The sequence below is a fragment of the Amborella trichopoda genome, chromosome 9 (assembly GCF_054954075.1).
Source record: "Amborella trichopoda isolate Santa Cruz 75 chromosome 9, AtrichopodaSantaCruz75HAP2 v2.0, whole genome shotgun sequence".
NCBI classification, from domain to species: Eukaryota; Viridiplantae; Streptophyta; class Magnoliopsida; order Amborellales; family Amborellaceae; genus Amborella; species Amborella trichopoda.
Genome location: NC_142344.1, coordinates 8,335,380 through 8,407,468, shown reverse-complemented (window position 1 = coordinate 8,407,468; position 72,089 = coordinate 8,335,380). Strand labels below are relative to the sequence as shown.

General features: G+C 36.4%; 4 protein-coding genes and 1 pseudogene across 16 annotated transcripts in view; 3 read left to right on the top strand and 2 right to left on the bottom strand.

Annotated features, from left to right (window-relative positions):
* Positions 1–4: 4 nt before the first annotated feature.
* LOC18424152 (aspartyl protease family protein 1) lies at positions 5–17,736 on the top strand. 10 transcript variants are annotated; one of them, XR_016041311.1, is made up of 11 exons: positions 5–806; positions 1,665–1,800; positions 13,358–13,587; positions 14,183–14,407; positions 14,745–14,880; positions 15,966–16,039; positions 16,138–16,234; positions 16,318–16,396; positions 16,474–16,620; positions 17,133–17,204; positions 17,301–17,736. XR_016041311.1 is itself a non-coding variant. In XM_020676572.2 (10 exons), exons 1-10 carry the CDS (start codon positions 499–501, stop codon positions 17,531–17,533), a joined length of 1,557 nt encoding a protein of 518 aa, XP_020532231.2. In that variant the 5' UTR covers positions 5–498; the 3' UTR covers positions 17,534–17,736. The 10 variants fall into 10 exon arrangements, 3 of the variants coding, with proteins under 3 accessions (XP_020532231.2, XP_006828808.2, XP_020532233.1); XR_016041312.1 differs by having other exon boundaries at positions 15,978–16,039; positions 16,318–16,620; XR_016041315.1 differs by lacking the exon at positions 16,318–16,396 and having other exon boundaries at positions 15,978–16,039; positions 16,130–16,234; positions 16,563–16,620.
* A 5,243-nt stretch (positions 17,737–22,979) lies between these two features.
* On the top strand, positions 22,980–23,453 carry LOC148780342 (putative B3 domain-containing protein At3g24850). The gene has a single exon (XM_088845985.1). The coding sequence runs from the start codon at positions 22,980–22,982 to the stop codon at positions 23,451–23,453; it is 474 nt and encodes a 157-aa protein (XP_088702111.1).
* A 1,728-nt stretch (positions 23,454–25,181) lies between these two features.
* Positions 25,182–33,787, bottom strand: LOC18424149 (outer envelope protein). Its single transcript, XM_011630613.3, has 4 exons — positions 33,636–33,787; positions 33,311–33,490; positions 32,724–32,931; positions 25,182–25,579 (listed from the first exon to the last, which is right to left on the bottom strand). The coding sequence occupies exons 1-4, from the start codon at positions 33,692–33,694 to the stop codon at positions 25,382–25,384; spliced, it is 645 nt and encodes a 214-aa protein (XP_011628915.1). The 5' UTR covers positions 33,695–33,787; the 3' UTR covers positions 25,182–25,381.
* Positions 33,788–36,151: 2,364 nt separating this feature from the next.
* LOC18424147 (ribonucleoside-diphosphate reductase large subunit-like) lies at positions 36,152–46,327 on the top strand (annotated as a pseudogene). The gene is made up of 17 exons (XR_016041309.1): positions 36,152–36,764; positions 36,901–36,974; positions 37,112–37,199; positions 37,381–37,644; positions 38,494–38,734; positions 38,824–38,900; positions 39,329–39,499; positions 39,589–39,681; positions 40,004–40,153; positions 40,245–40,331; positions 40,537–40,701; positions 40,798–40,916; positions 41,316–41,519; positions 41,845–41,994; positions 42,097–42,243; positions 45,641–45,724; positions 46,040–46,327. The product of XR_016041309.1 is annotated as a ribonucleoside-diphosphate reductase large subunit-like (transcript).
* A 6,640-nt stretch (positions 46,328–52,967) lies between these two features.
* Positions 52,968–72,089, bottom strand: part of LOC18424144 (protein S-acyltransferase 8) — a 22,418-nt gene continuing 3,296 nt past the window's right edge. Inside the window, exons 2-5 of one of the 3 annotated variants that reach the window (XM_006828737.4) lie at positions 71,767–71,952; positions 67,961–68,266; positions 62,917–63,150; positions 52,968–53,933 (exon numbers count right to left, since the gene is read on the bottom strand). In XM_006828737.4, the coding sequence (XP_006828800.1) occupies positions 53,469–53,933; positions 62,917–63,150; positions 67,961–68,266; positions 71,767–71,952 (1,191 nt within the window). In that variant the 3' untranslated portion in view covers positions 52,968–53,468. The remainder of the gene's footprint in view (positions 53,934–62,916; positions 63,151–67,960; positions 68,267–71,766; positions 71,953–72,089) is intronic. The other 2 variants (XM_088847673.1, XM_088847672.1) reach the window with 2 other exon arrangements.

Genomic DNA, 72,089 nt, shown 5'->3' with positions numbered 1-72,089 from the left:
TTCAGACGGTCTCGCACTCTCTCTCTCTTTGTCGCAGTCTCGCACTTTCTCTCTCTTTGTCGCAGTCTTGCACTTTCTCTCTCTAAGTCGCAAACCAGGACTTATGAAACCCCTCCGTTCACGCTATCACCTCTCTCATCCTCTTTCTGAATCCCTGAATTGTGATTTGCGCTGAACACCTCTTCTCTCTCTAACCAGCCATATTTGAAAAGCGGATATCTCTCTTTGAAGGACCCACTTTCCAAAAATTCCGAGGTGATTGAACCCTAGAATATTCAAAGAGAGGAGAAAATTGTTGAAGATTCAAACCCTAATTCCCTCTTTTGCAACTATTCGGCCGTTTTCCCTTTGACTTTCAAGTTTCAACAACCTTCTCCACACCTAAACCGTATATCCCTTGGCTTTCAGTGAAATGCTGATCTATCTAGGGTTTCTTCGACCCCAGAGGCTTGATATTGGAGGGTTTCAGGCCTTGGATCAGCTGAAATCACCGTAGCCATGGGGCTATCTGGCGGACGGATTGCCATCTTCTGGTTTCTAGGGTTTGGATTCTTGTTTTGGAGCTGCCATTGCCGCCAAACCTTTGGCTTTGACCTTCATCATAAGTTTTCAGAGCCTGTGAAGGAGTGGATGAGCTTGAGACATGGAATTGGATATGAAGAATGGCCAGAGTCAGGGAGTGAAGATTATTACTTGTCACTTGTTCACCATGACCATAATTTGAGAGGTCGAGGGATCTCTGAGATTGGAGCTCCACTCACTTTTGCAGATGGAAACACCACATTCAAGCTCTCGTCCCTCGGATTGTATGATTATTCTAACTTCTGTTTCTCTATTCTCTCGGTTTTTTTTTTTTTTGGAATTGTCTTGTTGTGTTTCGAAAGGGAAATTGTCTAATTTAGTCGATTTTTATATTTCATTTGCTATTTAGTTTTTTATTTGTCTGGTGCAGTATTTTGCGGATTCTCTGTTTTTCTTTTTTATGAATCTATTTCAGTTGTTAAATAATTCATTTGTTATTTAGCTACTTTTGTATGATGAATTGGGTAGCATCTGGGTTTCTTTGCATGGTATTTGTTGAAAGTTTTAGTTATTTATTTATTTTATGGATTTGTTGTGCAATAGTTGTTACTTTTACTTTTAAATTTTAATTAAGTTGTTTACTGATAAAGAACAGTTCAGTTAGTTTTTATGTTTTTTTTTATTTTTCTTGACTTTATTCTTTGTGTGATGGATTGGGTTGTATATGGATTTCTCTGTGTAATGCGGTTATATTTATTTATTTCTTCTTGTGTCAGTTGTTCAACAATTCATTAATTTCCTTATATGAGGGATGAGTTTTGAACCTAAATATGGTTTTTTCATTTTCTGGGGTTGTGTTGGTAAATCTTTTATACTTATTCATATATGATTGAATTTGCGATATTCTAGATTTTAATTGGGTTCAGTCTTTTTGGTTTCAAACTATTGAGTTATTTTTTGTAGTGAATTTGGGACCACCACCAAATGCTATCAAAGGCCATGTAATTTTTGTTGTGAAGTTGTATTTGCATTTTCTTATTTATTATATTTCTTTGAAATGGGAATTTTCTTTTCTTTTTTTCTCTGCTTTGTCTCTTATTTGTTCTAAATTGTTTTATTTTATTGTGGATTTCACATGGCAGCTTGCATTATTCATTTGTGACACTTGGGACACCAAACGTGACATTTCTTGTGGCACTTGATACTGGTAGTGACCTTTTCTGGGTTCCATGCGATTGCAGTAGATGTGCTCCTACTTTATCCATGAGTTACGGATTTGTATGTTTCCCTCTCTTATCTCTCTATTTATCTATCTTTCTTTCCTCTGCTCTATTTATCCATCTTGTATGGTTAGCTTTTTTAATTTATTTTAGTTTTTTTTTGCCGATTAGCTGTCGGATTACTATTTTTTTACTATTGGATTATGTTAGATTGCTGGATGTTACTTACAGAAACACTTTAGTCAAATCATAGAGGTGATATAAAGATATTTGGTGCAGTCAAATTGGATTATTGATTTTTAATTTACTGAAAAAATCTTGGGATATTATTTTTTTTTCACTTTTAAGTATTTTATTTTTGTGCTTTGCAATTGTATAATTTTGCACTCCCTTTCTTGTTTCCATGTCTTTGGTAGATAGGATGCAACTTTTTATATCTTATATAGTATCTAATCTTACAAAAAAGTCAAATGTTTAAAACAAAGTACATCGATGAAAAGTGTAATGATCAACCTGCTATCAGTTGTTTCTACTCCTTTTCTCACACGTGAGGATCTTATCCAGCTCTTCTTGTTGTATACTGAGAGGCAAGACCATGGAAGGTGTGCATTTCTCCAATTAAGGACTGCATTTTAACTGTCTTCTGTAAATTCCTGTTTTTACACATAAGCAATGTACTAAGAACCCTTTTGTTATTTACTAGTGTGTTATATTATCTCACAGGTTCTTGTGGATGCCACCTCCCTTTTACATTTATTAGACTGCGTTCTGCTTTTGATATATTTGTTAGTGAACTCTCTTATTACTTCTCATTCCTTCATGCAGTTGGCTTTGTGTAATACTGGATGTGTCATGTGGATCCTCTTTGGGTTTTGATTATTGGGATTGTGCTCCAAGTTCATAATAAGCCAGTAACTTTACCTGTTTCATGCTAGAGTGGCCAAGTGTTTATAAGTGTACAAATTGGAATGTGGTGTATGTGTTTTCGTAACCAAAAAAAAAAATTCGTAACCAATCTAGAAGGCCTTCAGCCACCTAGACCAGTCTATAAACCTCAAAAGGTAATGTGACATCAAGAAAAACAAAATCATAAATATATATATATATATATATATATATATATATATATATATATATAGGTGGCTGAAGGCCTTCTAGATTGGTCTGCTGCACCTAATCCGGCTGAAGTTCATGGGTAATAAGTTATCTGCTGATAGTTATCTAATGTGATTTTAGATGCTATACACTCTGTCAGCGTAGTTTTTGAGACTTTCCAAGCTTAAGCTCTGTTGAATCTTGGTCATGTCTAGGTGGTATTTTTGAGTCCCATATTGTTAGGGTTGGTGGGGTCTATGGAAGTTGTAATAATGCTTAATACATGAAAAACTATGTTTCAGCCAACCGGGCAATGCAAGAAATCATGCATACAAGTTTGTCAATAGATAACTTGTCCAAAAACTTGCTAGACTTATTAGTTTTAGAGTCTATGTCATGTGAGATTTAGTGGAGTACCAGATTATCAGAGTTGGCGGGATTTGTAGTGAACAAAAAACTTGATTTGGTTCTTCAACTTCTTTTCGACCCTATAAAGGTCTCTTGGTGTTACTTTGTCTCTTTTTCTTTTGGCTGGAGGGTCTATTAGAAATCAGCTTAGATGCTAATTATCCTCAGAACATGTTTTTCTTTTTAAATTTTAATAAATAATTTACAGATATATATATTCTCATACAATCATAACTCACTACATTTATTAAACAAATTATCATATCTGAAATTGAAATTTTGTATTCAACTTTATATTAATATATCGATTGTCCTAATAATCAAGTTGTAAACATTTTATATCGTCACCATTCGTTCTCATGTTTTAGTATGTAATATAGTTTTTTAACTTCTTTTTTTTTTTTTTTTGTATATTGCATAGTTTCATATGAAGAGCAAACAAAAACATTATTGTTACGCCTTTAAAATCTTTGAGGCTTAGTAAGGTGGCTCTGCAACTGCCAGTTCCAAGTTATAAAGCATTTTTGCTGACAGTTGGTCTACTGTTATCAAAGGCAAGGAAAAAAAAAGGAAAGAAAGATATGTTTGTTGTCCTTTATGGATATCCAATAGTTGGCTTTTGATCTATGGATGTTTTCGCTCTAAGCTTTTTCTCCCTATAACACTATTATTTATAAGTCAAACATTATATTAGCCACTGTTAATATCAAAATTTGAATCATTTTAATTTTGGCTTGGATTTGAGTAGTAATTATATTGTGGCCTCGCCTGCCTATTATATATGATTACTACATAAGCATTTACAGTATCCCAGGTATCAGCTCAAACCATGGAGAACAAAAAGGGCCAGAAAATTCAGGGTTGCTCATTCAATTTCCCATCCTAGTGCCGATTTCCACCCTGCTTAATTATTGTAGGGAAATTTCTAAAAATACCCATAAAAGATGTGTATTTTGACATTCAACCCATTTGCAACTATTCCAATTCAAGATCATGTGTCTTTTTATTGGCATTTTAAAATTAAATAAAAAAGGTATTAAATTTTTTATCGCTCAGGTAATTTGATGAAGGAAAAGTTTATATAAGGTTGTGACCTTATACTATAGAAGTAAGGTGCACCTCAAAAATTCAATAGAAAAGAGTAGGAGTGTTCCAAAGTTGGAAAACCTTCCAATGGGTCATCTCAACTAGATGTATGGTATAAAGAAAAAGAAAGAATTTCAAGTCCTAGACATAGTTCATCTCGTAATAAGTTATCTAGACGGTGTATTTTCAAGATTTTGAAGTGATTATAGATATGCTCTATCTGCACCATTTTTTTTATTTTTTTATTGATAACTTTTAAATTTCATAATTAGGGTTGAATCTGGATTTTCAAGGCATCGTAGGGCTTCCCACACAAGAAATACATCTTTCGGCCAAATTTAGATGTTCGTGTTAGTTGAGGTGGGCACCTTATACAAACCTCACCATTTGATAAATTTCCTACTATTACATATCTAAACTATCAAAAAGAAAAAGTGTTATAACTGCCTCCTTCAAGTACAAATTGCTGTATGGAAGAGTCTTCACTTCTTAGAACAACTGATGTTCCTTTAATGTAATCAAAATTGTAGCAATGTTCATATTGAGGGTTTCCTTGATGTTGTATGTGACATTGTCAGACTGAATTCGCACATGAAATGTTTTTCTGTAGCTCTTTCATGCTGATCATGATTAACTAGGATTATACTCCTCAAAATATAACAATTACCTGCAAACTGCAATTATGTGAATCTTGAAGCAATTCTTATTTATATGATTTGTTTCTCCATAGCATAGTTGCTTTGTTAGCGAAGGAGTTTGCCAGTTGCAAATGCTTACAATTTTAGCTTAATGCTTGGAGACCAATTTTATTTAATGCTATTCATTTGAAATGCTGCATAATTTGATCAAATGTGGAATTTTGATGAATAGCTGTGATTGTTTGATATTTTGATACCATTTTTTATTACTTCCAGTTCAGTTCCTTTGTATTAAACCCCATAGTTTATATGATCACCACCTACGCCCCCCTTCTGTGTGTTCGTCCGAAGTGGTGTTTAAAACAAGAACTCTGGTTGGCACTTACTAGGATCATGGTCCTGAGTTATGACACTCTGACTCGGTGGTCACAGATTCAGCTGAGTTTTACAAAAACAAATAATAAAATATTGAGAACAGGCAAGACCTGGCCAGTTCCCTTGGGCTTGGTTCTGGACTTTGCAGTCTGCTGAACCCGAGTAATCGGGCGATCCAAGTCGGACTTGTCAAGTTTTGATTCAATAGTTAAAAGGCTATTAAGGAAGTTGGTTAAATAGGTATGATGGAACATAACTGTAGATACTTCTTCTCTTATAGTCTTGGGGCTAAAATATTTTGTTAGCTAGTCGGATGTCAACTTTACTGCCTTTAATTGGAGAAAATGAATAAAATTCTCTTTGAACACACTTATCCAAGAAATCCTCTGATCTTTAACACCCATGAGAAGTTGCTAAAGTAAATCGTTCATTAGATAAGGTGGATATTCCAAAGGAGGTTGATCTCAATTGCCATGTCTCTAAGAGCAGTGTGGGACGAAGCAAATGTATGATTCTGATAAGCAATCACCTAAGGATATCCACAGGAGTGTTACTTTTTGCAGTGAGACTGCTGCCTATGGTTTCGTTAAATGAGTGTTAGACAGTGTTTTAAAATGCGGGATACGATCCCGATGCGGTCGGGGGGCAGATGCGCCAATGAAATCAGTAAATATAAAATAATTCCAAAAAATTTCAAAAAATAGGTCAATGCATGAAAAAAAATGTAGGTGCTTTATGTGATAGTAGCTATTTAATTTGTTCATTAACTCCAATGTTATCAGCTCTCGGAGATTCTCTATCAAGTATCCCTTGATAGAAGACCTCAGAAAGTAGAAAGTAGAAACTTGAAACTAACTTTATAGAAGATAATAGAACTTAAAAGACAACATAGTATTATAATTCACAAACATTCAAAAACCATAATCACAAATTCGCAATTGCAAAATTGCAAACCTTAAAATTACAAACTAAAAGTCTATGAAGTGTTCACGAGTCAAGACAAATCGTCATCATCTCTCAAGTCTCAATCTCAATCTGAATCAGACAAGTCATCTAGGCAATCTCCATGTGCATGTCCATCTCTAGCATCTGAGTGTGAGGAATCATTATCATCAATATCATCCTCAGTGGCCTCCACATGTTCTTCTTCTTCGTCAGCCTTCTTCTCCTCAACCTCTGGAGCCGATACATGACTGGACCCAACTTTTCTCTTTTGTGTTCTAGTGTTAGGCCGTACTTCTTCATTAGCCACTTCTGCTAGCTTGACATCATACCAAGTGAGATCCTCACTCTCAAACACACGCTCTGTTCGTGGATCCATGGTCCACTCACTTTGTGCCCTCACTATCAGGTTCATTCAATCATATTAGGTTTAGATCCATGCGTTTTTGATGCCTCTCCGTAAGCTGCTCATTTATCTCGCATATAAACCAAATCATTCAACTTCTTTTGCTCCAACTTATTTCTTTTTCTGGTATGGAGCTGTGGCACAAATAGGGAAACAAGCAAAAAGAACATATGTTATTTTTTTGTTTCTACTTTCTACTCATCTTATATTTTAGAAAATTGAAAATTGAAATCCAAGAAATAAGGATTAAGGGCTTACATGCTCAAATGCACCCCAATTGCGTTCATGCTTAGCTGAACTACATGTGAGACTCAACTGTTGAATAGCGTGACGTTGCAGATTTGGTATCTCATTCGATATAATGCCCATCATGCAGCTGCATAACATTTTATAATTTAGATAAATATTTATATACAGAAACAATTTATCTAAGGGTGAGGCCCTAAACAGTCATAAAAGGCGCCTCTCAAATATTCATTAGAAAAGGTTGTTTCGATGTTGAACAACCCTCGATTCTTTCATCTCAACCTCAAGATGTATGGACATGAGAAAAATAGATTTCAAGTCTTAGAAATAATGCATCTGATAATGTATTATCTAGACCATCAACATTCAAGAGTTTCAAGTGTTCGTGGATTTGGTTGATCTACACTATTTTTTATCTTTAAATTTTATAATTAGAGATGAAAATTAATTTTTAGGCCATCATAAAGATTTTTGCTGCAGAAACAACATATTTCAGCACTATTTGAAAGTGTGCTCAACTTTGATTGTTTATGGCCTCAACCTTATACAACCACACCCTTTTATAATGGAAGTAAACAAGTAAAAAACTATAAAGCAAACAAAATAGAAATGACACTTTTCGGCTTTACCTGGATCTGTAGTGTCCCTGTTTCGAGTAGCAATCTTGCTCCCAAAGTTTCCCAATGCGCACTTGAACTTGATCAATTCATGGCTTTGGATCTCATCTTGAATATCTGTGTCAAGGACCAATCTCTCAAGCACATCTCAACGGATGGGTGCTTGTAGTGAAGAGATGGATTTAGAAAATAACTAGCTGCATGGAGGTGCCTATGAAGCTAGTTATTCTATCTCCTATCTATAATTTCAAGTATAGCCTTGCATTTTTTTCATCATCTACCTCTTCTCTTGCCCTAATCTTTTCCTCATGTATGTATCCCATGGCGGGATGGCGGGCTTCACTTCACCATCAACCAATCGAAGCACTCTCACTAAAGGGTGAGCCACATTCAATGCGTGAGATATGCCCTGCCTTCTCTCATATAAATGCTTTGACGACGTACTTTTATTCCATTGCTCTGAAACAAACATGGTCCTCAAGGCATTTCTTTGCTTGCATAGACTTCGTAGAGTGGGAAATGATTTGGCAAATCTAGTGACACCCGGTCTCACTATATCTCTCGTCTTTGTAAAACTCTTCATCATGCTTAAGGACTGTGGTGTGATTATAGATAAATCCAGCAACTAAATCCAACAACAAACATAGCTTTTGAAATCACCCCACTAAATATAGATGCCATACCTATTTCTTTAAGTATGAGATTAACACAATGAACTGCGCAAGGATGCCAAAACATATTCCCCCACTTCATAGTCAAAAGATGCCCAACTGCAACGTATTGGCACCATTGTCAATGACCATTTGTACCACATGTTGCTCTCCAACAAACTGTACAATCTCATCCGTCATGTGATTTGTATGATGCATCAACAGAATTAAGAAAAAGTACTTGTTGGAAAATTAACCAAAAAATTAATAAATGCCCTTGACTTCCATCAAAACATCCATATTACATAATACTTGCCCAGTACTTCTTCCACCCCTCTCTTTGTGAAATCAAAATTTTATTAACATCAAACACAACATCCTTCAAAAGGGGCTCCCTAATCTCATGTAATGTAGGAGGATTAAGTCCTTCGCCAAATTGCCCAATTGCCTGGACCATACATGCAAAACTATCAAGGGTTATGGTATTGAAAGGAATGCCGGCCATATAAAACCACTTTGCAATGTAGTTACACACTTTCTTCCTTTTTTCTTTCTTGTATTGATTTTTATTTGTGGATTATTTATTTTTTTCCTCCTCTCTTAAGCCACGATTTTTGGGTCAGGGGTGGAAAATGCATCCATTGGCCCCTTGGGAAGAGTTTTTTTTTTTTCCTAACACTTCCATCAATATTTATAACCCTCTCCCTTGGAGTACCCCTTTGCCTAATACCAAATTCTGATATATCCTCATCATCTTCATCATCATCAAATAATTGAATTTCATCAATTAATTCTTTTCGTTTCATTTGCTTCATTTCTTTTTGTTTTTTCAAGCTTTCCTTGTATTCTCTAATTCCGTTTTTAATCTCTTTACTAGCTTGTGGGTATGCTTTGACATTCTAGAAATACCGGCTAAGTGTTCATTTACTACGAAAATATCCCCCATATGAGTATTTCCACATAATATAAATAACACAATTTTGGTCTTTCGGATTTTTGAGTTTTGCATATCTCCATACCAGGTCCTTGTTGTTAGAAGATTGTGAAGAAGACATTGCCCCCCAAAAACGTATTACCGTATTAGGAAATAAAAAGTTACCGATTAATTGAAGAAAATATCAATATCTTCAGGGCCCTTGAAACGCTCGATATGTTGTCAAATCTTCGCGCAAACATCCTCAAATCACTAATCCCAATCAACAAACAAAGATCCACCAAGACCAAATCAAATGGATGCAAAATGTTTTTTTTGGAAGGGGGGGGGGGGGGGGGGGGAATTACTTAAATACCCCTTATTAGGGGGTTTATTTTCTGCCACTAGAATGTGCGGCATATGGGGTGGGATGCAGTGCATATGTGGACACATCCCACGCGCTATTTTGCGATGTGCCTCCTGGCGCGTACCGCAAGATGCGGCCGCATATGCGGCGATGCGGGTACATCTTAAAACACTGTGTCAGATGAACCATTCAGTTTCTTTTATGTGAAATTTAGATGGGATTTTTAGAGGGTAGTGCTTCTATATCCCCTAATTTTTACCTCTCTCATAGGTGCAACCAAAAAAATTAAAAAAGAAAAGGGAAAAAGACCTTTATGTTTGTTTGTGTGTGTGTGTCCGAGAAACCCTTGTAAGAAAATCCTATGATGCTGCTTTTCCTCACTCACTTTCCTTAGAGCCTTTTTTACTCTTCTTCTTATATACTCACAAGAAAACTCTACATGGGATAAAATGTGGGATTAAAATCTTGTTCAGGTATGTCGTTTACTCGAAGTCCCACTTATTTCTTCAAAACATTTGTATCTGTTTTAAAAGTTGTTCTCCCCTTATTAAAACAACAATTTAAGAGCTTCTAACTTTTAAAATTTCCGCTAACTTTCATTTCTAAAATTTGAATATTGGAAATATTCCAAAATCACCCATATGAGCACTTTGTTTGAGACTCTGATGGAAAAGCCGTCGCTTGAAGTTTTCTCACTAGAAAACTGTTCATGGTTGAGAAAACTGTTCATGGGATAAAACGTGGGAGTAAAATCCTGTTCAGGTATGTTGTTTACTTTGAGCCGCATTTATTTCTTCAAACCATTTCTATCCTTTTTGAAAGATGCGCACCCCATATTAAAGCAACAATTTAAGAGCTTTTAACTTCTAAAATTTGAATATTGGAAAAATTCCAAAAACCCATTTGAGCACTTTGTTTGAGACTTGGATGGAAAAGCTGTCATTTGGACTCGAAGTTTTGTCAAGCTCTATGTACTTATCTCAAAATTTCGTTAGAGTAATGTCATTATTTTCTTAAAATCCCTTGGTTGCCACACTTTAATTTGATCTTGCAACATTTTTATGGCTGTCCATGCGTGTTTTTAACTTGGATATAGTTAGAAATAATAAAAATAAATATAAAAACTGTATCCATGAATTCCTTGATTTAATCACACTTCTACAACCTGCAATATTGTAAAACTATGGTGGCGGTCATTGCTAGACCGCTTCTCAACTATTAGATGCAGTATACATACATTTTATTTTGTGCTTGAAAGCATTTGTGCTTTTGATTTCTATTGGTTCTGCCTCTCCATTTTGCAGTATGGTTGGGTGGTGCTTCCCTTTTCTTTTGCAATGGGGATGCGTGGTTTTGTCCCTCCTGGTGGTTTCAAGGTTGGGTGGTCCTACCTACTTGTTGCAGTTATGGAGGACTACTCCACATCTTCCTCGTTGTTGTATTGATGTGTGGCTCTGCCCCTTTCCATTGCAACATTGAGGTGCATGGCTGCCTTATTTTTGGGGCTGCATTCTCATTTATCATATTAGTAGGACTTAGGGAGGATGGCTTTGCTTCTCTATTCCTTCATAGGTTGGTGGTGGTTTGGTGTGGGAGAGTGAGTAATTTGGGGAGATGGGTGTTCTAAAATTAATGTATTAATAATCCCTTAATAGAGCAGGATGGCAGACTACGATTCGTGTAGCCGACCCCAATTAGTTGGAAAAAGGCTTTGAGGATGATGATGATGATGATCGGCCTAACAGGCAACAGCCAATGCTGCCCTGAGAATTGTCTTAGATTTTAATGATTCGTAGAATATAAACAAGTATTTTTTAATATGTTTGGTGTTGCTTTAGCAATTCAATATATCGTGTTCCTTTCGGAATATGGATCCTGTATGGAGCTTTGATAAGTTTGAATGTTCATATGCTTTGGCCATTTAAATATGATTATTAATTTGTCCTTAGTGGACTCAGCCTATCAGCTGATCCAGATGCATGAAGATGGAAATGCTAATTTGAAACAGATTAATCACCTTGAAGTCTTGGGGCATTTGGTGATCATCTTGTGCAAGTTGATAAAATATTGATGTATCCTATGATCCAATTTACTTTATAATACTTGATATGGGTCTTTAAAAAATCGGACTAGTGGGTCAAACCGGTCACCTGCAGGTCTGATTCAGATTGGACTACTCAGTGGGCCAGCTCGGTCAACATGAGATTTTTCTTTTTCTCGTTTTTGTTTTTTTAAGACTACATTCAACTGCCTGGCCCAGATGATTGGGGTTTAAATCTGATTTCCTTGGGTTCAAAATTTAAATAAAATGAGTTGGATTCAAAATGATTAAAATCAATCACATATTTGTTTTTGAAATTTGAATCAAAAGGGACTTATTTAAATAAATCATATATCAAAAGTTCAAAATCAAAACCAAGTTGAGATCTTGTACAAAAATCGTTATGAATATGATTTTTTTATACCAAGTTTGATTTCAGAATCTCAAAACCCCATTATCGAACAATTTTATTTATTTATTTAATCATCGTCATCATCATTACAGCATTATCCCAACTAATTGGGGTTTGCTACACAAATCCTGTTTTGCCATTTTTCAATATCAAGGGTCATACCTTCAGTAAGACTGTAAGTCTTCATATATTTTCTCACTACTTCTATCCATGTCTTTTTGGCCTTCCTCTTGCTCCTTTAGAGCCTTTTACTTGAACAAAATTGCACCTCCTAACCAAAGCTGTATTGGGTCTGTGCTACACATGGCCATCACACCTAAATCTCCTTTCCCTCATCTTATCGCCTATTGAAGCCACACCTTAGTTCTTTCGAATGTATTCATTTCAAATTCTATCATTTCTTGTCTTACCATTCATCCATCTCAACTATTTATATATTTAGTAAATAATTTAAAAATCAAAGCTCAAAACCTCAAGCCATAGTTTTCCGCCAATGATTTGTTTATTTTCGCCAAAAAGATAGTGTTATTGGAGATCTATGAGAGAGAAAGATTTGTGACAACTTCAAATCAAGTTGGTGAAAATAGTGAAAGTATTGAGAAAATAAAATTTCAGGGGTTGCTTCTCATGTAAATAGGGCTGACTCGCTCTATTCCGGGAGGGACTCGACCAGTCTCCCACAGTTTCTGAGCAGACTCCAGCAGTTCTACGTCGACTTGGAGATTTTTAAAACACTTCTTTATATGCTTAACATACCGGTCTTATCTTGTCAACCCTAACACTGATACACACAATACTCCTAAGATTCTTGTATATATAAAATGACCACCTTGAAAGATATAATATCGAATTATGAATAAAATGACTATTATGCATTATATAAATGCATCAATATGTTGTATGTACATATTACATAAATGCATTATATTTATTGGTGTGTCTGATTGGATATTTCTATCCATATCTGCATGGAATAAGTTCTCCATATCCATATCCATTTCTGTGTATATGATAGATCATCTTGAACACATGTATCTAGTGTCTAATTTCTTATCTACAAATGTTTTTGGCTTCGTGGTTTCATCTTTCTGAGTTAATTAGGTGAGAGAAAGAGAATGTCTAATTTCTTATCTACAAGTGTTTTTGGCTTCGTGGATTCATATTTCGAGTTAATTCGGTGAGAGAAAGAGAATAATTTAGGTTTTTGGTGAAATTAGAGGGAGAAGCAATAGATGGGTGCATCCTTAGTTCATCGAAGAGAATGTCCTTTGGTATTCCTGCATTTTTTATGGTCATCACCTGTGCTGTCGGAAGCATCTCACTTTTAATATTTATTCTTGGGCCCTGCAATTTTTGATGTGGGAGTTCATAGTATTCTTTGCTTGCTTTGTTTCTCAATTCACTCATTCCATGTGATAGGACTTTGAGCTGAACATTTATAATTCCAATGCATCATCCACGAGCAAGCATGTCTCCTGTAGCAACAGCCTTTGTCAGTGGCAAAGTGAGTGTTCAAGATCAACAGGTCATTGCCCTTACCAGGTTTCATATGTTTCTGATGATACATCATCTTCTGGGGTCTTAATCGAGGATGTTTTGTACCTGACTACTGATGATAGTCAAGTTGTTAAGGCACCAATAACATTTGGGTAAGACTATTACTGTGCAAGTGCTCACTCTAATGCAGTTTTTTTTTACATAATATTTCACTTTGATATGAAATTTATTAAACTAAGAATTTATATGGGAGTTAATAATATACTACCAGTATATAATTTTTCTTTATCAGTATGCTACCATTACTTGAATTAAATTCGACCTTGCTTCATGAAGATTATTTCTTTATTGTCGATTATTTGTTATTCTTGTTCTAGAATATGTTGATGGCTATATATAGGTGAAATATATTATAATTGTATGAATATGGAAACTACTATAACTATATGAATATGGAAACCATAGTCCATTGGGACCATCTCTATCTAATTAAATGCTTGAAGGTAATGGAGAGAGAATGGGACTCACATTTGGGTTGATGTCTCTTTCTTGAATTTCCCACTCTCTCTCACCATCCATTTCATATGCTGATGATGGCCTCAATGATATATGAAATACTATAATCTATTAAATTATATTATACTTACACATGAATAAATGCCTAATGCTACATCCTTAATGCTTGAATTGTCTGTGGTTACCACTGTTTTGGATAATGATGTGACTCATTCTGTCGCTGTTTTCTAGCTGTGGGCAGGTGCAGAGTGGGTCGTTCTTGGACGCTGCCGCTCCAAATGGTCTATTTGGACTAGGCGTAGAGAAGTTATCGGTCCCTAGCATTTTATCCGGACTGGGTCTTATACATGATTCATTTTCGATGTGCTTTGGACAAGATGGTATTGGGAGGATCCGTTTTGGAGACAATGGCAGTTCAGATCAAGAAGAAACCCCATTCAATCTAGATCAATCATAGTGAGTGGTACTTTCTGTGCTGTTTGCATGTATCATGCATTCTAGGCTATAGCCCAATGGACTATGATATATGGGCTTCAAGTTATGCCTACTAAATAATAAGTTACCACTGATGGATGGTTTGGACCTGATTAAACGTACTTGATTGGATCATGTTGAGTGCAACTGTGGGCCGCAATTGGTTGATTTCCACCATTTGTTTCTGTGTGGTGGACATAACTTGGAGTGCCCTATACCATAGTCCGTCGCGTAATGGTGCACTTTCTCTTCCTTTGGCTCTTATTGCTTTGGCACCTCAATGTTTTTACTGACATTCGCTGTCATCATTGAACTCTAGCCCAACATACAATATCAGCATAACTGACATACAAGTGGGATCGAGTTCCATAAAGACAGGATTTAGTGCTCTTTTTGACTCTGGCACCTCCTTCACTTATTTAGCGGATCCAATTTATACGCGCCTTGCTAAGAGTGTAAGTACTTGACTCAAGATAATGAAGTTTATAGTTTAGACAAATAGACTATGAAAAATATAGTTAATTCGGCTCACTATCCAATGAAATGATTGATTGATGATTTATGGGTTCCACTAGTCGGGTGATTTCCTGTTTTGGTGTTCCTACACTCTTTCCATCAATGCCCATTTCAATGGGTAGGTGATGACCTTGATCAGTGATAAAAATAATTGTGGGGCCAACTGGGTTGCGTCTGAATTGGGACCCTGGGATTCCCAAGGAGAACATTGGAATCAACCCGAGTCTCATCTTAAACCCTATTTTCATCACCATTATCATTAAAGGCTTTTCTCAACTATTTGGGATCGTCTACATGAATCCTAGTCCGCCGTTCTGTTCTATTAAGGACCATACTCTCAGTTAGGTCATTAGTCTCCAAATTTTTTCTCACTACTTCCAACCATGTCCTTTTGGACCTACCTTTTACCCTTTGTGAGCCTACCACTTGAACTAACTTACACCTCCTAATAAGTGTTTTACTGGGTGTGCGCTGCATATGGCCAATCCAACTACATCTACTTTCTCTCATCGTATCACCTATTAGAGCCACACCCAAGTTCTTCAGATGTGTTCATTTCGAAATACCCTTCTTGTCTTGCGACTCATCCATCTCAACATCCTCTTTTCAGCTACATTCATGTTATGGGTATGTTGTTTCTTAACCGCCCAACATTGCATCCCATAAAACAAAGTTGATCTCACAACTGTCCTAATAACATAAATTCGGGATTCATAAAAATTTTTGACAAAGTTTTATGTTTGCTGCCGACCTTACACAGCTCGCCTCTTTTAAAGGGCTTGGGACGAGTTAAGGGAAAGTTTAAGAAATTACTCATCTGACTTGGGCATGTCTGAGTCGTACTACATACCGAGTGGCTCGGGGTTGGGACCCTAGTGAGTCCGTGCCCGATTTGTTGATTTAATCACTGATGCTGATAGACAACATTTTTACATTGTTGGAATGTAAAATAGTTTACCTTACGTGTATTTATTTATTTATTTTTGGGGTTTCAGCTCTATGAAGTTTTGTTATCTTTTTGCAGTTTGATATACAGGTGCCAGATAAACGACATCAGCCTGATTCAAGGCTTCCTTTCGAATATTGTTACAATGCCAGGTCTCTTTTTATTACAATACTGTTAAATTCCATTTCAATTTCAGTGCCTGAGAGGAAGTGATTGCTGAGAATGTATCCCTTTTCATCAAGTTGTGCAGTTCCAATGTGAATTCTAACATTCCAGATGTGAGTTTGCTGATGCAAGGCGGGAGCCGGTTTCCTATTTATGACCCAATTATTTCATTCTCCACTCAGGTAAGCAAGAAACGAGAAAGTTTTGCCTTTGTGTTTTAGGGAATTATGCTTACCCAATGGTCCATGGTTTCCATAATCCACAGGGATCATCACCATCCAATGAAATGATGGTTGGTGAGGCAGAGTGTGTGTGACCCACCAGAACAGGATGTGACTCTAATGGTGGGTCCTGCTTTCTATCCTTCACCATCCGTTATTTTTGTTGCCCATTAACAACCTGTGGAATTCTGGTTCCCCAGCGTAGGAGTATACTACAGAACATCTGGCCTATCCATATTTCTTCCCCCCACCCTACTTAAATGGTTGGTGGTGAAACCATGATGTGCAGGGTCACATTGTTTATTGCCTGGCGGTTGTGAAGGGCGAAGGCATGAATATTATTGGGCGTAAGTCTTTAATTCAAGTTTTGGATTGTTTTATTTGTTCTGAGTATGGAGATAATTCAAGTTTTGGATTGTTTCATTTGTTCCGAGTATGGAGAACGATTGAAAATAGTATGATTAAAAATGATCGCTTTTTTTGGGTCCTGCTGTACAAAATTACAATTCAGCTGATCATCAATAAAAGAAGGAACTATTTTACAATTTATTCTATGTACCATCTTGTGCAATGTGAGGAAATTTGCTTTACAAAATCACTATTTCCTTTTAGTTTTATTTTTAATATTTTGAACAGAAAAGGGCATCTTGATTTCATGATAACTCTTTGTGCTGATATTTATAGTTTTCTATTGTTTTCTCGAAGAAAAACCCATCTTTCTAAAATTTCCTTGTATACTAGTCATACACCATCTTATTTCAAAACTGATAAAAAGTTACCAAGGATTGTGAACTTGCTACTTGCAAAAGTTGTTTTAAGCTTCATGGTACTCATACTGGGGTTGTTGCTCTTTATCCAGAGAACTTTATGACGGGCCTCCGTATAGTTTTTGACCGGGAGAAACTCGTCTTGGGTTGGAAAAAATTCAATTGTAAGCTGGACTCTTTCTCTCTCTCTCTCTCTCTCTCACAAAGGTCAATATAATATCGGATTTTCTCTGCACTAACAACATAATAAATAATATCAGGTTACGATGTTGAGAATACCAGCACTCTTGACATCAAACCGCCATACACAGTACCTCCATCAAGTTCTGTTGCGCCAGACAATTATGCACCAGAAGACACAAAAACGATGGGAAATACAACACAAGTTTCTATACCACCACCACCACCTCTCTCTGATGCAGCAAGACTCTTCGTCTTTGGTTTCACACGTGCGCTATCCCCACTTTTCCTTTTGTTTGTGGCCCTCTTTTGACACATACACACACCCTCTCTCTCTCTGTGATGGCTCATGTATTATTGTGGGCTTCACCTCGTTTTGGTCTCTCAGAGTTCTGTTGTGCTACACCATGTGAAACGGCGTTCTATGTAAATATGGTTTTATGATGAGGGCTGACATGGTGGTGCTCAGAAGTATTTATGCTCATGTTCTATTAGTGATGATTGTTCTATTATTCATGTTCGTGCCAGTGTGCTGTTACTGATGTTATGAGATATAGAATCGAAGGCTCCCAATAGGCACATTGCTTCTCGGTGATTGCAGACCTACTTAGGAGGATGCTCGTGATGTGAAAATTATGTGGGGTTTTCGTCATAAATGCAATGAAAAGGTACAGTGGTGGTTAAAAGGGTGAACAATGGAAAGGCCACTTTGGCTCCTTATACGTATAAATCGGGTGCACCTATAAAATTTAGTTAGAGATGTCGTTTCAGTATCGAAAATCTTATGGTGGCTTTAAAATCTCTTTTTAAATTCAGTTAGAAAATTTAAAATTTATAAAATGGTACAGATCGAGCAGATTAATAAACACTTGAAAAAAAAAATAAAAGGAGTTCCAAGGTCAAAAAATAATACATCTTGCAAAAAATCATTTGGACTGTTTGTTTTCAAGATTTTCAAGTGTCCAAATGATTTTTTGCAAGATGTATTATTTTTTGAACTTGGAACTACTTTTATTTTTTTTTTCATGTCTATTCGTCTAGATGATCAGTTGGAGGGTTCTCCTATATGGGAACACTCCACTGTAGAATTTTTGAGATGCCCCTTTCCTCAACACTATAAGGTTGTAACTTTATAGAAACTTTTTCCTTATATTAATACGTCAAATTGCTTCACTAGCAACATCACTCTGTAAAGTCCGTTATTTTTTTTATATGTTCGGAGTTTGGAAAAACAATATACATATATAGCCTCTCCCAAATATTGAACTCAAGAATCATCATGTCAAGTGGACTAACCAACATATTAGCCCTTTGATTAAGAAAACCGGCCGTTATATTATTTATGCGTACCATATTATTAAGAAAGAGTGAAGGGATGGACATTTGTCAAGAATAAAAACAAACCTTAATACTATAGAGATGATGGGGTAGGTGGCTCTATTGTGCAAGTCACATTTCATGGGGAGAAAGAAAAAGTGATTCCGTACACATACATAAGGGAAAGAGATTGCATGAGAGATTTTAGGAGAGATTTTTTATAGAAGCTTGTGTAGGGGATAGAGATAGGGATAGGTGGGGAGAGAAAATGCAGGTAGAGAGAGATGTGTAGAGAAATACATGAAAATAAAAGCTGTATATGGATATATATAATTCTTGAGATTCTTAAAATTTAGGAGAGGCGATATTCTTAAAATTTAGGAGAGAGGGGATATTCTTAAAATTTAGGAGAGAGGGGATACTCTTATGGAAGTTGTGTATAGGGAGATAGAAAAAGGGAAGTGGAGAGATTTGGACGTTTTGGAAACTTAATATTTTCTCTACACAAAAAATCTTATTAATTTTATGTTAAATAATCATAAAAAGATGTATTCGAGTATTGAGAGGGATAAGCCCCACATTTAAAGAGAGATACATATAATATGAAAAGTATTGGAATTCAATTATTCAAATTAGAACCATATCTAATTTCTTATGGAGGGAGAGCGAGAAAAATATATGTTGAGAGAAAGATATGAAGAGAAAGAGATAAACTAAATATTTGCTTTTCAATATTGTATCCTAGTGGTTGATATAAATCGAATTGATTTATAATATCATCGTAACTTTATGTGTTTTAATATATTTGAATCTAATTGATTTATAATATCATCATAACTTCATTCATGGACATGGCTTTGAATTTTCTAACAATTAAGCATTAAGCTTTTTCTATACTTCAAACTCACAATTGAAAGACGAGTAGGAGCTTCATCAAATAAGTAACAGTTAAGCATTAAGCTTTTCCTACTTCAAACTCACAATTGAAAGCTTCATCAAGTAAGTACGTAGAGTTTCATAAGGCAAACGGCGTAAGAGATGGAATCCACATTACTGTTGGGGCATAAGTGATTTATAATGATTTAATTTTATTTGATTATATTAGATGCTAATATCTTGAAAATATTGATTGTCAATATATTATATATTAAAGATATATTCTCTATTTGTTTACTTTATCCCTTTTATGTATTGTTAGGTATGCTTTCTCTTGTTTTACTTTCATGATTTTTTTTTTATTTTTATGGTCCTTTTTATAGCTTAGATTTATATGGTGGAATATATCTATGAATTTGAATAGATAATGGAAGTTCTCCTTATCATTCTTCCAAGAAGATACAGATCACAAAAATATTGATGTCTAATAGTTAAACAAGATAAACAAAACAAAATATTAGTGGCTAATTTCTTGAAGGTAATGATTGCCAATTTATTATATATTAAATGTACATTATCTACTTGTATACTTTATCCCTTTTCCATATTTTTAGGTACGATCTCTCTTGCTTTACTTTCATATGCCCAGTTCCATGTAATAGATCATGATTTTTTGTTTATTTTTATGGTCTTTTTTATGGCTTAGATTAATGGTGGAATATATCTATGAATTTGAATAGGTCATGGAAGTTCTCCTTATCATTCTTTCAAGACAATACAAGCCACAAAAAATATTGAGGTCTAATATTTAAACAAAAGAAACAAAACAAAATATTTGTTGTTAATTTCTTGAAGATATTGTATGTCAATATATTATATATTGAAGGCACATTCTCTATTTGTTTACTTCATCCTTTTTATGTTTATGTATTTTTAGGTATGTTCTGTCTTGCTTTACTTTCATGATTTTGTGTTTATTTTTATTATCCTTTTTATGAATATCTATGAATTTGAATAGGTCGTGAAAGTTCTCCTTATCATTCTTTCAAGACAATACGTGCCACAATAAATATTGAGGGCTGATATTTAAACAAAAAAAAAAAAAATTGAGGGCATCCATAAGAATATTGAATACTGTTTTTTTTTTTTTTCCTTTTTTGACTGCTCCCTCTCCCTCTCTCTCTCTTCTAACCATGTTTGACGTTCAAACTATTTTTGCATGTCTGGTATAATTAATAATATACTACCTTGCAAGTGAGTGATCCTTGGGAATAACTCTGATATGTTTATAATTTGAAAAATATTGTCTCAAAAGTTGGTGGTTTTTGGTCTCTTTCTAAAATAATCTGATATATCATATTTACATTATTAGTCACATTTTTCTATATGTATCATTTGCACATTCATCTTCTTGGAGGAAGGCAGATCAGAAGATGAACTGGCCTCTAGGTTAATATGTGATTTTTTAGTGTAGTTTTGTTTTTGTAATGCATATACTTATGACATTAAAGTTCTCTGATACATGCTTACGAGAGAAACAAGCAATTCAAACTCATACATACGGTATATGCATATTTGTATGCTATGTAGGTATCAATGTGTGTGTACATGCATGTATGTGCGTTGTTGCTTTGATATGCCAGTTAGGTAATAAGCTTGGAAAACCATGAAAATTGTCAAAATACTAAATTCGCACAATATTAGTTCAAATATTTGGTCGTCTAGAAACATTCAAATTAAACTGCGTATTTGCAGGTCTAAGTTATTGAAATTTTATAAAATCATCAAATCCATGGCTCTCAAACCATTGGAATTTTGAAATGAAATCAAACTGATACATGCATGGAAATTAGTATTAGTTTATTAACACGTAAATTAGTTTCATTTAATTACAAAGTCATAACGTAATACATTGCTTGAGGAGAGAGAGAGAGAGGAGGATTACATAGTTCAATTGGAGAGAGAAAGAAAGTTTGTTGGAGAGAGAGAGGATTACATAGTGCAATTGGAGAGAGAAATAAAGTTTGTTGGAGAGAGAGAGAGGATTCCATATAATAGAATATAATATTTACCTATTTTAAAACCTGAAACATTTTAAAATCTCATTTCTTTTTTGTATGATTGTAAGTTTGATTTATTGCTATTTTTTATTAACTTGAATATCATATATTGATTTTCATACTATCCATCCATCCATGCATGCTATAATTTCATGATTGCATTATTTAATTGCAACCTACAAACAACTAAATTTTCACAATTTTAATTTAATATTTTAAAATGTCAAAATAAACTATGTTTTCTTAACTATTAAAAGACTTCATGTTGTTTTCCATATAAAATTTCAAAGTTTGTAAATAATTAATGATGAATTTCTTATTTCTCTCAAAATAAATTTTTAAAATATCCTTAGAAATATGTATGTATTTCCATCACAGACAATGACAACAATGCCGTTGTTTTATTACAGTGGTGTTATATATTTCATTGCTTTTCTATCACATGGTCATAAGATTATTTTCGTTATTACTTATTTCATTCTTACGTGCAAAACACATAATTCAACTATTATATATCATATATTTGTTTTTATTTTCTTTGAAAAAAGATTGAACTATACTTGGGTGAGTCAACTCGCCAAGCCGGGTCGATTTTCAAAACACTTTTATATATTCACTTTTATAAGGCGTTGTCTATGTAGTGTGTTTATGTAGTTTCCCTATAGTATAGGTATTACGTAACTTTAAAAAAAAAAAAATCACTATTAAAGTAGAATGTCTATCGCGTGGAGTTCATCTCTTACGTGACATGCACCACATATGCATTTTGCATGACATAAACATTAACTAAAGGGAAAATTCTAAATGTGACCCCATCACATATAATAATAGAGTGCATTTAGATATGAGTAGATGGTTGGCTCTCGAGCGCCAAATGTTGATCTAATGGTCTACAGTATTTTATTTTTAATTTTTAATCTATAAATTATTTTTAAAAAATAGATTTAAAATAGCCATGGGTTAGAAGATATAGTTTGAAATCTTGAGTTTATCAAGATCTGGGTTAGAAGATATAGTTTGAAATCTTGAGTTTATCAAGATCTGGGTTAGAAGATATAGTTTGAAATCTTGAGTTTATCAAGATCTGGATTAGAAGATATAGTTTGAAATCTTGAGTTTATCCAGATCTGGGTTAGAAGATATAGTTTGAAATCTTGAGTTTATCAAGATCTGGGTTAGAAGATATAGTTTGAAATCTTGAGTTTATCAAGATCTGGGTTAGAAGATATAGTTTGAAATCTTGAGTTTATCAAGATCTGAACATTTATCAAAAGTAAATGGTCTCCTTATATACTTTCCCATCTCATAATATGCCTTAATCATTCTATTTTCGATGTTCCTCTCTCTCCCTCTCATCCTCGCCTCTTTATATCTTAAATATTAAAACTCTCTCTAGAAAAGCTAGAAAAGAATTACCTCTCTCTCTCTCAAGAATTGCCCATCTCTTTTTTTTGACAACTAAGAATTGCCTACCTCTCAAGAAGATTTCTTCAAAAAAAACAAATCATGGGGGAGATCACCTGTACACCAGACACCTCCAATCTAATGCTCCTAGCGGAGTGCGCCTGCGATGCTTCAAAAGATGGAAGATATTTCAACACTCTGAAGAAATTGGGGGCTCGAAAGATGAGTCATGTTTGCGAGAAAACCCTAACAAACACTGACAGAGACCCGCATCAAAGTAAGCTCTCTCTCCCCAAAGACTTCATGGAAAAGCATGTCATCCCCTTCCTTACTGACGATGAGCGAAAAAGAATTACAGAGAAGGAAAAAGGTGGGGGGTTGCCGGTGGTTGCCTATGACGAAGCAGGGAGGACTTGGGATCTAATCTTCAAGTTCTGGGATAGTTCCGGGAACTACGTATTGATCAAGGACTGGAAGAATATTAGGGAAGCAAACAATTGGAAACACAAATTGTCCTTCTGCACCTTTAGATTTGGCTTGAATGGCAAGCTCTGCTTTGCCTTTTTCAGTGAATGAAAAGGCTATGAATTTTGATCATAATTTAGATTCTCTCTTATTCTATTCCATGTTTATCTTTTTTCATATTTTGTGGTTCTCACTCTCTCTCTCTCTCTCTCTCTCTCTCTCTCTCTATATATATATATATATATATATATATATATATATATATATATATATATATATATGGGTGGTTCTCCCGTTCGCATGTGTGTTTTCTACCAACTCTACAGGAATCCATCCGCTCGATCAGAAGCAGGGGAATTTGATATATATATATATATATATTTTACATGAAGACCATTTTTGAGGATGCATTGAACAATTATTTCTTTTATTGTTTCATGATAAAAATTAAGATTATCCTTGCAAAAAGACCATTTTTGAGGATGTATTGAACAATTATTTATGCAAACGGTGAGAAATACAACATAAAATTCTAGGTTTTTTTTATGTTGCCCTAAATGATAAAATTTCTTCTTCTTTTTTTGAGTTTTTTCTGCAATATAAAATTCGGGGGTTTTTCTATGTGGCCTTGAATCCAGAATAACATGTAATTTCTTGACACTCTTCCAATTTTTTAATTTTAAAGGGAATATATTACAATTAAGTCTTATCCAAGTGCAAATGGATCTTGATCTATCGTTTGTTTGTTTTTTGTTTGGATGATATTGAACTCTAAAATTTGAAAATTGAAGTCGAAATGGCATTTGAAATATAACAGTTATATAGAGTGGTCTATTCACATTCAAAGCATGTGTCCTAATCACACATAAATAAAGTATATAATAAAAGGGCAACTTCTACAAAATAAAATGCCAAAATAAACTATATAATAAAAAAGGCATCTTCTACCAACTAAAATGCCAAATGTATGCTATTATTTAAAACTTATTTCAAAATATACGAATTTTATGTACATACTTGTAAAAACTCAAATTCTTTAAAACTATAGGTGATATTAAAGATAATTATATATTAGAATTTACAATTAAAAATAAAAAAGAACTAATAAACCAATTTAACTTAAGGATGTTTTTAGTAGCTATAACATATTAATAAAACAATATCAAAGTAATTATGATTTTCTTCATGAATATTATATTTATATGTTTCTAATTATAAATATTCTAATATATATTTATTTATTTTACAATTGTATTAATATTAATATTGTAATTCATGTATTACCATGACAAGAATTTTCATATTATCAAAACTAATTTTCAAGTGGTGAAGTGAAGATATTTGTGAAGGCTGAAGGACAGGAAAGTTAAAAGGTTAACCGTTGGAAAAAAGATGATTTAACAAGGGGAACAAGGGGAAACAATATTACAGGGAATATTGGTTTTTTACTAAAACTAAGTATTACAAAGTCAATTGAAATATACTTACCATTAGTCTCCTCCAATGTTCCATCTAAATCCTTAAACTCTCTTCTATATAGGGAATATTTACTCTCTTCCATATAGGAATATTGGTTTTTTTAAACAGGTGAACTTTTTTTGGTTAAGTATTTAAAGTTAAATTCAATTATACTTACCATTAGTCTCCTCAAATGTTCCATCTGAATCCTTTCAACTCTCTTCCAATTTTCTAATTTGAAAAAGAAAATATTAGAATTAACTGTCATCCAAGTTCAAATGTATCTTGAACTTTGCAATTTTTTCTTTTGAAGATGATCTTAAACTATAAAGTTTAAAAATTGAAGTTAAATTTTTGCATTTGTTTGACACAATTATGCAATAGTCTAGAAAAGCTAATTGTTAAATTTTATTTGTTTAACACAATTATGTAATAGTCTAGAAAAGCTAATTATGCAGAACGAAATGGTAACAAGAAAGTAAATTTTTGCATTTGTTTAACACAATTATGCAATACTCTAGAAAAGCTAATTATGCAGAACGAAATGGTAACAAGAAAGCTAACCCACATTCATGATTCAATTACATCTCCCTAGGGTGTTGAGCTGAGAGATGCTCTAAAACTGCCTGCATAGATTGCTTGGCAAACTGTTTCTGCCTGAAGCTGACATATGGGTAGCTCATAAATGAGAGGATGTGAGAAGGCTTCGAGAATGAGAGGATCTCATACCATACCTTGTTCTCCTCATCCCATTCAATAGAAAATCGCTCTTCCCCAGCCTGTTACAAGTAGTCATAGATATATGGATAGAATTACAAATTACTGCAAGTTCTCAACATAAAATGAATGGTTGCCAACTTAGTCAACAGAAAAGAACCATAGGCATGTCCCCAAAGAAGAAAAGAAAGAAAAAAAAAGAAGAAATGGTGCCATAAAGGGAATCCAAAACTACAACATATTTAAATCCGTCCTTCAAGTCGATATGATAGAATTTATCTGTAACAGGAATCTCATGATCTGTAGCTAGAAACTAATGAAATAATAAAATAATAATATAGAGCATAAGCAAACAGGAGTGCCATCCTAGAAGCTCAATAGTGGGACATGGCAAAGCTTTGTGTCATGGCACTAGAACAAAAGGAATTTTAGGCATGTCCCCAAAGAAGAGAAGACAAAAGGAATTTTAGGCATGTCCCCAAAGAAGAGAAGAAGGGAAAAAAAAAGACTGTCATAAAGAGAATTCAAAGTACAACATATTTAATTCCATCAAGTCGATATGATAGAATTTATCTGTAACAGCAATCTCATGATCTGTAGCTAGCAAGTCGATATGATAGAATTTATCTGTAACAGCAATCTCATGATCCGTAGCTAGAAACTATTGAAACAATAGTATAATGAAACAATAGTAGAGAGCATAAGGAAACAGGAGTGCCATCCTAGAAGCTCAATAGTGAGACATGGCAAAGCCTTGTGTCATGGCGCTAGAACAAAAGGAATTTATAAGAAAATAAGACGCTTTAAATGTTAACATAGAGCATAACAAATCAGGTATGGTACTGGGACACTCCCCAGTCCAAACCCCATCTTTTCTCTTCCAACCTATCGCCCCCTTGAGCCAAATCAGGCATTCTTTTATGGAGAGCCACGATTGCCACCATCCTTTGGACTCTGTGACTGGAAAGGAACCAAAGAATTTTTAGGGGAGAGTTCTCTACCATCGACATCCTTCTGGAAAGGGTGCGATCACTTGTCAATTTTTGGGCAACCAACTCCAAACCTTTCAAGCATATTTCTCTAGCGGATTTCCACCAAAACTGGAAGGCCTTACTTCACCCAAGGCCTTCTCACATCCCTCAGGGCTCCTCATGGTCCCCTCCCACCCCCGTATTTATTAAGCTTAACTTCGACAGCTGCTCTCTGGGCAACCCTGATCCTTCGGGAGTAGGAGGGATTTTCTGTGACTGTGAAGGCTACACCCTCGTCTCCTTCCCGCACTTCATTGGCTGCACTGACTCCAACCAAGCCGAGACGATGGCTCTTCTAGTTGGTCTCAGATGTTACAACAGGGAGTGGGGAAACCCTTTGAACATCAAAGGAGACTCCGCCAACATCCATCTCATGGGCCTCCAAAGCAGCCCAGTGTCCCTGGAGGCTCAATCCCCTTTTTGACGAGATTTTCCACAGAAGCTCGGACCTGCAAACTGTCTGGAGGAATAAATGGAGAGAGGGAAACTCCATTGCAGATTCCCTCGCTAAAGAAGGGGAGTCCTTGTAGACCCTTTCCAGTGCTCTTTTTGATCTTTATGTAAAGCTTCGATAATTTTTTTAGCCCTGTAAAGGGTTCTTCTCGGACACCCGACTTGTGGGTTGCTGATCAATTTGTACCTCACTTTGACTCAATACATCAGTTAACATTCTCAAAACAAAACATGGAGCATAACAAATGACACAAATTTTAGGCTGGGAAACAAAACCTGACACAGTGCAGTATAGTAGGCCCATGATCTTATACTACCTACAAATTCAAATCATATGTGAAGCAACCAGATACGAGTTATTTCTACATTCATTCTTGCCCCAACAGAACCCCACTGTGACTTTTTAAATTATTCATCCATAGATATGAGCATTTAACACCTACCTCCATGAAGGGTTTTAAGATTAAGCCTAACCTACTTGAGATAAACATTTTCCTTCAATTCTTAGTGTAAAGTTGAAAAATGTCCAGCTCTACTTAAATTGAAAGGTTCTGTTGACAGGTAGGTGCAAAATCAAGCATGTTAGCGGTGAACCAATAAAGGGCCTGTGACAAGGACCAAAACAAATGCTTACTTATGCCTCACTCTAACCAAATGGACCTTCAAGGCATTGATTGCCCACTGCCCCATCCCCCTTGGCTTTTCCACATAATCCATTTCCCATGGCCCCACTGGAGGTATACCATTTATCACAGGCCATCTATTGCCCATTGCCTATTGCCTATTGCCCATCGCCCGCTTGATGAATGCTAACAAACTCCCACCACCAATTGGTCAAGGCAATTTTCCGTTGCAACTCAACTCCTACATGCACTAAAAAACCACGAATTAATGAATAATAACCATTAACTCCTAATTAACACAGATATTGACCTTTTTCCCCTTAGCCTATTGGTCTCTGAACGCACCAATTGCGAATCATTGATCTCCTCAGCCCACTGGTCCCACAGAGAAACAAAATTCCGCTCTTAGTTTGTAATAAATTAAGTGTAGATAAATGTATAATTTACTAGCGATTGTCAATTTACAAAACTGTGCTGTTTGGGTATTTTGTACAAAATTCCCAGAGGGGAACACATTTCCTATCTCAAGATTGGGGCCTTGTAATTATGACGTTGGTTCAGGAGACACCATCTTTTGAAAGGGCGTCAGCTACCAAGTTTGATCCATGAAAATATGTCCAAAAGAATAGAATGTCAAAAAAATTGATCAAAGATGGGATGCAACCTCCAAGGCCTTTTAATAAACCAACAAAGTGGATCCCCAGCTGGTTTTGAATAGCTTCAGCGCATTTAGAAGAGCAAGGGCCTCGGCCAGAATAGAGTAGTGACATCTTATCAGGCCTGAGCATGCAAGGATGTTTCAGCTGAGCAATCATGGAAAATGCTGTCAATATCAGCCTCACCATGGTTTCCAAGAGAGGAAGTGTCAAAATGTAGTTTAACTGCATGAGCAGAAAGTGGAATCCAAAGAGTTGATTTGGAAGCAGACATTGATTTGGAATAAAGAAAGTGCTTCCAGTGCTGTTCAAAATCAGCCACTGCTAACTGATGAGTGTCCAAATTCTTGGCAATATTGAACCCAAAAGATAATGGTGGTTTGGTTTTTAGTCAGTGGTGATGGCATTGGTGAGGGATTCCTTGCCTTCAAACTCATTTCTTTATTGGATTTCAACCCATGTGTCATATTTACAAGGGAATGGACGCTGCCATGGTGGAGTTATCAGAGAACTTTGGCTATTAGAAGAGAAAATATTCACCTGTACTGAAAATTATAGAGAATAGTAGAACTTGCATAGATCCTTGCATGCATTAGGCTATTTTTCTACACCTTACTTATTTTTGTACTGATTATGATATTATCCTAACGGTTGGACCATCGATGGATTCAATATGTGCAACATGTATACCTCGATATGGAAGTCAGCAATCTCATTACAAGGAAGTTTAGTACATATAAGTTGTAACTAGAGTCAACTGGACATATATAGCAATTAGGCAAACGACTAGAACCTATCTAGGAATCTAATTGTGTTCATGATTTGACTACTGGATTTATATATTAGTAATTGTAGTACACAATGTTTCAAAAATTGCAATCTGAATCAGAAATCACCCAAGAACAATGAAGTTCTCCAGCCGAATTGGTGGTTTATCCATTATAAATTATATAATATCCACAACATTAAGTAAAAAGCTTAAAGAGCACTCTGGCTAGCTACTCCCGGGCCTTTACATGAGGTTCAAGGTTTGACTCCCTGGATGTGCTCTGTCTAAACACATGAAAAAGAACACAGAGCATTATCCATGGCCAAAAAAATTTTCATTCCTACTTTTTTTCGTAGAGAAATTGGTCTGTGCTTACATTTAACAATTTTAGTTGGCATACCTAAATGCATTAGACAGGCAAATACAGATTATAAAAGAATGTGCAAGAAAATTGAATAACATGGAATAAAGTAGAGAAACACTGAAAAATAAGGGAAAAAATCCTAAGAAATATGAAGAATTCATGAAAAATCATTAATACATTGGGAAAAAAAAATTAATGCACAAAAAGATACATCTAAAAACATATCCTATGCTAAAATAAAAAACTATGGCGTTTTTCTCAAGTCTATAGATAATTTCTACATCATCATCATCATCATCATTATCATCCGAGACTTATCCCAACTATTTTGGGGTAGCTACATGAATCATGTTCTGTCATTCTACTCTATCAAGGGCCATACCCTCACCGTATCCCTTCTCACTACTTCCATACATGTCCTTTTGAGCCTTCCCTTTGCCCTTTTAGAACCTTTCAATTGAACCAAATCGTCCCTCCTAACCAATATTGTATTAGGTTTATGTTGCATATGGCCAGCCCACCTGAATCTGCTTTTTCTTATCTTATCGTCTATTGGAGCCACCCCTAAGTTCCCTCGAATGTATACATTCTGAATTCTATCCTTTGTTGTCTTGCTGCTCATCAATCTCAACACCCTCATCTCAGCTACACTCATCTTGTGGATATGTTGTTTCTTGACTGCCCAACATTCTGTCCCATAAAGCACAGCTGGTTTGACAAACAAAATTTCTGCATACTACTTGAAAATCATTTCTATAGATAATTTCTACATAGTATAAAAGAGAGAACATAAATGAAGAAAGTATAGATGATCTTATCGATGGACAAATAAAAATTAAAACTACATGAAATGCAACCTAGGCCCATTTTTAGTTCAATGATAAGCGTAGATCCATGTTGATCTAGAGTATTATGAAGAAATCGAACCGGATCTAGAGTTTTACAGTAGAATATTTATAAATATAACAATGCAAAAGAATTAACAGTCATGCGATCATCAAAGGTTGAAAAGTTGAACCTCCAATTTGTTTTTGGGGCCAGGCTTCAGATCAACTTGATTCAAAGTTCACTAAAACTTCCTTTGAAATGTGGATTTCGATACTCTCAGATGGGTGAAATTGGTGAGATTTCACACATCTTGTTTAAACAAATGATAAAGAAATTAAATACATTTTGGGAGCTTAATAAAGCCTATGGGCTGAAAAATGCCAGCCACACGAGAGGCCAATATACCTGCTGACTCTCTAGCTAAGTTAGGGCTCTGCGGGTGGTTCTAGGGGGTTGCAGCTTTCACCTCTTTCTAGAGTTGCATCGGAGGGGATACCACCCTCACCTTTTTTATAGCAGTTAGTCGGTTATTCCCACATTATTTCTCTTACATGTTGTCACCACACATCCGATCTTGTGAGCTGCACTTTTTGGAGCTACATAGGGCTAAGACCACAGGACCCGACTTATGAGTTGCCATTTTCCATCCATGTAAATGAACTCACACATAAAACTCAAATATTAAAAAAAAGAAAAACCAACCTTTGCATTTTTTTTGGCCTAAAAGCACCTCTTAACACAATATTTCAGACATGGCAAGCCTTAGCTATTGGGCCAGGACAGGGAGGCTCGCCCAAGTCTAACCAAACCTGGTAGGTGCCTAAAGGGACCAGGCCTGGCCTTGCGGGGCCTGGGTCCCCCATTTTGAGAGCCGGCAGTGAGCCGAGTCCAAGCGACCCAAGTGAGTACGAGCCTGAGTGGTCGAGTTTCAATACACTGCTTACAACCATAGGGGTCAGATGAATGACTAACATTTACACCCAAGATAAGGACAAGAAGACTTGCATATATGACATAGTTTGGGTTCAAACGTAGCGTTCTAATGCATAAGTCTGGTGGAAAATGAAAGTAAGCCAGGTAAATGAAGTTCTTCAATACTAGTGTTTGTATTCTAAATGGTTCAACATCACCTGCAAAGTAATCCTCCAAATCCTAGAAATGGAAGGTCCTAGTTTAAAAGTACAAAGACGCATTGTGCTTTCGAATAACATGTTCATGGTTCTATGGAGACAGTTCCCACAAGTTTATAGAGCAGCTACGTATTAAAAATTCCTTGCTTGGTGTTCCCACATGCCGAGCAATGATCACTCTCATCTCCCTATTGTTATGAGTGTGTGTGCGTGTGTGTGTCTATATATATATATATATTCCATGGAGAGGGAACACATATTTTATGATAGACTAAGGTAAAGGGGTCCTTAAATGTAAAAGTGAAGTGGTTCTCTCTTGCCCATTGCCTCCAACGTCTATTATATGCATGCATTAAAAGCAACAAGCTTAAGGGGAATAATTATGTGTAACTCAAGATAGGACCAAAAGGCTTTCAACAGTTAATTCCACATCTCTTCGACAATGTGCAGTTAGGGAAATCTTGTAAGCACTAGAACTCAAGTATGTAACCCCATTAAGCAAAGAGCTCTCAACACATTCTGCATTTATCTTTGATAGGGTAGGATGGTGTAAGCTAATGAGAATGGTATAAAAAATAACGCACATCAATCAATTAAGCGATGACAACAGAGATGACAACAACAACAAATTTAGATAATTTGAGATTATCTCCTGAACAGATACCTCTGTTGAGCACAGAACTCTGATGCACTATGCATTTGCCTTTGATCCAGTGATGCAAAACCAAAGAATGGGACATTTAAAATAGGGTGTGGTTTCTATAAGGTTGCAACCTTAAACAATCCAATTAAGGCGCACCTCCAAATTTTATTATAACATGTAATTTTAGTGTAAAATATTCTTAGGATTATTTGAAAATCTATTTTTATATCTAATTATAAAATTTTAAAATCTAAAAATGGTTAAAATCAAAAAAATCTATAAACATATGAAAATCTTGAAAATGGACGGTCTAGATAATGTGTTGCAAGATGCACTATGTCTGGGACTCATAATATTTTTTTTTATTCATATTCATACACCATGATGTTGAGATGATCAATTAGAGGGTTTTTCAACATTGAAACAACATTCTTCGATGGAATTTTGAGGAGCATCTATAATTCTACATTTTAAGGTTGTAACCTTATATAAACTTTTCCCTTTAAAATATGAGAAGAAGACAACAGTAGATAACAAAAGAGTAAGAGATGCGAAAAGATTTATGAATATCAATCAAATAGCCGATGGAAATGGAGATAACCACAATAATATAATAGATATTTCAAGATGAGTGGCTAAGTTGTGTTCAAGTACGATCTGAGAGGAAATATAAATTGCAAGTGAGGAAAATTCGAGAGGGAAGAATTACCAGTAGATGGCCATGAAGGGTCCCGCTACCGAACCTAAATGAATGCTTAAGCTTTGGACCCAAGTCCACACCCTTAGGGTCCCTCACATAAATAATCTCAAGGGGTAAGAGGACCCAAGGAAGAAACTCTTTTGTACAAACACAGAATCTTTCCCCTGTTTTTATTCGAGTTTTAGGATCGACAAGCGCCCAATTCAACTGGAAATGTCTGCATCATCCCAATTCAGAATTCATACCCAATAACCGGCAACAGAAATGAGAGACAATTGGTAAGATGGTATCAGGAGAAAGAATGAAATGGACATGCAAGCCCAGAAATGCAGAACGTGATGCGAGCATTGAAAACAAGACGAACAAAAATAATGACCAATGAGAGCATATCAGAGACAAAGTTTATGTGTGTGCGTGAGAGGGAGAGGGAGACGGAGATGGAGAGAGGATTAGAAAGAGAAAGAAAGAGAGAGGTGAGTGAGGGTGAGAGTGAGAGAGAGAGAGAGGCGAATTGAGTTAGTGATTGAGAGAGACGAATTGGGGTTGGGAATATGGGCATTTCAATCCGTAGATGAGAGAGAGAGAGAGAAAAATACCTCCAGTTTTGGAGGGCCTGCACTGCCTTGTCGTAGGTTTGGAGACCATAGCCAAGGAGGATACGAGCATGGTTCACTGCAAAACCATCAGAAGCGAGGCGTTGTGAGAATTCATGGATATCAGAGGATGCGTCCCCTGTGGCTCCATGAAACTTGGGGTCGTAGTTGAAAGTTCCACACCTGCATAACAGAGAGAGAGAGAGAGAGAGAGAGAGAGAGAGAGAGAGAGAGAGAGACGAGTCTGAATTAAATGTAATGCGTAATGAAGTCGAACTAAAATCCTAAAATGGAGATGAGAGCGAGAGCGAGAGAGAGAGGGGCTTACTGGTTCAGGCACAATTTCTGCTGCTTAGTTGAAGGGCAAGTCCAGCTGAGAAACGGCATCGAACCGCCTCGCCTCTTCTCTCTAACTCGGTACACTATCTCTCTCTCTCTCTCTCTCTCTCGCTCACTCACCTCCGTGTGTAAACCGCACTCAGCGGCGGCCCGAAATTAAATTCCGTTTTAATCAAAAAATCGGACGCAAAATTTCAGGGAAGAATAATAAATGTATATTGGGTAGGATTAAAAAATCGGTGTGAAATTTTGGATATATTTAACATTTTAAAATTTTAAAATTCTAAAAAAATTGAAAAAGGAATAATTTTTATTTATTAAACTAATATAATAAGTCAATAATTTAGATGTTTCTACCCCATATCTATCTATTTTCTGGCCTCTCCCAATCTCTTTGTCCCCACTCCCTTTCTGAAGTCTCTTGTTCAAGAGGGGATGATCTCACTCATCAAGCTCATGGCTCTACCCACATTCCCATTTTTACAGTATTATACACCATCCCAACATTCCCATTTTTACAGTATTATACACCATCCCATCGGATTGGGCTCAACTCCTTGGTATTTCATCAATTGCAGGAACTTTAACTCATCAAAATCTATATTGGTTGCACACAAGCCCTTCATCACTATACCACATACGTACTTTTTTCACCACAAATTCTAGATTTCACAATCTTTTGCATGTGTAATTGTTTGGCCCAATCTACGTCGGTTTTATAAATATCGGCCCGTTCAACTCGGAACTAGCCGGTCAAATCGAAATTGCGCACCAGATTAACCGCAGTTTTGGAGGTCCACTCGGGGGCTTGCACCCACATGACCAGTACTCAACCGACTGGTTTTTAGTGCAAACCAGTCGAGTAATAACAAAGTGAGCAGTTTTCCAAAAATAATTAAGTTTTTATAAATATGAAACATGGAACAAGTTATCTATAGACCATATGATTTGTCTTATTTTTTAGATTTTAAATTTTATAACTAAAGATAAAAATAGATTTTTAAGCCATCGTAAGGTTTTCAATACAAGTACTACATGCAAATACAGTTTAGAAGTGCACTTTATTTCTGTAGTATAAAAAAGACACCTTATTTAAACCTCACACTTCATAAAATTTCCTTTTTATTTTTCCCATAATGCCGTCGTTCCGTATCTCCGCAACAAAATTATTGACTTTGGACCTTACTCCATAAAACACTTAGGGACCTTCAAGGTTTGAGTTTAGTTATCGAGATTGGATTGGACCGGTCGTCTGATTAGTTGAACCTCAGTGCCTTAGCCAATTGTTCCATAATAAAGTGGTAGAAAATTGGGCAAAACTGATGTAAAATCACTTTTGGTCCGTAAAGTGCTCAACCAGTTGAATTGGCTAAACAAACTAGACAACATTTTTCTAATGAACGAGGTTTCCATTAGTTATTGGAGTCATGTGTACATATGTGTTCCCTCTCCAAAATGCACCTTAAAGACGGATGTTTGGTCCAAATTTTTAGGGATTTATAATATAGGTTAAGGTGATCATAAATTGAAAAATTAAAGTTTAAAATTTTAAAATATGCCATTTGGAGAGTTTTGTATGCACCATCCAGGTAGCATTTTTGTATGAGACAATTTACAAGATGGACATTCGTGGATCAGCGGGTGCTCGTATAAAACTTTTAATTTTCTAATATATTATAGATATTTAAACTATTATTTATTTTTTAATATTTTAAAATATGGTTCAACTAGTTTGATAAGTCGGTGGATTGCTTTCGACTAGACCAAAACATCACTTCATTCCTAATAACACTAAGAATGTGACATAACTTTAGATCTTGAAAGTCTAAAATCGTAATAAATAAAAATTATTTAGAACTTTGGTCCAATGTCACGGTCACTTAAGGTATTTTGAAAAAAAAGAAAAAAAATGCTAAAACTATAAGAACTAGTGTTTTAAAACCTCGATCAATGAATTGGAATGTCCGGATTACCAAATATATAAAGAACATGGGGTATTTTGGGCAAAAAAAGAAAAAATGCTAAAACTGTAAGAACTAATGTTTTGAAACCTTGATCAATGAATTGGATTGTCCGGATTACCAAATATATAAAGAACAAAAGTAGAAAATGTATAATAACAGTAACTCAAAGGGAGCGGCGTCAATTTCACAAATTCAGGATATATCTAATGCAATATTAGAGGTGTAAGCCCCTGAGGCCTAAGTAAATTACCAGGCATTGTTTGCAGGCCCGGACCTATGTGAGCCGTCCCTCGAAGGCCCAGCATGTGATGGGCCCAGGCAGGTCTTCAAGGGCAGTTGGGCCGGGGCGGTAGACCATTCTGAAGTAAAAAGCACTGCACAATTAGGGCTGTCAGACTTTAAACCAAGGCCTGGTCCCAGTCCACTAGGCCTGGTCCCAGTCCACTAGGCCAACGAGACATAAGATGCTGTACTATAACCCGGCCCCGATGCTGTACTATAACCCGGCCCCGTAAGTTTAACTCTCGTCAAATAATTCCGACCACCCGGAAAATACACACTCTTTCCTGATTCATTCCCATTACTGCCGGCAAATTTTTCTTTAAAAATTAAAAAGGCGGGAAACACAGAACCATCAATAGCATCGGTCCGTTCCCGCTGATTCAAAGACGACAATGAAAGAAAAACAATTCAACCAATAAAACTAGGGTTTTTACTTAATTTCCACTGGTTATCTACAGTAGAAAGAAAACTAGGGTTTTGAGGCCCGTTGTATTGTTTTTGTTGCAGAGAACTAGAAAAGTAGGTTTTTCATTGAATTTCCGCTGATTATTTGCAGACGAACAAAACAAAAAGGGAATACTTAGGTGTTCAGGCTCTCCATTAGATTTGCAGAGAAACGAAAGAAAGAATACAAGGTTTTCATGATGTACGTGATTAAGCGAGATGGAAGGCAAGAAGCTGTACATTTTGATAAGATCACTGCTCGCCTTTACAAGTTAAGCAATGAGCTCAACAAATTGCACTGTGAACCAGTGCTTGTTGCTCAAAAGGTTTGTGCTGGTATTTATAAGGGGGTCACAACTAGCCAGCTCGATGAATTGGCTGCGGAGACAGCAGCTTCCGTGGCGACAAACCATCCTGATTATGCATCTGTAAAATCCCAGACCGATTTCCCAATATGTTTTTTTTAGTTTTTCTTTTAGTTTTTTTCTCGTTGCAATTTTGTTTTGTGTATGTTTTTAGTTTGTCTGACGTCGTATGTTTGATTTGTATTTGTGTTTGCCGTAGCTTGCAGCAAGAGTTGCTGTTTCAAATCTCCACAAAAACACTAAGAAATCCTTTTCCGAAACATAAGTTTTTCTGTTTATTTGTTTTTGGTTTTGAGTAGCAACCAAATTGTGTGGAATATGAGGTTTTTAAGATTGAGAAAGAATTGGGGTTGTTTTTTAATAATTTATTTATTAGTATGACTCTTTGGTTCTCTTGCTGATTTCTGCAGCATAAAATTGATGTATATGTACATCGATGAGAAATCCGGGAAAAAGGCTCCTCTAGTTGCCGATGATGTGTATGAAATAATCATGAAGGTGAAGTTATCAGACCTCGTTGTCTCACCAGTCTTCTGGCTTTTACTGCTACCTAGTCATGGAATTTAGGTTTTTTTACTGCAGATTTTTTCTAATCTACTAATCTACCCCCTAACATTAGGACACTTGTCCTATTTTATTAATTTTATCTAATAGACAATATATTTCTTGATTGTTTCAGAATGCTGACCATTTGGACAGTGAAATTATTCATGACAGAGACTTTGATTATGACTATTTTGGGTTCAAAACTCTAGAGAGATCATACTTACTGAAGGCTGGAGGCAAGGTTATAGAAAGACCCCAACACATGTTGATGAGAGTTGCAATTGGTATCCATAAAGATGACTTGGATTCTGCCATGCAAACATACCACCTGATGTCACAGCGTTGGTTCAACCATGCTTCACCCACACTCTTCAACAGTGGGACTCCAAGGCCACAGGTGTGTTCAATTAAGATATATTTGGCCTATTGTTTAACATCGACCATCGTGGTTTATTTTAGCGTATAAGCAGTTAAAAAGGCATTTTGATCGGTGTATATGGGAGCCGTGAACTTAAGTGCATTTATTCAAGAGTATTATGGGTGTGATGTAATGGTTTTTCCTTGTTGATGGTTGTGAGTGAGATGGTTACTTGATGCTTCTTATGGGTGGTTCACTTACTACAAGTAGCTCGCTGTAGTTCGTATGGTAATTTAATGCCTATTTTGCATGGTCTGCTTTCTTCATTGTTTTTTCAAATGGGTAATTTTGTAGGATTCAAGCTTCTCTTAATTGTCTCCTTTTAGGTGTGGAAGATGGTACGATTCGTTTAGTTTCCTATTGTTATGGGAGCTAGCGATGTACTTAATTGTAATTACATGGGCTTAATTGTGTCACATCTCATGACATGACCAAAATGCATACACCTTTTTTATAATGTTAACAAATAGTGGCATTTGTCACATATGGCCACATTCACCTGGTGTTTTAATTTGTATATTACAAATTTACCAAGTTAATGTTTGTAATTTTCATGCTATACAAGCCTGTAGCTGGTGCAGTCTGTTAGTTCCGTTTCTTCAAGTTTAGTGCTTCATTTTTTCTACAGTTGGTTTTCTAGGACTTTTTTAAGGTTTCATGCCTTGGATGCTTGGCTTTCATTTGCAACATCGTTTCCAACTGTGAGGAGTGTACATTGACAGTATTTGAATCACTACTTTAGCTTGCTGTCGGTTGATTGTAATTGCAGGATATTTTGAAGTTTTGATTCTAATATTTTATTTGATTTACCTTTTCTTACTGTATCAGTTGAGTAGCTGCTTTCTTGTGTGCATGAAAGAGGATGGTATTGAGGGTATATACAATACACTGAAGGAGTGTGCAGTCATTAGCAAATCAGCTGGAGGTATTGGCCTTTCTGTCCATAATATCAGATCAACAGGAAGTTATATACGTGGTACAAATGGTGCCTCAAATGGCATAATCCCAATGCTGCGTGTCTTCAATGATACTGCAAGATATGTTGATCAAGGGGGTGGGAAAAGAAAAGGTATTATTCCCATACTCCATGCATATTTAGCATCTCGAAGCAATGAATTTCAATTTTACACTTGGTATCGGCTTTTGCTTTGTTTGCAGGTGCCTTTGCTATCTACCTAGAACCATGGCATGTTGATGTTTTTGAGTTTCTAGATCTGCGAAAGAATCATGGAAAGGCAAGATATCTCAGAGGGTGTTTTTAAAATCTTCACTTCATTTGTGCTAACCAAATATGTATGAAATATTTGTGAATATCTAAAGAACCTACCAAAGTGGTGCTTTGGGATCAAGCCACTGATTCTGCATTAAAGTACATGGGGAAATCATTCTGTTGATGAATGCGGGCTTTGAGGCCTAGGGTATTCCAGTTTCATCGGAGAAATAGTTGACTAAGTAATTATGGTAGACTAAGATATATGGGATTCAGGTGGTTAATATGCAGAAATTTTAGGCTTGATCATGTTGATTATGTAATGATTGGATTCTAATTATTTTTTCTATTCTCATTGATTTTTTTTGCAGTCATAGTGTTAGTATTAGTTATTAAATATTATTATTTTTATTGGTAACTTCTTATTTTTACTTGGATTATTGGCTACTGTAGGAAGAAAATAGAGCAAGGGATCTTTTTTATGGTCTCTGGGTGCCTGAACTCTTTATGAGGAAGGTTCAGGACAATGAAAACTGGTCCTTGTTTTGCCCAAATGAGGCTCCTGACCTGGCTGACTGCTGGGGAGATGAGTTTTAGAAGCTATACATGAAGTATGAACGTGAGGTAAAGCTAAGCCAATATCCTTTAGTTAATTCTCTGTGAGATTACTTCACTATCCTATTTCTTCATTTTCTTTCTTTTTATGGGAACAGGGCAAAGCAAGGAAAGTTGTACAAGCTCGGAAACTCTGGTCTGCTATCATGGAGTCTCAGATAGAAACGGGTACACCTTACATGCTCTTCAAGGTATACAATTATGCTTCTTGGCCGTGGTCCCAGTGCTTTTTTCTTTTGTAATTTCCTTTTGCAGTTTTACCATTTAAATATCTTAATTTCTCCTTGTTTTGCTTTATTATTTTCTCTAGTTTTGTTACTTGTTAGAGGTTTTCCTTTTGATGCATATGTTTATCTGTTTTTTATTGGTCCTGGACAATGAGTCCCTCACTATCTCATGCATTTAATTTATCATCTAACTGGTTATACCCAGCTATTCTTTTCCATTTCAAATTATTCTATGTTCGTGGAAGTTATGCACCATCATAAAGTTACTATACATGTATTTCCTCAGGATAGTTGCAATAGAAAGAGCAACCAACAAAATCTGGGAACCATCAAGTCCTCTAACCTCTGCACAGAGATTATTGAATATACTAGCCCTACAGAAACTGCAGTTTGTAACCTGGCATCTATTGGATTGCCACAATATGTTAGAGAGAAGGTAATGCACAGACCTGTTTCTACTGAAATTACATATTTCAGACCATATTCTTTTCTCATTTAGTATATAACAGCTCATTTTGCTATCACAGGGCTTGCCCACTGAATCACAGCCATCAAAGTTAGTGGGTAGCAGAGGATCAAAGAATCGGTATTTTGACTTTGAGAAACTAGCGGAGGTTGTATATTCTTTTTCTATTTGGTTCTCTTCCTACTGGTTCATCTGTGTGCGAGAGAGAGAGAGAGTGAGAGAGAGAGAGAGAGAGTCTACTTTTCGCAGACAAAATACAATTCTTTCATGGCTCTTGCCCCATAATAGTTGCATATGTTGAAGGGGGAGCCATAATTCATTAGAATCATATGTTTTTTTTGTTGGTGGTGCAGGTCACTGCAATTATCACTTCAAATCTCAACAAAATCATTGATGTCAACTTTTATCCTGTTGAAACTGCAAGAAAGTCAAATATGTGCCATCGTCCAATTGGAATTGGAGTGCAAGGCCTTGCTGATACTTTCATATTGCTGGGCATGCCATTTGATTCACCAGAGGTGGTCATGCTCTTTTTAAGTGGTCTGTTTTCATTCATTTCTGATTTTTCTTATCCATCTATAATACTCAATGAACTTTGTGCCTGGCATATGCAGGCCCAACAACTGAACAGGGACATATTTGAAACTATTTATTACCATGCCTTAAAGCCTCCACTGAGCTTGCTATGAAAGAAGGATCTTATGAGACATATCCTGGGAGCCCAGTAAGCAAGGTTAGCTTTAGTTTATCTGGTAACCTTATTTCGATCACTTCCAATAACTTTGCCAACAATTTTGAGGCATGCCCTTTGAAATTATCAGTGTTGATTTATGGGAATAGGCTTAGATCCTTGGTATTTCATTTTCAGGGACAGTACATATTTCATAATACTTACTACTGATATCTATTTCCTACTACTGATCAGGTTACCTATATATAGTGACTATGCATTTCATGTGTCGCTTTTGAGTTTCTTTGAGGGTAATGTGATGGAGATCAGGTTACCAATCTATAGTGACTATGCATGTCACGTGTCGCTTTTGAGTTCCTTTGAGGGTAATGTGATGGATTTTTTACAAAAATTGAGTCTTTTCTTCCTTCAATTCAAGTTCTTTTTGTATCTAAATGGCAGGGAATACTTCAACCTGATATGTGGGGGGTGACCCCATCTACCCGTTGGGATTGGGATGCTCTCCGAGGAATGATTGCAAAGGATGGGATTCAGAATTCTCTTCTTCTTGCTCCGATGCCGATTGCCTCTACAAGCCAAATTCTTGGCAATAACGAGTGCTTTGAGGCCTTACACTTCAAATATCTATAGTAGGAGGGTTTTAAGGTTCTGTTCCATTCTTTATCTAGAAGCATCTAGTACTAGATCATAGCCTATTGGGCAGTTACTGTTGTTGAAATGATAAGAGAGAGCGGGGCCTACCAGAATGTCCCGTATCCATTGGCGGGCACCACTCTCTCCATTACCATCTATCATTTCAACTCATGGTTATGACAGTGGAGTATGGTTATTCCATGCTCATTTGGAGAATAGTATATTTTCCCATATTAAATTAGAATGGAAGCAACTTTATTTTCTGAATAATCCAAAGCTGACTTCAGTTTATCTTCCACTTAATAGCTTCTTATCTTTTTGAGTTTCTTCTTGACAGTGGTGAATATATCGTGGTTAACAAGCATCTTCTAAGTGATCTAACTGAGATGGGCCTATGGTCTTCAGCCCTCAAGAATAGAGTAATATATGAGAATGGTTCTGTTCAGAAAATAGCTGAAATTCCAGATGACCTGAAAGCAATCTACAAGTTAGTGGGGATTGAACTTTTTCCACAATGGCCATGATTATGAATTTTATTTCATTATATTTGCTGTTATGTAAACCTGCTAATGCGGTTTAATTCCATTAGGACTGTGTGGGAGATCAAGCAAAGGACCCTAGTGGACATGGCCGCTGACCGTGGCTGTTACATAGACAGAGCCAGAGCCTCAACATCCACATGGATCAGCCCAACTATGGAAAGCTCACTTCCTTGCACTTTTATGCTTGGTCCAAAGTAAGAAACAAGTATTTTTTTCCCCTTTTGATTGGGAAATGGGGTATGCGCTATGGGAGTTGTTTTTTTCCTTTTTTTTTTGACTCTTATGGTGGGATCCAACGTTTTAAAAATTAAAACATGGCTCAGTCTGTGAACTCGCCCCCTGGGTGACTCAAGTGAGTTTGAGTTGACTCATTTGAGTTTTGCCCAAGCCTCCAGAACAACATAAAAAAAGATATAAACTATGTGCGAAAAGTTTTCAAAGTATAGAAAAAGTAGAAAACTTAGCCAACCCCAAATAGTTGGGAAAATACTATGATCACTGTTTCGAGACTCAGCTAGGAGTACTCGGACTCGGCCTCACCCTATGGGTGAGGTGAGTTTACCTTGAGTACACTGTTCACATTATTTTAATATGTTATTGTCACACCCCAAGAATTTACAATACTATTATTCCTGAGATGTAACAGACAAAACATATATACATCTATTGATAGGACAAATTTACAGTGGCGAGGTCTTACATAGTAAATAAAGAAAGCTAGCATAACAACAGTATCTTCCAAGGTTGATCTTGACTAGCACTCAAAAGGAATCCGTAGTTATTCTGAAAAAAATGTTTACCATAGTTTGATGAGTTTGGCTACTCAGTAAGTGATCATCATAATCCTAAAAATAATCATGATTGAAAGATATCAATATTTTCCAAAATGAGATCTATTAACAGAAATGCATCAACAGTTTCACTTTCAATAAATGCATAATTTAAGTATAATCCGAGTAATTGAAATGCTTATAACACTTTTAACGGCAGTACATAATTCAAAGGATTTCACAAAATACCCTACTGGCGTCCCAAGTAGGTCACCTATATACCCCATCAGCGTCCTGATGGGTCCACTTAATCCCTATCGGCGTCCCAGATAGGTCCATTTAATCCCTGCAGGTCCACTTATACCTCACCAGCGTACCGGATGAGTCCACTTAATCCCTTCCGGCGTCCCAGATAGGTCCACTTATACCTCACCGGCGAACCGGATGAGTCCACTTGCATACTTAAATTATTTCTAAATCTCTTTAAACATTCGAAAGCAGCAATATCATGTACTCAACATATCACTGAAACCATTAATATGAATTTCACTTGAACCATTAATAACAGTCACTCTCTATAATATTTCAAAAATAACCAATCAAATAATTTGGGCTCAATTTAGAAAGGTAGCAGTTTGTAAAGGTATTCTAGCATAATTGCCAATTTAATATGTACAGAAAAACTCTTATAAAAATTCAAGAATACGGAATTATCACAATTTATGGAATATCAATTCACAAATAAACATTTCACAACAATACTATAATCAATTGCAAAAATGTCAATTTTTAAATAATAAGGCAGTCATTTGCATATGAATTTTACAATGTCTAAATATTCAAAACAGTAGAAAGAAATATCACAATTTTACTAAAAGCAGAAATATCACATTTATTTCTACCAATAGACAAGAAAAATAAATAAATTTATTTTTCTAATTTACAGCATTCAAAATTTCTAACATAGATAAAATATCACAATTTTTATTAAAAAGATTATTTTTCAAGATAATGGGGTCACGTGCGCATAAAATTTATCGTGCCTAAAATTCATGATAATAAGCAGAGATAATTATTTCATTTCATTTTTAAAAAGAATGGATTATTTTTCAAGGCAATGGGGTCACTTACACATAAAACTTATAAAATAAAGATCCTGGAGGGAAATATCACTATTTATTAAAAACAGACTATTTTTCAGGAAGATGATGTCACTTACCCACAATTATTTGAGAGGGAGCTTCCGATAAAAAATTCGGTTCTAGAGAGAAGTTCACTGTGTTTCGACCAGAGAGAGAGATCTCAAAATTTTGTTTTAGGGTGGGAGTGCTCACATCCCCTATTTAAATTCTTATAACGTATTATTATATTATTTTATTTCGCTCTATCTCATACCTGAGGTGTCGCGTTAAAAGTCTGCTTTTATCGTACGAAAACCATGTCCGCTAAAGGACGTTGCCAGCTGCAAGCAGCAGGAGGCAAAAGTTGGCAAAGCAAAAGTTAAACCAAAGTAAAAGTTTTGAAAATAGTGATGGTCCCCAAAGACTATCATACTCAATCAGACCATCACCTATTAAAAGCATCATTTCCCCTTTTTTTTTTTTTTTTGAAATTTTAGGATTGTTACAGTTATATACAACAATGTACCATTTTTTAACTTGAACATTCAAGTAGCGCACTGGTTTGTGTGCTGTCTTATCTTCTATAATGGTGAGAGTTCGATTCCTTCTGTTGAACACTTTATTTTTCTTCTTTTTTTTTAAAGCAAAACGGGAGTTAAAAAATTTGTCAAAGAAGAGGACTCGAACTTAACACCTCTTGCAAAGGAGTATACTAAAAGCTTGCCACTTAACCAATGCGTCACTGGACTTTTTTTGTCAACAATTATATTTTTTTATTAGTATTTTAAAAAAAATGGAAAACAAAAATTGAAATGAGCGGGTTTAGGTTTCGAACCCCATACATCCCACATATAAAAACATGGAGGGTGGCAGAGCTAACCATCAAGTCCTTTCACATTCAATTTCATAAAAGCGAAGGCTATAATATATATAAATTAAATTTTGTGTTATTTTTTTTTAAAAAAAACTAGAACTTTTCTTGGACTCGCCTGATTAAATCTGCTCAGGCAAGGGCCGAGTACCTTGGCGAGTCGATTTTCTGAACACTAGCTCGAATGATGAAGATGAGACAAAATAGGAAACTGGTTAAATATCATTTTCTCAGAATTTCTGAGATAAATGAGAAAAAAAAAAAAGAAAAATAAAGAAATATTAAAAACATAAAAAGTTTGTACAAAACTAGTTACAAATCAGTTATAATTGATTTGGAAATGCAAAGCAATAATATACACCCCAAGTTTGAGTGTTCCTCACTCAGCAGCCTGCTGAGTCTGCGTGACTTGGGTGAGTCTGAGTCAACTCGCTTGAGTTTTTTTTAAACTGGTTGAATCCTTTTTATGATGGTTTGCTCTTTTATATGTAAATTGCTTGATCTTCTTGACTCGTTGAAAACACTTGATGCTGCCTTCATATAAATCTTTCAGGAGTATTTTTAGTTATTTGAATGCGTCAACATTTCGGAATATGAGAAATTGTTGGCCAGAGGCAAACACCATAAATTTGGATGTACTTATTTGGCATGATCCTGGTCTCAGCTAAAATTTGATCCACTGTTTATATTTTTTCATGTATAAGAATGACCCAAGACATGTTCAGTCCAATTTTCTCGCCCTTCGTTTTCTCTCACTTCCCTCTATATTCTTATATTTCGAGCTCCTTAGATTCTCAATGGTGATTGCTTATGCTTCTAATGGTTGTAGGGATTGAAGACAGGGATGTATTACCTCCGCACACGTGCTGCTGCAGATGCAATCAAGTTTTCTGTGGATACTGAAAGTCTCAAGGTAGTAGCTAAGAAAAGTTTATTATTGTGTAAGTCTAAACTACTCAAGTTGTTTATGAGCTATCATAAAACAACCAGGCGATCCACTGTCCTTTTTTGAGGCATATGGTGGAGATGATTGTGGGTTCATATGGAAATTCAAATGTGAACAGGGTTAATGTCCACCCTCTATCTCGTGAACAAACAGTGGATGCACCACCTGTATGTGGTAATGCGATTTGAATAGTATGCTTTCCCTTTTGTAGTATTTGTTCTTTTGTGTTTTCTTCAAGAGAGTTGCCTGACTTTTTTTAATCTGACGGTTGTGATTGTCTAGCAGAATCCCGTAGCAACAGAGGACAATGAGGATGAGAGGATGAAACAGGTGGTTTGCTCCTTGGAGAACAGGGATGCTTGCCTGGCTTGTGGAAGCTGAGATATTCATATTTGCAATTACAATCATGGGTTCATAGGCCTTGTATCCGAGTTTTAAATAAATATCTCTCTCTCTCTCTCTCTCTCTCTCTCTCTATATATATATATATATATATAAATTTTGGCTTTCAATGACAAGAATTGTGTGCATATTAACCTTGTATATATTGTATGGATTGAGTTGAGATGCTCTCCCTCTCTCTCTGAACCCAACCCCTTCTCTCTCTCTCTATTTATATAAGCATCTCTCTCTCTCCCCCACCCCTCCCCCCAACCCAAAGATTATCCTCCATGCCTTAGGACTGTTTATGGTGCTGCTTCTGTCGATAGTTTTATTATTTAGGTTAAGGGAAAACTTTCTATATTTCACCGCCATATACATCTTATTTACTTGCCCATCTCTTAGCCATTCGATTTGAATGGACGGCTGAGATGGTCTCAATCACAATGTCACACCTATACATTGTTTTACTTTTAATTTTTTTCTATATTGACTCCAAATTGGGGGTACCCACTCCTCTTTTAAACTTGCATTTGCAAAAACATTTTAAGAGTATTTTGGCTATTTTATTTTTTAATAATATTTATTTAATATTTTCTTTAGGTGGGCCTCATTGAGATGATAAAACACGTATTGAATTTTGTATTCATATGATTTGTTGAAAATACTCAACAAGAGCTTGCTTATGCAGTGTAAAATTCTTTTTCAAAAAAATCTGATTTTAAATATAAAAAATTTTAGTTTATTTTTCATATTCATAATCATTTTAACCTTGATCATGAATCCCTAAAACCTTAGATTAAAAATCTATTTTTAAGATGGTTTAATTGGGGCCTTGCATATGTACAGTCTGAATCGGCTCACTCATAGAAACCCCATACTTACAGAAATGTTTCAGTGTCGTAATTGGGCATTCGTGTTTTTGGAGCACCTCTATGAACCATAGAGGTGCTTGGAGCATTGATGAGTCCCTTTTCGTCATAGTGAAATAGAAATTTATATTAAGTTAAGTTATAATATAAACTAAAGGAAAAAGTTTATAATATAGAAATAAGGTGTACATTAAAAATTTGTTATAAAATGGGATTGTATTCTCATTAGATGTCAAATTGGATGGTTTGAAGAGTCGTGAAATTCGAAAACTTTTTTTTGGAACTGTCTAATCAATGACATTCTTACAATCATTCATTTTGAAATCTAAAGGACAAAAATCATTCTTGAACAAAAGGTAAATAGTTTTTTTGCAGACAATCTCTTATAAAATGTTGTTTTGTTATTGAAAAACTATTTAATTGATCATCTCAAAATCAAGATGTATCCTAAAAATAGCGTATATACATATTATCTAGTATGTTAATTTTCAAGTGTTTATAGATCTATTTGATTTGAATCATTTTTTAAGTTTAAAGTTTTATAATTGGAGATGAAAATAGATTCTCAGGCCATACCAAAAAATTATGATACCAAAAATATATTTATGACAAAATTTGGAGGTACGCCTTAATTCAATTATTTAAGGTTGCAACCTTATACAAACCACACTACTGCCCTAAATTAAAATTTTAAACTCTTAATATGACTCTCATAGCATATCGTCAAAAACGTTTTCCAACTAATTCGAGTTCCCTTTCCCCAGCTGTGGGATCGAAGATTGAATAGGTGGTGAAATAGGGATCATTTTACTGCCCACCTATGTTTCCGTAGGGATGGTGTGGCTTGTAGGTATACACCAGCACCACAGGATTCTAAATGGGAAAGTTTAGATGATGCCCTATTTTCCATTTCCAAAATTCTATCTTAGTGATTGATTTAGAATTGATACACGTTCCAAGTCCCTCTTGATGTAACTTAGGATCCACGATTCTGCAGCTCAAACAATAGTGCAAACATGATGATCTGCAAAGAATCAAAATAAATGGTGATGAATGATTCAAAAACAAAGTTTGAGGAAGTCGATTTTTAAAGTTTCAGATCTTTTCTTGTTTCTCTTTATAATTTATTTTGTAAAATTCTAGATCCAAGGGAGTAGAGTTTTGAAGGAGACCACATCTCAATAAATGCATTAACTAAAGCACCAAAACCCAATCCTTATATAAAAGCTCATGGTAAAGCTGGACACATATGACACAAATCAGACATGGACACTTGTGAGCCATTAGATGCCTAATCCAACAGTTGAGAAAGGGGCTCGCACATAAACACATGCAAAGGATGATCATTCCCATACCAAAAAGGGGTCTTACATATTTTTATAAAAAAAAAAAAAATGCCTATCACTCTAAACCCCATATTAGCTGAGCTACAATCCTGCCTTTCTAAGTTTTTCTCTCTCTGCTTTGAGCTAAGATTGAAACTTTTGGATGCCCCCTATTCAGATAAGTGAAGTACAAGGAACTCGAATTCATTTATGAATGTTCTTCCAAAGATCACAAAGTATTTTTTCAGATATTCCTATTATTTGCTAAATGCATTCAGATAATTCAGGACTCAAAAGGACTTTAATTACCAACAAAAATTATAAGTTACATATATAGTAGAGACCTCCAATCAAATAAAACTTTACCAGTTAATAAAAGGATCCTGACTTCTCACAAAAACTGCATTCTGTAACAAAAAACTTTACTCGAAGCAGAGAATTATAATGGAAAACTGAGTCCCAGACCAATAAGTCATGATGCATAACAAGGAATTGATTACTAACACTAATTAATGTGAACTTCAAAATGCTGAAGATCAAAAACCTATCCGTCAAGAAATATACAAATCAATCACTGTAATAATGCATGGAATCACTGTAATAATGCAGGGAAACGAGCCTACAGGCACATAAAGAGTTACCTACTCTCAAATAAGTAGGCATCAAACTACAAAAGAGTGAAATGGAATGAGATATACAACTCTTGAGGATCAGATTAACCACATATCATTCTGATAGGTCTATAATGTAGCATATGCTAAAGGGCCTTCAAGGTATTCATTTGACCCTAGATTTTGCAGATAAGATCCATTCAAGGGTCTACCTTTTTCCTTAAAAAATAAAAATTAAAGGAAAAGTCTACCGTGTGTCAATTCTAAGTATGAGTGTATTAGATAGATTTAGGATACGAGATACATCCTAAATCTAAGAAGTTTCAAATATTTCTAGATTCTTAGAATTTGTGAAGTTACACTCGGCCTAAAAGTTAACTTTCACAAATCGTTTACGGTGGGTATTAACTGTTCAGAGGACCTGGTGCTGGATATAGCAAATAGGATGGGATGTAAGGTTGGATCGTTCCCTCTCACTTATCTTGGCCTACCTATCTCCGATTCCAGGCTATATATTGCAGTTTGGGATATTGTGCTTGAAAGAGTTAAAGTTAAGTTAGCTTTATGAAAGCACAGGTATCTGTCGTTGGGTGGAAGGGTGATATTGTTAAGATCTTGTCTAGTTAATCTTCCAGTTTATCAGATGTCATTGATTAAAATGCCCGCTTTAGTAGCAAAAAAATTAGATAAAATGATGCGGGATTTTCTATGGGGTTCCGGTAATAAACAAAGAAAATTCCATCTCCTAAGATGGTATGAGTGTGTACTTCGAATAGAGAAGGGGGCCTGGGTCTAAGGAATACTAGAATGGTTAATCAGGTTTTATTGTACAAATGGTGGTGGCGTAGTTTTCATTTGCAAGATTATCTTTGGTTTAAAGTTCTTTCGGTAAAGTATGAGATGGATAGATTTGATGTCTGGCTTAGGGAGAGGGGGGGGGGGGAAGAGGTAATGCTACCTCTTATGTGCGGAAGGTTATTTTCCATTGTAAAGCTATGATTTCGGTTATTTCAGATGGAATACATACTGTGGTAGGCGAGTTTCTTTTTAGCATCATAAATGGAATACATACTGTGGTACGCACATTTTTATTCACTGTTCTTTCATTGTGAGAATTTGGTATTGGTTAATCAGAGTTTTAGGGATTAATTTGGTGCTTCCCCAATCAGTAGAAGGGATAGTCTCATAATTTGATCTTGCACATCTGCCTAAAATAGGGAGAAGTATTTGGATAATTGTGAAAGGTGTTATCCTTTGAGAGGCATGGAAAGAAATAGAAGGACCTTTGAGGAGAGTTCTATGTCTTTTGAAAGAATAACATATATCATCGAACTCTCTATTTGGTTTTGGTTGTCTGTGACAAAGGAAGGTTGGAGTAACTCCAAAATCGATGTTATGACTAATCTTAGTAACCTTTTCCTCCTTGGTTGTGTTAAAACTAGACTGAGAAGCATTTGGATGGCACATCCGAATGACTGTTTAAAGCTCAACTTTGATGGTAACTCATCGGGAAATCCTAGATTAGCAGGGATTGGCGGAATTTTGTGAGATTGCTCGAGTAACATTTTTTTTCTTATGCTGGTCCAATAGGTGTTCAAACAACCAATTATGCTGAACTGAGTGCTTTACTATGTGGGGTTAAAATCTTCATTCATAGGGATCTTGGTAATAACTATTGGATAGAAGGGGATTCTTTAAATGTGATTAAATAGTATAATAGAGAGCAGAAAATTCCCTGGGAGCTACGCTCTATATGGTTGCAGGTTATGGATTTGGTAGATTCATTCACAATTTCCTTCACCCATGTTTATCGTGAAGCGAATCATGTGGCCGATGTTTTGGCTAAGGGTGGTGCGTCCTTACTTTCTCTTGTTATTTCTAATGATGTAATTTTCTTTTTTTAGTTATCAATAAAAGTTAAGAATATTTGTCACAAAAAAATTTACGTGTGGCATCACTAGGTAATAAGATAAGAGAAAATAGACTTAGTAAATATAGAACCTGGTGTGGCATCATTAGGTGATAAGATAAGAGAGAAAAGACTTAGTAAATATAGAACCTATTAGGAGGTGCTCGTTAATTCGAGTGGAAGGCTCGAAAAAAGCAAGAGGTAGATCCAAAAGGATATAATTGGCAGCAGTGAGAAAAGATATGAGGACTTATGGCCTCAGTGAGGGTATGACTTTTATAGAGCATAATGACATACCATGATTCATATAATCCAAGCCCAATTAATTGGGAAAAGGCTTTGACGATGATGATGATAATGAGATACATACTAAATCAGTGCAATTGCATTCCCACTTAAATTGATGAATTTGTGCCTCCAAAAGATCACATAATCTTGGAATATACAAAGCCTCCAAAATATTGCATAATCTTGCGATATGCAAAGAAAAAAATGAACGGGTAAGAAAAAGTTCAAAATAAATTATTTTTTAATTATAATTTTTTTTTCTTCTTCAAATTCATGATTGGAGTGGTTGAGAACTTCAGATATTTACCTGTGTAACTTCTAATAAAAACTAAGCTGTAATATGGATTCTGAAGGCCGATGTGTTTGAAGATGTGCGTGAGCTTACTAAGGCCCCCACCCCAACCGAAATTAAAATCACATCCTAAAATCAGATCATCCATTAATCGATGCTCAAATCTAGGTTTGTACGTATTGAAGTCTTCTTTCTTTCCTTGTTTTTTTTTTTTTTTTGGAAAGATGTGGAAGTTTCGGCTGAAAATAATCAGTCTTGGCCTATAACTGTAGCTATCTGTTGATAGGCCTATGCTTCCCTCACATAAGTACCACGTTAAATTTACTGATGAGACGGTGAACAAACCAGAATCATGGATCGATTTCTATGATCTTTTGGTGCAAGACGGTTTGAATGGCATGTTTTCAAAACAGCGACCGTGAAATGATTACATGAGCAGTATCACAACGACGGATACCTTACGCATACACAAAAAGGGAGAGAGAAAGAGGTGAACTTTTTTTTTAAGGTTATATACTCCTAACTGTCGGATCTTCATCGAATAGTAGAAAATGTATGTTATTTTTTGAATTTTAATCTTGTTTCTATAAAATAATATTAAGCTAAAATTTTGGAAGTATATAGCTGACACTATCGCATACCATAGAACAATATATATAAAAAAATATTTTCTAAAATTTAAAATAGCCAAATTATCCTACCACATTTCAAAAGTAGTTTAGTTATTTCAAGTTTTGGGTAATATTTGCTTTGAATATATTTATTGTTTCCCCTAATATCTAGTATACCCGCCCAAAAGTTCCTCTTGATAATATTTGTACAAAAAAATGGAATACCCATGAAAGAAAAACCATTCAGCATTTTACCTTTCTGTACCTATTGTAATTCATGGCATGCGTCTTTTAATAGTTTGTATAAAAAATATAGAAAAATTTATCAAAATACCCACCAACTTTCAACATTTTACCTATTTCTACCTAATCCAATTCACTATCAAGTGCCTTTGTGCCTTTTAATGGGTATTTTGAAATTAAATTATATTATAGGTAGAATATCAGCTCATTTCTAAAATTCAAATGGTAATATATCTTTTCAACCATTCAATCAAAATTTGACGGCTGGCAGCAAAACTTAAATTATGGGCCTTTTCACACATACCCATCATGAATCTTTTACCCATCATGAATGTTTATTTGAAGGAAAAAGTTTATATTATGAGCTTTTTCCCACATTCCCAATCATGAATCTTTTTTTGAAGAAAAATTTTTATATAAGGACGAGGCTCTAAACAATCAATTTAGAGCTCACCTCAAAAATCCAAAATCTAAAAGAGGTTGTTTTGAAACCCAAAAATCTTCAAATTGATCATCTCGAACTCAAGATGCATAAACATGAAAAAAAGTGGATTTCAAATCATAAAATAATACAACTTGTAATGCATTTCTTGATGATCAATTTTCAAGTGTTCATAGATTTGCTCGATCTATACTTCTTTTGAAATTTCAAACTTTATAGTTCGAGATGAAAATAAATTTCACGCCATCACAAAGATTCCTAATATTGAAATGGCATCTTTCGACACTATGTGCTTTACTTTGATTGTTTAGAGCCTTGACCCTTATACAAACCACACCCATTTTTGAATACCAATTCCATGGCAAAGTGAATTCTGTGATCACAATCCACTATAAAAAAAAGAAGCCCACTTTGTTTCCTCTCTTGGTTTTGTTTTCATACAATCACTTTGGATTATAACCTCAGCCAATGTCTAGTTGGATGGAATTCCTCCTCTCAGCACAACCGTGATGCCCAATTCTAGGTCCGAAATCAGAGAGAGAGAGACTTGGGGTTATCTTCTCTGCTGAACCGTCTGGAATATAATACATCATAAATGGATAGAAGAGAAACGCTTACAAGGAGGGAAGATCATCTCATCTCAGCTCAGCACTAGCATAGATCAGATCCCAAGCAAAGAAACCCATCTAAAAACCAGGCACAATCAATCAAAAGAACTACCGATATAACCTTACATGTCATGAAGCCACCTTATATCTTCCACTCTCAGAACTAGCAGCAAAAACATCTGAAGAGATCTCGTAGCTCTCACTCTTTCTACCCCAGCTTGAGTGCCGATGGCTCGAGGGCATCTCTAAAGGGAAGTGCCCACTTGCATCATAGCTATCACGGCCATTGCTGCTTCTATTATATACACTGTCATCTATCTCGGAACCACGCTCTGATACCTTAGAAAGAGCAGCCCCAAGCTCCAAATCCCCTTCAATTTTAGCTCGGATATCTTTAAATACTTCTTCTTCGCTGCCTGGGTGAGGCATTGCCTCTACATCTAGCTCTTCGGTTCTTTGCTCCACTATCTGTCTAAAGTTGTTCTTAGAAGGTGGAATGCTCGTGCAAAATATATCAGCAAAGTTTCTCACACAACCTTGGTCATAAGGATTCTGCCTGCCATCTGCTCTGTATCGGAAGTTCTCGTATGTTGTCTACAGCATAAAATGACGAGACATCATGAAAAATTAGATGGATATGAATGTCGAAAGAAGCACAAAAATCTTCTCAAATTTCTTTAATATAACTTGCATCTATTGGTCAAATTTCTTTAATATAATATCAGAATATTAGACAAATGAATTACTTATTTTGTAGGTGTCCATAAAAAAAGGAAAATGATTTTGAATACCAGTCGTGGGTATAATAGTATACATTCAACAACCCTGATTAGAAGGGAAGAAAATAGACAACCATAATTAGGTGTAGGCTAATCTTTTTTTTTTTTCCTGCAAACTTGATTTGCATGTGTCACATAGTGAAGCAACTGAAAAAATATAAAAAATAATTCAAATCCAATAAATTGATCAAAATGCCCCCAAAGCATTCAAAGGCATTTTGGTCAATTCATTTTATTCGAATTATCTTTCTCAAAATTTTCAGGTGCACCTGATTGAGAAGAATAGACACCCACATTTTCAAGTTAAATAGATTTGTAGAAAAAAGTTAAAATTCAAAGACCACATACAATCATGTCCGTCCATTTTCTCCCTTCTAATTTAGACCGTTGGGTGTTTACCACAGTAGGCATTTCAGAACACTTTCCCAAAAAAATGTTGACAGGCCAAAAGCTATGTGGTTCCAATTCAAAAACATAAAATGTTGACAAGCCATACATCATGTGGTTCCAATTCAAAAACATCTTTCAATACATCTTTTTACTTGGCCAGTATCAGTAATCACCACAGAAAAGTGATTTTTATAACAAAATGGTGAAGGAAGTGATCTTGGTTGCATTGCTAGATGAGAAATGAGATGGTCAATTTCAATTGTAGCGTTGAAACTCAGGATGCAGGCCCAACTAGGTGCTGGTAAACTCTTCTCGTCCTAATAACATAATGCAAATATACGTGACCTACTCATGAAGATATACAAAAGACTGGTAATTAAATATAAATAAGCCAGCAACATAAATTATGTTTTGGCCCACATCAAAGTGAACCAAAAACTTCTTCCCTTTTTACATACATGAAAGCATGATATTTATCATTAGTGAACCCCAATAATGGTTGCGCCAATCAATTACATAAAAGCCCCCAATATAGGGCTGATGTGGGCTGGAGACAACTGACTGAGTCATGAAGACTCAGTGTGTCGCCTGAATTTTTTAGAGTCTTACATAAACCTGGCTAACTTTTGGCCAAGTCTGTGTACAACTGAGTTTTTGGCCAAGTTATCTAGTAATCTAGTGGAGTCAATCCAGGCCAGATTAAAACACTCAAGAACCATTAAAATTGACAACTTTAAAAAAATTAGCGGATGGCCTGACCAGAAAGGGAGCCCTTGACATGCGAATCATGATCAATGAGGTCAACAACAGTTTGATACTTCACATTGATTCTTGGTCATTTTGTTAAGACCTGAGAATCCTCTTCTCATTCATTTTTGTTGGGTCTGAGAACTCCCGCTCTTGTACACATGAGAACAGTCACGTGAGAGATGCAACATGCTCTTTTTCTGAGTCAAGGTTGATGTATTACCTTGTAAAAACGAGATGTACAATATTGGCCACCCACAAGTTAGGAGCTCATGTACCGCTAGAGTGTGAGCATATACATCCAAAAAATGGAGGCAGGAAGCCCCAACCAACCAAAAACCATTGGAACAGAACTCAGAAGTCCTAGCTGTTCCATGTGGGTCCCCTTGCTACACTTCTTTAGCTAGAACTAGACCATCCACTCTGGCATTCCCTCCAGCCATGTATGCTGAAAGGAGACCTGAATAGGCTGGTCAAAAATATAATCAAAGATATGACATCTCGAGGTCCACGAGATGACACTCCTAGAGTCCCCTTCAATTACAAGGCAGTTGCCACAAGAGGGATCAAAACACTTGAGCCCTTTCTGGGGCAGGGCAATCATCTCTGCCATTGTTTTTTTTTTATAATGTTGGCTAGTATTAAGTATGTATATGTAACTTTACAAAAATTGCTCCCCGCACAAGGATTGCTATACAAAAAGGATTGCTATACAAAAAGTCCCTGAGGGTCAAGAAAGAAAAATTACAGGAGCTACAGTAAAATGCTAGACCGAAGTCGTCTGGGTAATGCTGGACTGAGCCCCCACCTTAGCCAGGGCATCTGCGGGGGAGTTGGACTCCCTGCAAATGTTCTTCCAAGAAATGTGGAGATTTGAGCAATCTCCTCAAAAATATGATCGAGTCTCCACGGGCAAGGGAAGGAATAGTAAGCCCATAACAAAACGTTCTTCGAGTCTCCTTCCACGGTAAGCGTAGGACTCTAGGAAGGGTTAAACTTGCGAAGGCCCTCTAACAGAGCTAGGGCCTCAGCAAGAGTCGAGTCTGCTAGGCTTATCGGGCGGGAGTAGAAAAACAAAGTGTTGCCATCAAAGGATCTGAAGATGCCCCCTATTCCAGAGGGTCCCGGGTACCTAGGGAACAACCGTCAAAGTTGAGCTTGATAGTACCTTCCTCTGGTGGTCTCCAGAGAGAAGCATGAGAGATTCTAAAGGTAGAGAGATTCACCAAGGACTGCCAGTTGGTGAAAAGGTCGTAGAAAGCATAATCATCTCTGCCATTGTTGAATCAACAATGCCGATATACCCCAAAAAGGCCAGCAAGAAAACCCCTGTGAGTCTCAAAAATACCACCGAAACCCACCAGACCAAGGTTGCCAAGAGAGCACCAATCAATGTTCAGCTTGACACAACCTTGTTCAGGTGATCTCATCAGGGACAATCTAGGGATGGGTTGAGAGCGGATTGATAAGATTGCCTCTAGTTATTGATGAAGTCATCGTCGCATAGGCCTTGAAGCTTTGGTATTTTTTGCTTAAAAAATGACTGATTGATCTGACCTCATCCTTCATTGCTAGATTAGAGGCATCCTTCCCTTCAAAGATGCAGGAAATCCTTTCCAGCCAGATGACCCAAAGTGTGGCAGCAAGCCAGGCGTGCCACAGAAAGAGCTTTGCAGATTGTATTAAGGTAAGTAGAAAGCACAGAACAGTTGAACTATCAACTGAGGAACTACCGGCCAAGCTCTCATCATGATCAACTGACCAAGGGGGTGCTGGTGTATTGCTTGATAAAAGGAGATGACCAAGAACTTACCAGAACTCCCAGGGGACAAACCAACCTGTCAGCACCAGATTGGGGTAGGAAGGAGTGGAGTGGGTTTTTGAGAAGGCAGCAAAGTAGGGGAAGTTCTTGGCCTCGGAGTGGCCTCGTGAAAGTGAGGTTAGGTATTGATTGGGTGACAGTGACCTGAAAGTCGACGAGGACAAGGCAGCACCCCTGGAAAGTGGTCCCCACCCACAGATCAAGCCAAAATCTTACTCTTTTGCCACTTTTGACCCCAAAGCAGAGCAACTTCTGAAACAGGTGTTGGCATGCTAGAAAAGCACGCCAGCCACCAGAGCTAGAGCACTGGCCACCCCTCAAGTACCAACTCCCTCATCTAGTACCGTAGATGTGGTATGCTCTTTTCTTTAATTAATATTATAGTGTCAACTTTTATTAAAAAAACAAAATTATCATTCTTCAAAGAAATTCTAGCAAAAGAAACTCCAAAACCCTGCAATTCTTAATGTACTTGAGGATTTTTCTGCATCTTAGCAAAGAAAAATAGGCCTTGTTCTGCAAGTATAACCTCAATTGCATGTGACAAATGGATCCTCATATTTCCCTCACCAAGCATCCAATGCTTTGGTTACACTGCACAAAACCACTCTAATAAATGTCGGGAAAACCAGCTCAGGGCAAATCCAAGTCTACCATCCAGAGTTTGACCCGAGTAGAGCCTAAGAAGCCCCAAAAAATCCAAATTCAAGAAAAACATGACAAAGTCAGAAAAATCTTAAGAATAAAAAATATAAAAACTATGTATATGGAAAATGATATGGATTTAAATTGAATGCGTCAGAAATACATAAGCTATATAAATGCAAGCTCAACTTCGATGGTTGCGCTTTGGGAAACCTCGGGCCTGCGAGAATAGGTGCTATACTCAGGGACCACTCTGGTTCAACTATCGCTTCCATTTCTAAAAACATTGGTCATACAAATTCTACAGAAGCAGAGACGACGACGCTACTTGAGGGCCTCAAACTTCTTCATCCCCACAGGATAGAGTCTATTTTAATAGAGGGAGATTCCATGAATGTTATTGCCTGGGCAATAAATCCCCCCCCCCCCACCCCTCTCCCCCTCCCCCTCCCCCTCCCCCTCCCCCTCGGGTTTTGGCTCATATTGTTTATGAGATTAACCACCTTTATAGGGATACACGTCTTATGGAGCCCCATCTGGCGGGAATCAAACCAGGCAGCGGACACTCTCACTAAGGAGGCGGCGACTCAGGATGGTTTACAGGATCGATGTTTTGGATTGGCTTCTTTTTATTGGTTGCTTTGCTACTATCTCATTGTAACCTATAAAAAAATGGCTTTGTTATTCTGCTTTCCCACCCCCCCTTTTCAGAAGGGTTTTTTGTAAATAAAGCTTCCGCCCTGTGGATAGCCTATACTTTCTAGTTTTTTGTACTCTCTTATCTATTAATTAAAGGTTAACTTTCTCAAAAAAACAAAAAAATCGAAAACTCGAAATGTATCCAAAATTTCAAGACAGATCCTCCAATATTTGCTCTTGGTAGGAACCAATGCCTCCAATCTTTGTCAAAGCTTCCTCAAAACCCCAAATCAAAAACCTTAAACCAGATTCCGAATTCGAGTTTGGATCTTATTGATCCATTCTCCTGAAAATTCAGGTGAATGGTGAATGCAAAATAAAAATCTCACAAACAAGATATTTTTATTTTTTCTTTTTAGTAAGAAACAAGCCTATGATTGGATGGAGAGCCAAAAAATAGACTTAGGGAACAAATTTCATCAAAGATCGACCAACCATTGCGAAGAATACACAACTTTCTAAAATTGGGTAAAACCTAAGTCAAAATCTTTGATCTCTCAAATCCATAACATATTTTTTTATTCAAATCTGATCTATCTGACTGATAGATCAAATCAAGGCCAAACTTTGGGTTAAAATTGGTGTCCATAGGGTGAGAAATAAAGAAAAAGGGGGACGGATTTCTACGCTACTTTATATTTCAGTTTCAGCATTGGACTTGGCGAGTTTTGATGACTATCCACATCCACCGAAACTCGTCCAAGTTTTACATCATAGAGATCATAAAAGAATAGGATATACAAACAAAATTTGTTAATTAACTCATTCTTTCAAGTCCAAGTCTCTTGCTATATCTATTTTGGTGTATCATGAGTAATATGCACAACAAGCTGAGTAGCTGAGAAGAGGATGCTGAGATGGATGAGTGGCAAGACAAGGGATAGAATTCAAAATAAATATATTCGGGAGAACTTAAGTGTGGCTCCAATAGGTGATAATATGAGAGAAAGTAGACTTAGGTTGGCTGGCCATGTGTAGTGCAGATCCAGTGCAGCACATGTTTGGAGGTACGAGTTGGTTTAAGTGAAAAGCTTAAAACAAGAGTTAGGCCCAAAAGGATATAGTTGGAAGTAGTGAGAAAAGATATAGGGACTTATGGCCTAACTGAGGGTATAGTCCTTGATAGAGCGGAATAACAGACCAGGATTCATGTAGCCAACCCCAAATAGTTGGAAAAAGGCTTTGATGACGATGATTATGATGATGGGTAATGTGCACAACAATAGCAACTTTATTGGGGGGTAGACTGTCTAGTTTGTTCCTCAAGAGAGGGGGAATCCTCCTGCAGATTTGTCCTTCAGCTATATGATGATATTTATGGAGTTACAGAAATAATAGAACATTCAGAGATACAAGCACCAGTAAGAGGGTTCCCAAATATGACATAAGAGCATTCCATCGTCTCATAGATGCCAAGCACGGATAAGTTTCAAGGCATCAAGGTAGATGAGTCGATTCGGGAAGAGCCTTGCCCTGTAATTTTGTGAGTGGAAATTTTACTGTAGTCCTAGAAGGAAATATGCAGTCGTACTATCAATCTCTTAGCAATGCAGGTGTTCAATGTAAAGTCGCAAGGGACCTTGAACAAAGGTACATTTCCAGCTGCCCAAGTAAATGCTCCTAACTGATTCCTAGACAAATTCCAAAATTGTTTCCTAATCCACTATTACTCATTTCCCCAATGGACATTTCCTTGCAATTCTGGTAGCTTAAACAAACACAAAGCAACACATTGGGATCCAACTATTTCTGCCTCTTCCAGTTTGCTATAATAGCTCCCACATCCAAATCAGCCCAGTCTTTTCTTTTTTGTGACTCAAAACCTAAGATATCACAACATGCTTTCTAATTCAGTTCATAAACTAATGCGTCTTATTGATGATGCCAAAGTTCGATTAGAACGAGGTGATTTGAACATATGTGAAACCAAGTCTTTTATTTCATAGTTGAGAGCAATTTTGGTGGTTACTTCTTAATAAGTGGGGTCAGAAAAGGCCAATACCCCTTGAACTCTGGAGGAGATCAAGGTACATCATCCTAAGGATTACACAGACCTATATTTTTATAAATGGTCAGCCCAAATGGGTCCTAAGCATTTCAGTGACTATAATGTGCATTGTTCAAAAAAGCGAACCGCCCAGCGCCTAGGCGGTCCAGAAGGCCTGGGCGGCCGCCTAGGTGGTATGGAATCCGCCTAGGCAGCTGCCCAAGGCCTGCACCCTGCCTAGAGGTGGAAAACTTTTTTTTTTTTCATTTTTTTCAAAGGTATAAAAGTTAAGAATGATGGCTTTTAGGTTCATCTGAACCCTAAACCAACCAGAACCCCTTTTAGAGTAACAGAAACCTCCAAAAACTACATTTCATTGGATCGAATCATCGAAGTGTTTTTTAAAATTTCGAGTTCAAGCTACCAAAGTAAGTGCATTTTTTAGATTGCTTGTTTTATTTTGAGATGTCTTCTTCAGAAGTTAGTCCGAGTGGAGATCCAGGTTGAAAATATGGATACAACCCGAATCCAAATGACAAAAATCGCATTAGATGCAATTTTTGTGAAAAAGATACAAAATGAGGCATAAACCGGTTTAAGAAACATCTTGCCGGTATTAAAGAGGATGTTGCCCTTGTAAAAATGTTCCTGAAGTCATCAAGGAGGAGATTAAACAATTTTTAAGTTATGGAAAACAAAAACATGAACAAAATCCTTGTCATAGATCTATTTCTGCTACTCTTAGAAAAAGTGATCCAAGTTGGAAGTATGGGTACAACCCAAAACCAAATGATAAAAAATGTATAAGGTGTAATTTTTGTAAAAAAGATACCAATGGGGGTATTAGCCGATTCAAAAAACACCTTGCTGGTGTTAGAGGTAATGTTGCTTCTTGTACAAAGGTTCCTGAACCAGTTCGAGATGAGATTAGACATCTTCTGAATTTTGAAGAACCAAAAAAGGATGAAAATAAGCCTTGTTCTATAGAAGTATCTCCTCCAGTTTCTAGTCGGAGTGGTGATCCGGGTTAGAAGTATGGTTATAACCTGAATCCAAGTGATAAAAATCGTATTAAATGTAATTATTGTGGAAAGGATCCTAATGGGGGCATTTACCGATTTAAAAAACACCTTGCCAGTATGACAGGAGATGTTGCCCCATGTAAAAATGTTCCTGAGGCTACCAAGGAGGAAATTATACAATATTTGAGTTCAGAGAAGCACAAAAAAGAAGGGTAGAGCAGCCAAGACTCCTAGGGCCTCATCTGCACAGACTGCACATACTAGTAAGAGGAAGGTAGAAAAAGAGGAGGAAGAGGCAGATTCAGAAGAAACAGAGGAGGACGAGCATTATATTGAAGAAGGAGATGACTTTGATGATGATAACCTCAACTCTGATGTATATGATGAAGCTTGCCTTATTGATATTCCTTCTAATGATGATGATGATGATGATTACTGAAGACGCGTGCCTCTTGGTGCTGACTGCTGAGTGTTGAGTGTTGAGTGTTGAGTGTTGAGTGTTGAGTGTTGAGTCTGTTGACAGTTGTGTTAAGTCATGAGTGTTGACTTTTGTTAGACTGTATATTTTCTAAATTTCTGTACATTTATGTTATGTTGAGTGTTGACTTTTATATCTTACACTTGTATGGTTTTACAGTTTACTGTTTTAACAATATGGATTATCAAAATTATCTTCTCGACTTCTATCTTTTTTCTTTTTTTTTTTTCAATTTGGAAAATGGTATATTGGGATTTTTACTTTTTTTTCATTTGGGCAGCTGCCCAGGTTCTGGGTGCTCGCCTAGACGCTAGGCGGCCTGGACCCCCCAGGTCGCCTAGGACCCGCCTAGCGCTTTTTGATACGCTGATAATGTGTGGTCCTCACTTCGAAGATACCATCCCTGCAGATCTAGTGCACCTCAATCCCAACTCATAACAGAATTAGACCGCGTACCAAGTGCGATATCAATTGAAATTCGGATCCTCTGTTGCAATTCATCACGTGTATAAGGTTCACAAATCCAAGTGTTCACTCTGCATTCATGATTAAGGAATGCAAATTGCAACTATTGAAATACCTGTCATGTGTAATGAACTTGAAATACACCGAAGAGGCCATGAAATTCAGGTTTCACAATCAAGACAGGAAAGATTGCACAAGATATGAGCCGTCTCTCACAGACTAAGCCAGGAAGGAGTCATAAACAACGATTCTGTAGCAATGAATGACCCACAAAGGATCCAAGAGTTGTTGGTCACAAATTATTTAAAAGCAAATATTGCAGAATTTTCATTTATTTCCAGAAAGCTAATACTTGTCGATATTGTAATGCATATATCAATTTAGATATATAATATTCCCAGCTAACTTGTATAACTATCTTCTATTAAGTTGATATGCTCAATAATGTCAATGTACAGCTGCTCAATAATTTCAATGTACAGTATAATGCAGGACATATGTGGCCACCCAAGATAATTATGTTTCAAGGAAAAAAGAACGGACCTGATTGGTGCTGATGAGGTATAAATGAAAGACTGTAAGGCCACCAACAAACCATACAGCAATGAAACAGTAGATCATGAGTATCACTGAGGCAGGTGAATGCCTAAGTGCTCTCCATACGGTATGATATTCCCCATCCATCAGAAATTTAATATACAAAGCAGACATAGCGAACACATATATGCAAAGAAGGGTTGAAGATGCTACAAACATGAAGAAGTACCGATAATTTCGCTGCCAGAGATAAACAAGAATTGATTAGATTTTGTTACTGATAGTGGAAATCGAATTAGTTAGATAAGGCATGTCAACAATTCACGTACATAGGAATGGGACACACATCAAACACATCAAGTACATGGAAGAGAATGAATACAAAATACACTGTGAAGATCCAAATTCCACATTAAACATAGCAAGTAATTCATAGGTCAAGACATAATATACATTCAAAACAAAATAATAGGTCATGACATAATATACAATTAAAACCACATAAAACAGCATCCCATAAAGTCCTTAAAAAATTATACACCACGAAACTAAAAATAGGTCCAAACATACAAATATGCAAACTGGACAAGCCCCCTAAATGTATGAGTTAAATTCAAACGTTTAAACTTTGTCAAGTATCTTCATAAGAAAGAGAAATAACATAAATATGACAAACATGGGAAGGAAATATGTTAACTATGACAGGTCTATGGCCCAGTCTACAAATGCTTAAAACTCAAAAAATTTATGCATAAGACCCCCATACAACCCATTTTATACAAGTTATAATGAATGTGCAGCCATAACGAACTTATATAAGGGGCAAATACCCAATGATACACAACTCAAAAGAAGGCCCAAAACACCTCTAGGAAGCCCAAACACAAATTTCCATTCAATAGAAAACAACATGAGATTGCATGGTCACAAGACTCTATACTCGCATACAAAATCGTCATTGTATTACAAAAAACAATAGCCTTAAACACTTTCAATAATCCAACAAACTCTTATCCATTGTAATATCAAGAATTACAACGCATGAATAAACTCAAAACCACAGACGAAGGACTATGGAGAAGCCAAATTACCTGAAAATAGCCTAGGATCACTTCCTCTGGATTTCGTGCATCCCAAACCAGATCTCCCCTTTCACTAGTGCCAGAATTGGGACCTAGTGCTCTCCTCCAAGTGGTAAGCCAAGAAGGACACAACCCTAACTCAGTTTGGCCTCTGAGATGGGTTAGGAATGTAGTGGGAAAGATGGCCAAGAATGCACCATGTTGGGTGTAGAAAGATGGAGGCAAGAACAAAGTTTATGTACACACTATGTGGGAGACAATGTGCAGGACAATGGACAAGCAACCCGAGGGCTTTGAAGAGAGAGATTGTAGAACATTAAGGTGGACTTTTACCTTGCTGGTTTTGACCTTAGCGAAGTAGATATCAATGACATTAATGGGGCGTGGTGCTTCTAACTAGGGACATAGTAGGCAAGGAGATAATATAAGGTTTAGTGATAGAAAGGAAGTATACGGATATGAAGCATATGACTCTATGGTCTAGGGAGCAAGGTTTAATCTCAAGTAGATGGGTGTGGGTCTCTAGGAGCTCTCTCCTATCACCAATTTGGCAGCATAACAATGCTTGTGCAAGTATATCAAAGGAGGAGCCAAGCACTTTATTTATAGTGCTTAGGGTTTCAATAATGTGTAGAAGGTTCTTCTTATAGAGGAACGTTATGGGTCATTAATCTTGAAAATCTTTAGGGTGAAAAGAGGCTCAATCTAAGTCACTCATCCCTTTAAATGCATTTGGTCTTATTTAAGGCCATGTTCACTTAGAGATCATAAATATCCTCCTTAAATCAAGGGTCTAATGATCTCATGTGTGGAAGGGAAGATTAGAAATATAGACACATGGGATGGCGTGTGCCCCTCAAGCTCTCTCTCTCTCACACACACACTTGAAAGGAGAGATAATATGGAATCTTTCTCTATCTTTAACCACTCTCTCTCTTACACTGTACTTAAAGAAGAGCGAAGATGAAATATCTCTCTCTTTCTCTCTCTCTAACCACTTCACACTCGTGTTTAAGTGACATTGTCCAAGGTAACTTTACATGTGGGCTAGGGATCTTATGTCATGTGTCTCTCCTTAGACACAATTACTGATTTGTCCATGGTCCCAATAAATTTAAAGGAACATTAGGGCTTCGATAGCTAGGGGATGAGGGTGTTGAATCTCAGACCTTGATTGATGATAGCTCATCAAGGGACAAGTGGCTTGGATTGATACTCTCCATGGATCTCCAAGATCAATGACACTTAGTTCTCGTCCCCTAAGAAGAACCTTCTATACATGCTTGAAACCTACTTGGCACCATAAATAGGGGTGCTTGGCACCTCATTTGATACACCTCCACAAGCATTGTTATGCTGTCAAATTGGTGAGAGAGAGAGCTCCTAGAGATCCACGCCCCTCTTCTTGAGATTAAACTCTCCTAAACCATAGAGTGTTAATGCTCCATAGCCCAATACTTCCTATCTACCACTATGCCTTGTATGATTCCATCACCTTGCATACTCTATACCTTGTCGCTCAAGGCCCCATTAATGGTGATTGATGCCTCTCCAAGGTCTAAGCTAGTAAGATAAAAACCCACTTTAAATTCTATAGTTTCCCTCTCCTAAGCCCTCATATTGCTTGTTCATTGTCAAGTACTTTGTCTCCCACATAGTACGTGCATAAGCCTTGTTCTTGCCTCCATCTTTCTATACCCAACACGGTGCATTTTTGGGCATCTTTCCTGCTTTATGCTTAGCCCATCTCAAAGGCCAAACAAAGTTAGGGTGGATTTCTTCTTGGCTTCCTACTTGGAGGGGAGCATTGGGCTCCAATCCCAGTATTATTAGAAGCGGAGATCCAGTTTGGGCTGCATGAAATCCCAAGGAGGTGAACCCACGAAATTTTCAGGTAATTTGGAATCCCCAAGGTCCTTTGTTTTCAGTTTTGAGTTTATTCATGAGTTTTTTTTTTTTTTTTCTACATGTTATCTTTTGTATTTAGTAAGTAGTTACAAGAAAAGTAAATAAGAGAGTAGGCACAGACCAGGTCTCCTATACAAAAAACCTTGAGGGTACAAATTGAGTTTATTCATAAGTTGTAAGTCTTGAGACTACAGGATAAGTATTCGTTGGATTATTGGAAGTGTTTGATGTAACTATCATTTTTTATTGCTGATTTTGTACGAGTACATAGCTTGTATCCATAAAATCTTATGTTGTTTAATTGAATGGAAATTTGTGTTGGAGCTTCTTAGATGTGTTTTGACTTTTGAGCCTTCTTTTGAGTTGTATATCAATGGGTATGGGCCCTTGTATCAGTCCCTTGTGGCTGCACTTTCATTGTAACCTGTATATTTTGGTTTGTATGGGGTCTTATTGCCTAAAATTTTTAAGTTGTAAGATCGGTCGATAAACCATAAATACAGATTTATATACACATTAATCACTGAATTTGTCTAAAATACCATTCAAAAAATAAAAAATCTGTATCAAATAAATGATTGTAGTCAAAACACATGTATACGTAAAAAAAGGTCTCGTAAACTAACTGACCAAAGTCCTGAAGAATCAAGAAAAACATAGGGAAATTATCAAAAATATCTATGTTTTAATAATTCAAAAAAACTATAATTTTTAATTCTATGCACATGACCATTTTTCTCATTTTATTTTTTTAACCCAAAAAACCCCTTTAAGAACCTATTAGGTTTGTGATGGATCCATCACGAGCGTAATAGGTCAATGATGGTCCCAAGCACCCACTTGCATGCCGAACTGGGAAAAACCTATTAGATCCGTGAAGACCCATCATGGACCTAGTAGGTTCATGATGGTCAAAATAGGTCCCAAGATCATCATGGACCTATTAGGTCCGTGATGAGTCTTCACAAACCTAATAGGCCTGTGATGGTCCCAAGTCCCATACTTTTCTTAATCACAGTTGAATAAAGACATGTAAAAAAACTCATCCTCATCCCTCTACTGCCTATCTTTCCAGTCTGAACCATACTTCTTTTTTTTTTTTTTGGGAAATGTTTGACGAGATTTTTGTATCACTTTCCAATGAGTATGGTTCAAACTTTGGAACAGTCTAAACCATACTTAGAGATCTTTACACATGAATGTCCTTTCCCTCCAAAATTTAGAAGCTAGGATCTTCTCCACAGGTGGCATTCTTACTCTTAATAAAATCTTTCCAGTTACTTCCATGTAATTCCTAGGGAATCCTGTTCAAGATTTGCTACTCACACCCACACCCATCAGGCGCCTTCGTTGCCAATCCCTATATGAATTGGGTTCTAAGTTACCAAAAACAAAATCTCCGCGATGAGGTGTTGATCTTGTCCCCAATCAGAACATCACAGACCTATTAAGTTTGTGAAGACTGATGGTCTTGGGATAATCCCAAACCTATTAAGCCCATGATGGGTCTTCACGGACCTATTAGATCCGTGAAGCCCCAAGCACCCACTTGGGTGCTTGGGTCCATCATGGAAATATGAGTAAAACTGAAGAAATATCGGTATTTTTCGAATCGCTGAAACAAAGGGATTTTTTCATAATTTCCCAAAGTAATATATGGTTCAGATACACTTGATTTCCATCCTTCAATATGTAGGGATGTGTGAGTGTGTGTAAAGGAGGAAAAGGACACTGCAAAGTTTAACCCATACAAATTTACTAAGGCTGCATTTGGAAAGTACTATTTTATACAATAAAGTTCAATGACATAAGAATCCTGTGGCGGTCAATGAAATATCATTTGCCATGCGCTTAGTACCAAGTAGCCATTCAATGCGCTGATTTTTTATCCCCCTTTTGCAATGGATTTGGAAAGAATTCACGGTCCTTGTGCTCTATTGTGCAGAGCACAATGGGACACAACACCCATCACATTAGTGATATTCACAGGTGGCTCTCTCAAACCCGGCCTAAACAAGTTAAAATTATCACATAGCAACAAGATGCAGTGAAGGAATTACCAGTCCAACACACTGCCCAACCCAGGGGCAGTGATGATCGAATCGCTGAACGCAGTTATTGCAAATGGAGCAATGCGAGCAACGAGGAGGACGATACACCATACATGTATCACAATACTTGACCTTAACAACCACGCCACTGGGTAATTGGACTTCTCTGGTGCGGGGAAATGGAGGTCTTGGAGTTTGTCCCACACTAGTATTATTGGGATTGGAGTACTCATGCTGCACATCTATGGGGGGATGCAAAGCTCGAGGTACAATACCAGGATCTTGAGCAGAAGTAAGAAGCAGCAGCACTAACACCTTCCATAAGCAACAATGAGGATAACATAAGCATATAGATGTTTTATCTAAGGAAAAGTACACAACAAGGCCATTTACTTTTGGTACAAGGAGATCACGAACAACTTTGCTCGTCAGATTCAAATATGGTGGTTGTAAAAGTGTCATTGACTAGAATGAAAATTAAAAAAATATATATATATCAAACTTCGTAACATGCCCTAAGCCATCCAATTTGACATCTGATGACTAGTAATAAATGTGACCTCCTTGCAACAGATAAATGCTCTCATAGTATACATTCCCTTATCTAAAATGTCATACAAGTAGTATGAAAAACTATGCAAGTAGTTCAATACTTCAATCATCTCCACAAAAAGAATTCTGAAAAGATAACTGATAGCATGAAAAATGAGCAACCTATGCATGATTCATGAACATCTAGAAGTCAATGACAAGGGCAGAAACATCAGAATGCCTGATGGGAGACAGAGAAAAAAAAAAAAAAGACACCAAAAAAGAAGATACCATCATTAAACTAATCGTTTGTCATGTTACAATCAGTCAATGTCAATTATATCGACTGCTAGCAAGCAACACCATGAGACCCATGGGCACGTAGATGTGAGTGAGTGAATGAGTGATGAGTAAGTGAGTGAGTGAGTGTGTGTGTGTGTGAGAGAGAGAGAGAGAGAAAGAGAGAGAGGGAGAGATGAGTGTGTATGTGTGTGTGTGAGAGACAGAGAGAGAGATGGTTAGCCATTTGAAACTAAATCTAAATAAAAATCATGTTTTTAAGAAGAAATTTAATGTAAATAAATTTTCAAAAAAATAAATATTCAATAAATATTCAAATTTAACATTCACAAGAATACCTAGGATAAAATCAACTTGGAAAGACGATCTAATAGCAATTCCAAAAAAAAATTAATCTTTAATTGTGTGTATGAATGCATTAGCACATCCACACATCCCTGACTAGTAATCAATGTGGTAATTAAAAGGATCATTTATCTAGACTCTCCTGGTTATTCAGATGAGTGATGAAATTCAAAATATCATACAAATCAGTCATCTTTTTTACAGAATTATATTATTTAAGTAAGGGCATTGAACGAAAACTTGCACATGGACACACTAGCGCATGCCGCTCAAAATGACCCCAAACAATGTCGAACAGCGAGGCATGCACCTCAAACAAATGAAATGAAACAAGGGAAAAAAGCCTCATTAACGATGAGGTATATGTTTTCCATTTTAGGATTTTGTACTCAACTTGTCCACAGCTTGTAAACAAACTGAATCAGGTTTAAAGATTTGCTTACTAGTGTGCTTATTTTGAACATGGTTATTGTAGATTTTTCCCCTATGTGATTTTGGCTTTGGAGGTCATTCAAGCTCCAAGGCCATGTTCATGTTGACTAGAAATCATGGCTCTCCAGAACTCATGGAAGCCAAACACAAAGCAGTTCTCCACTTCAATGCAACTCTCAAATGCAGTCCAGTCGGCACTTTTGCTTTAACTCACCAGAACTCCTGGGATTTGCCCTTCGGAGGGCATAGGACACTTACTAGAGATCAGTGTTCGCAAAATCGAATTGGAACGGTTAACCGGACATGGGCATGGAAGCGGTTTAACCGGCCTAACCAGTTAACCGGCCGATTCAACCGCTCTAACAGGGCAAGTCCCAGGCGGTCAAAAAAGTGTTTAAAAAAAAAATACAAAAAAAATCTACTAAAATATGAAAAGCATACGAAAAATGATTAAAACAAAACACATTCAAATGAAGTTGAAAATTAATGAAAAAAATGGATTTTAGCCCACTTTATATTTTCCAATTGCTATTTTAAAATTAAAAAAAAAAGATGGGAAAAAATAAAAGTGAGTATTAATGATCAAAACATTTTTTAATATTTACCATAATGTAAAGAATATTTCAAAATGCATTACAAATTAAATTCCTTATTTTTGAGAATTTATATATATATATATATATATATATATATATATATATATATTTTTTTTTTTTTTTTTTTAAATACCGGTTGATCACCCTAACCGCCCTTATATATAGATTTTTTTGAATTTTTTTTTTAAAATACAAGTTGATCACCCTAACCGCCCAAAACCGGAACCAGCCAGTAGCCTGTTTTGATCTAACCGAGCAGTTAGTGGTTAGATCAGGCGATTTTGCGAACAATGCTAGAGACACACTTACTAGAGATGCAGCTCCTTCAAACCCCTGGAGTATGTTCATTCCCTCTAGTTCTTCATGTTTTAGTTCTTATATGGTATTGTTTTCTCATTATCAGCCAAAGTGATATAGGAAGGGTATTTAGAATAATGATCCAGGCCAGGTCCTACGTTAGCAGTGATGGGGTGAAACAAGGCAAGATGAGGAGGGAACTAGACTTTGAAAAGGGGTAAGGGGGGGGAACACTTTGGTTGGAAACTTGGAATTGCAGGTGACTAAACCAAGCATTTTCAGAAGAAAGGGATGTTTTCTCTTGGAGGGTTTGAATGTGAGAAAAGTAAGGGATTTAGTCCTCATGGCTCACATAATGGAAAGTAGCCCAACAGAAAGAGAGGTCCACCCCTCTCAGTGGTAGTACCATAGGGATAAGGCAGGTCTAAATCAGAAAGAAGAAACCTTTGTGAGGTTAGAGGTGCCAAATGAGGTGATAAGGGTTACAAGGAAGGTGTTTAGTGTTTTCATGATGGGGAAATCCATCCCCAGCACCCCGATATCCCTTTTCTGCAAGAATGCATGAGAAAAAAAATTGAAATTTGGGAATGGAGCTAGGTGTAAGCATCAGGAGCAACAGCTGACACTTGATTAGATTGGGGGAGTGAATGATTATATGGGGGCCTAGAGTCTGCTTTTGCTTTTTTAGTATTCCTATAGAAAAAAAGAAGAGAGAGGATGCAGAGGTGCGAAATGGTCTGCTAGCTTCTTGGAGGGGTTAAAGTTTAAGGTTTGGTTAGAACTCAAACTGAGCCCCAGGGCTGCAGTCTAGGTAAGCATGATTAACCACTGAAAGGGACGAGTATGGAAGAGCACTTGTGCAAGGACAATCAGGGCCAAAGAAGGTAAAACCCTGGTTAACTTGATTGCTTTTAGTGAATTAGCATCATGTTTGAAAGTGGGGGAGGTCAATTTTTGCACTCCAGTTACTTTCATCTTATAAACAGTAGCTTATAAAACTGTACGATTATTCTACATGAAACAATATTTTATAAAGAATACATCCTAAATGTACATTGCTCTAGTTAAATGATACTATGACGCACATCAAATCATAGGAATGCAAACAAGTAAAGCTAATCTCTTCAAATTAAACATCAAAAACACAAGATACAAAAAATATTTAACTTCCACCAACAAAATAATATTTCCAATGAGTAAAGAAGATGAAATAGAATAGCAATTGATAGAAAAGATAGAACAATTATGTCCATATCAGATTATGCATTTTCAAGAACTTATCCCCCAAAGAGATACAAAGGAACATGTACTAACATAGAAAGTGTATACTATTGCTACCACCAGAATCGCATAACCGGCGTTGTAGGTAGGGAATTGGTGACGAAGGTGTCTTGCAATGAATACACAAAATATGACAATAGGAACAAGAATAAGCAATATGGTGATAAAAAGGGACCTAACGTCGGGTCCAAATATCACCCTCCCACCCAAAAAGAATCTCTACAAGTAAAAAACAGCACAGTGGTTAGTTCACATAATAAGTAACTTTAGAAGCAAAACTGGAACAAGTAACTTTCAAGCAAAGCAGCAAACTAGATACAACAAGAATCAACATATACACTAAGACTACCCTTTGT

Excerpts from the sequence above, each read along its gene's own strand:
- LOC18424152 (XM_006828745.4), top strand. The coding sequence starts at position 499 with ATGGGGCTATCTGGCGGACGGATTGCCATCTTCTGGTTTCTAGGGTTT. Across the intron at positions 1,801-13,357 it reads TATCCATGAGTTACGGATTT|GACTTTGAGCTGAACATTTA; the intron begins GTATGTTTCCCT and ends TCCATGTGATAG. Across the intron at positions 14,408-14,744 it reads TTCAATCTAGATCAATCATA|CCCAACATACAATATCAGCA; the intron begins GTGAGTGGTACT and ends ATTGAACTCTAG.
- LOC148780342 (XM_088845985.1), top strand. The coding sequence starts at position 22,980 with ATGGGGGAGATCACCTGTACACCAGACACCTCCAATCTAATGCTCCTA.
- LOC18424149 (XM_011630613.3), bottom strand. The coding sequence starts at position 33,694 with ATGCCGTTTCTCAGCTGGACTTGCCCTTCAACTAAGCAGCAGAAATTG. Across the intron at positions 33,491-33,635 it reads CAGAAATTGTGCCTGAACCA|GTGTGGAACTTTCAACTACG; the intron begins GTAAGCCCCTCT and ends TCTGTTATGCAG. Across the intron at positions 32,932-33,310 it reads CAGGCCCTCCAAAACTGGAG|ACATTTCCAGTTGAATTGGG; the intron begins GTATTTTTCTCT and ends GGGATGATGCAG.